We start from the raw sequence: 70,881 nt of genomic DNA, 5'->3' as shown, positions 1-70,881 counted from the left end.
AGAAAGTAACAACATTAAATCACCTATACGCCAATAAAAATTAAAATAATAATAATGATTAAAAAAAAAAATCTGTCTTTCCCAGGCCAGTTTCCCTGGTGGCCCAACAGCTGTGTCGTCCTGCTACAACCAGCTCTTATGCAGATCAAGTGGGATGTATACTCCTGGGCCAGACTGGGCCTGTGATACCACTCAGGGCTTCTTGGAGAGGAGAAATTATATGTTTTGGGGGCAGGGATCACAGTGGGCCTGGAATATCTTGTTCCCAGAAAACAAGGATGCTTTCAAAAATGTCCGAGGCAGTACTGAGAGGACAAAGCAGCCTGTTTAATGAGACTCCTATTGGCCAGGTTGTGACAGTTTGATCAATAAAGAAATATTAAATACAGCTAAATGAAAGAAGACATACAGATGGCCAAAAAGCACATGTAAAGATGCTCACCACCACTAATTATCAGAGAAATGCAAATCAAAACTACAATATCACCTCACACCAGTCAGAATGGTCATCATCAAGAAGTCTACAAACAGGACTTCCCTGGTGGCGCAGTGGTTAAGAATCTGCCTGCCAATGCAGGGGGCACGGGTTCGAGCTCTGGTCTGGGAAGATCCCACGTGCCGTGGAGCAACTAAGCCCGTGCACCACAACTACTGAGCCTGAGCTCTAGAGCCTGTGAGCCACAACTACTGAGCCCACAAGCCACAACTACTGAAGCCCGCGACCCTACAGCCCGTGCTCCGCAACAAGAGAAGCCACCACAATGAGAAGCCCGCACACCACACGAAGAGTAGCCCCTGCTCACTGCAACTAGAGAAAGCCCACGCACAGCAACAAAGACCCAACGCAGCCAAAAATAAATAAAACTAATTTTTAAAAAAAAGTACAAACAATAAATGCTGGAGATGGTGTGGAGAAAAGAGAACCCTCCTACACTGTTGGTGGGAATGTCAATTGGTACAACCACTATAAAGAACAGTATGGAGGTTCCTTAAACTAAAAATAGAACTACCGTATGATCCAGCAGTCCCACTCCTGGGCATAATATCTGGAGAAAACCATAATTCGAAAAGATACATGCTCCCCAGTGTTCATTGCAGCACTATTTCCAATGGCCAAGACATGGAAGCAACCTAAATGTCCATCGACAGGAATGGATAAAGAAGATGTGTTACATATATACAGTGGAATATTACTCAGCCATAAAAGAACAAAATAATGCCATTTTGCAGCAACATGGATGGACCTAGAGATTATCATACCAAGTGAAGTAAGTCAGACAGAGAAAGACAAATATCAAGATATCACTCATATGTGGAATCTAATTTTTAAAAATGATATAAATGAACTTATTTACAAAACAGAAACAGACTCACAGATTTCAAAACCAAACATTATTATCAAAGGAGAAATGTTGGGGGGAGGGATAAATTAGGAGCTTGGGATTAACATACACACAGTACTATATATAAAATAGATAACTAACAAAGGACCTACTACATAGCACAGGGAACTCTACTCAATATTCTATAATAACCTATATGGGAAAAGCATCTGAAGAAGAACGAATATATGTATATGTATTGATAAAACTGAATCACATCGCTACACACCTGAAACTAACACAACATTGTAAATAAATCAACTATACTCCAACAAAATTTTAAAAAAATAAATAAATACAGCTAAGTGGAACAAATTGAATCTATCTGTAAAACCCCAAGTGTGACACTCAAAAAGGAAATGGTAACATTAAGTATACATGGAGTTGTATTTCAGGAAGGGTGGATGGAATGTGCTTAAATTTTCATTACATTTAATAAAAACAAGCAGCATGTTGACATAAATGGGTGTCACCTCTCCTATTAAATACGTCTGTTTATAAAGAACAGATGGATACAAGAGTCTAGCCCACTATCTACCCGCCCCTATCTATGGCTTACTCCCTTACTTCCTCAGGTCTTTGCTCAAATGTCATTTATCAGAGAGATCTTCCCTGACCCTCCAATATAAAGTAGCAATCCTGATTCTCTATCCCTCTCTGGGATAGTTTCTGATGCCTCCTTCCTGGGAACTAAAATCCCTACTGTGATGAGATGCTAGTGAAGCATGCATAAGTTTCCAGTAAGACATATTGTGATAGAATCCTGGGTTATGAAATAATGGGTAAATAAAACAACATAGTAATTTGGATCTCAAGGGTGCTCTTAACACCCACGATTTTCCCCTAGTCCATTCGGTCTACTTAGAGAGACCTAATTCATAATGTCTCAAGACTCTAATCCCTTTTCCTCCAGTTCTTCTCTGAGCTGATGACCTTGAAAATAGAAGCAATCGGAAAGAACTTCCACAAGTTCCCACCATCACATACACCCGCCTGCCAGCCCTGCCCTCATTGTTTGCCCTTTTCTTGTCACCCTCTGTGCACTAGATCCCATCTTCCCTTGCCTCCTTGAGGGCATTGCTCCAGCAAGACTCTCCTCTCGCACCTACAGCATCAAACTCCTTCTTTCCTGGATCACCCCTATCAGAATACAAAGGAAGCTTTAAAAACAAAACTCTTTACCCTGTTTGTCCCCTCCTATAATAGCTTCATTCTCTGATACGCTTTTCAATAAGCAAAATTTCTGGAATTACCTGTACTCCGGCTCCAATCTCTCTCCCCCAGTTCTCTCTTTATTCTGGTATTCCCATTATGCACGTTACACACCTTTTGCAATTCTCACAGTTCTTAGATATTCTGTACCTATTTTTCTTTCATTCCTTTTTCTCTTTAAATTTCAGTTTGGGACATTTCAAGATATTGACATACCTTCAAGTGCAAGATTCTTTTCTCAGCTGTGTTCAGTCTACTGATGAGCCCATCAGAAGCATTCATTTCTGTTACAATGTTTTTATTTCTAGCATTTCTTTCAATTCTTAGAGTTTCTTTTGCTTACTCATCTGTTCTTGCATGTTGTCCACTTTTTCTGAGACCTTATATTAATCTGGGTTATTTTAAATTCCCATTATGATAACTCGAAAATCTCTGCCATGTCTGAGTTTGGTTCTGATGCTTGCTTTATCTCCTCAGATTATTTTTTTCCGCCTCTTAGCATCCTTGTAATTTTTTATTGAAAGTTGGACACGAGGTACTGGGTAATAGAAACTGAGATAAATGGGCCATTAATGTGAGGTTTTATGTTTATCTGGCTAGCAGCTAGGCTGTGTTTTAATGTCTCCTGTAGGTGTCAGATGCTTCACTTTTCTTCAGTGTCTTTTGTTTTTGTCTCCCCTGTTGTCTTTGGGTTTCCCTAGAAACTCCTTAAAATAGAGGCTGAGTCTTGCAACTCTTTCAAGAGCTGTAATCCACTGTTATAACACTGGAGCCCTATAGATGATATAGTATTAGGGAGAAGCATTCTATAATCTTATGGTTAAATCTGCTTTATTTTACTGGGCTAGAATCTCTGGGCTGAGACCTACAGAAGTTCCTTAGCCTTTTTTTCCTCCCCACTTACGTGAGCAAGGAAGGCTAGAGAGGGCTCACACCATCCAAATGCCCTTCCCCTAGATCACAGAAGACTCCAGCAAAGTAATTTTCCTTGAGGGCAGGCTTCTGCCATGGAAGCAAAGCTCTGGGTGTATTTCCAAATGGTTACTCCTCCCACCCCACCCCCATCCCCCGAGGCCGCCCGTTCCCCCAACAAGAGGGGATTCCTCTGCCATCTTCACAGTGGGAACATGATCCAGCTCCTGGAGGTAAAACCCACAGAAGCGTGGGGGGTCCCCTAAGGAAAACTCCCAGGAGTTGTCTTGCTCCTGTTTCAAGTTGTAATAATTTGATACTTGTTACAAATTGCTCCCCAGAGTTTTAAACTCTCAAACGAATCCACACTCAGCGCCCTAGCAATTCATTTAAATCCTAATTTTTGCCTCAAGCAACTTCGACTTTGGGTGAGCTGATCTGTATTTTCTGCATTTTCCTGTCTTTCTAGTTTTTGTGGAAGTTTGCCCTGTGACCTCAGTTCTCTGATGGATCGAAGAAAAGCTGATTTTCAGTTTGTTCAGTTTATTTTATTGTGAAGATACCCCATTCTTTCTCAAACACACTCCAGATTTTCACCTCCCCTCCAGTGAAACAGCACTCGTCAAGGCCACCAATGACCTCTACACTGATTGCCAAGTCAGTGCTCAGAGCTCGTATTATTTGATCCATTTGCAGTACCTGACAAAGCCAACCCCTCCTTCCTTCAAATTTGACATGGCTTCCAGGACATCACACTGTGCTGGTTTTCTTACCTTACTGGCCACTCTCAGTCTCCTTTGCTGGTTCCTCCTCATCACCCTGAATTCTTAGCATTTGCAGTGTCCCAGGGCTCAGTCTTTGGACCTCTTCTCTCTTAAAACTCACTCTCTTGGTAATTTCATCCAGTCTCATGGCTTTAAATACAATCTATACATTGACTCCCATATTTATATCTCCAGCCCGAATCTCTCCCTTGAACCCTGGACTAGAACATCCAACTGCCTACCGAACATCTCCACTGAAATAACTATCAGACATCTCAAACTCATCTGCCCACGACTCAAGTCCTGATCTTCACTGGCAAACCTCTGCTACCTATAGGTTTCTCCATCTCAACTATTCAAAAAGACCTAGAAAGCGACTCTGATGCCTCACCTTCTCACATTGTATATCCAATCTACCAGCAAATCCTATTAGTTTTACCTTCAAGGAAGTACAGAATCTGAACATTTGTCAAGACTCCCAAGTGCTGGTACACTTGTCCAAGCCATCTGTACTTCTCACCTGAGTCACTGCAGTAGTTTCCTAATTGGTCTGTTTCTGTCCCTGCTCACCCTGCTCCCCTGAAACGTTAAGTCAGACCCTATCACACTTTGCTCAAAGTCCTCCAACGGCTCCCATCGCAGAGTAGAAGCCAAAGTTCACCCAAGGCCCTATGCAGTCTGTAGCACCACCCACTCCCATCCCACCTCTTAAAATTCTCCCTTCCTCAGCCTGCTTAAGTCCTTACTGGCTACCACACTGTGCCTGGAGCCCTCTAACATGCTCCTATCCCAAGGGCCTTTGCCCCTGCTGTTCCCTCTGCCTCGACTCTCTTCTCACAGGTGTCCACAAGGTTCACTCCCACACTGCCAAGCCTTTGTTCAAGTGCTATGTTGATGAACTCCTCTCTAAGATTCCAACATCACTCTGCTTCCCCTAACACCTTATTCCTTCTCCCAACTTCTCTCTGTGGTGCTTATTTTCTGATAAACCATATGGTTTGCTTAGCGTCTGTCTCCTTCCACCAGAACTTAAGTTCTACAAGGGCAGGGAGATTTATACCTGCTTTAATCACTGTTACATTCTCAGCACCTAGAAACATAGTAAGGCCCACTGTGAGGTGTTCAATAAATATTCGTTAAATGAGTAAATGAATACTAGGAAACACAACAGGTTACAAGAAGTGGAACGGGATCGAAAATAAGATACACAATCACCTTTTAAATTTATATGCATTTAGGTTATATTAATATTAGTTTAGTTTGTTGATTCAATGAAAAAAGTTAAAAAGAGCCAAGGAAAAGAAATAACTGTGCTGACTTTATACTTACCAACGGTGGCATCAGAATCTCACTAAATTTTCAATGTGCACAGTATTCTCCAAAGCAACCCCTGGCTCTGAGAAATGTGGGACTACTTGGAGTGGTAAATCTTTGGGCTACCTGAATAATTGTGCAAAGAATAGACTATGGGTGCTGAAAGTTGATATTACCATAAACAGCTTTCTGACCACAAACTCTCAACCTGGCCTGCGGGCCGATGTTTTTTTTAATGAGCCAAAGTTCAGGGAACGGACAATTTGGCTACTCTTACCAGTATGAGAGGGCACCACAGTGTTACAATTCCTTGTCTTACTTAGCAGCTTCAGCTATAACTTAATTCCTTTACTTCAGTGGTTGCAGGCAAGTGCTACTATCAGGAGTGACACTTTAATGTCACATCACAATTGGATGTCAACTATGGTTCAAATAGTTTTAAGCGGCCTTACAGTTTTTGGTAATACTGCTATTCCTGCCTTGCTTGTCTCATTTGATGCTATTCTACCTACCAAGGTGTGTAACAGACTATAATGAAACACAACGAGGAAAATTAAAATCCCAGAAATAAACCTGCTTCTATAACAAAGTACACTCCTGTCATAACCAGTTATTGCATTTATAACATGGGAACTGTTGCCACCTGCTGGTGGTGCTTATGATAAAATTAATACTTGGTGGGCTCTCCAAAATTCCAGTCAAAATTTTAAAATCCCCTTCTAAAGCAGGCAACCACATGAATGGCTTTATGATTATCATATTTGATTAACTCCAATTTTTTTTCTCTGAACAAAAAAGTAGTAAGTATATTAATGAAATTCTAATGTAAACGAGAACCCTCTACTACTAAAAATTGACTTTGCTGACAATGCTACAGGTCTGGGAGTACGGCTGCCAAGTGTGTTCTCCTCCCTTACCCATCTCCTCAACAGGAAGGGATGTAGCCACTAGATGCTCACTCGTTGGATTCAGTATTGAGCTGAGGTGGCAGGCTAATCCTCTCACACTAGTGCAGAGCCTCCGTGAGTCCGGATGACCCACAAGTCTGATCAACTTGTCCAGTGTTTAATGATTTCCTCATGAAGCTGAGCAGAAAAATGACCATAACAGGCACACAGCCTAAAACTCCAGAGACAGCCAGTGTTCTCAAAAAAACCTGATTCAAAGCTACAAAAAGACCTCAATCAAAAAAGAATCTCAGGGACTTCCCTGGTGGCACAGTGCTTAAGAATCCAACTGCCAATGCAGGGGACATGGGTTCGAGCCCTGGCGCAGGAAGATCTCACATGCCGCATAACAGCTAAGCTCGTGTGCCACAACTACTAAGCCTGCACTCTAGAGCCCGCAAGTCACAACTACTGAGCCTACGTGCCACAACTACCGAAGCCCGCGCGCCTAGAGCCTGTGCTCCGCAACAAGAGAAGTCGCTGCAATGAGAAGCCCACACACCGCAACGAAGAGTAGCCCCCGCTCGCCACAACTAGAGAAAGCCCACGCGCAGCAACGAAGACCCAACGCAGCCAAAAATAAATAACTTTTTTAAAATTCAAAGGAAATTAACAGCAATTCATAGAATGAAATTTCAAATTTTCAAAAATTATACTCATTAGTGATTAATGTGTGCAAAAAATTTAATTGTGTGCCATTTTGCCCTATCAGATTGGCAAAAATAAGCTAATTTTAAAATAAAACAATAATTTTAAATGCTGGGAGGAAAAAAAGGCCTTCATGAAATGAAGCTAGATACACAAAACTCTTTGTTCTCTCATATATTTTCTTGATAATACCAACATTCCACAAACCTATTTATTTCACAGGTCATATAAGGGGTTACCTCAATCTTCCATTTTACTCAGAGACAGAAGTACTCTACCCAAAACTATACCATCTTAAAATTAGCTCTTAGCTCATGCCTCAAAAATAAGCCCTATTGTCTTTGTGAAAATTAAGGGGTGAAGATTTTGTACCTAAGGAAGAAACACTCAGTTGAACAAACAAATCTTTAAGACTAACGACCTGTTGTGTTATTTATTTATTTTATTTATTTATTTTTGGCTGCGTTGGGTCTTCGTTGCTGCGCGCAATCTTTCTCTAGTTGCGGCCAGCGGGGGCTACTCTTCGTTGCGGTGCGCGGGCTTCTCATTGCGGTGGCTTCTCTTGTTGCAGAGCATGGGCTCTAGGTGCACGGGCTTCAGTAGTTGTGGTGAGTGGGCTCAGTAGTTGTGGCTCGTGGGCTCTAGGCTGCAGGCTCAGTAGTTGTGGCTCATGGGCTTAGTTGCTCCGTGGCATGTGGGATCTTCCCGGACCAAGGCTCAAACCCATATCCCCTGCATTGGCAGGCGGATTCTTAACCACTGTGCCACCAGCGAAGCCCACGTGTTTTTTAAAATCATGGAGAAAAACCACGCCATTTGTTTCACGAAACTAAGGCTTCTTACCTACTTCCAATACATCATCAACATAATGTACAACAGCCTAAAATAAAATAATCTCTAGCAACATCAACTAGCCCATGAACTAATAAAGAGCTTCTGAGTGGCTAGTAGTGAAAGATGAATTGAACTCCTATCCAGTCACTGAGAAGAAGCACTCTTCTCAAGTATGTATTGTATAATTAGTTGTTTTAATTTCCATTTCTTATCTTCAACTTATTCCTTAAGTTAACTTTCGTTCTTATATTAAATGTGGTGAATCGAAGTCCATGTAGTTCAAACAAAATATGGGTTCTAAAATCTAAGTTCAGTCACAAGCGGAGGTGCTGTACTATGACTTTCTTCTGCTCATTTTAAGAATATGTGTTATATACCATATAGTTTTTAAATGTGACCAGTTGCCTTGGTGACAGAACACAGAGCAGCAACTCTGCTTTAATTATAAGACAATTTTTAAATAATTTTTATTTTTAAGATTAAGCATCCTCATCGACAATCCAGAAACAGTCCGTGCTCTTTGGATACACACACTTAAAATGGTTAAAAGTGATTCACCAATTTTCAATGACAAGGTATGAAAAAAGAACATGTTCACAGCTGCAGAAGAATTCCTCTGTCCTTTTTTTCCAAAACTCTTATTTTGCTACCAAGCCACTCACCAAACCACAAGGAAAGACAATTTTTCAAAAAGCCAGCAAAACCCAGAAACAAGGATCTAGGTATCAAGCCAAAATTATCCCCTGAAACAGCGCTGTTGCCAAAAAAAAAAAAAAAAAAAAAAAAAGGATAGGAAGACAAATTTCCATAGCTCATTAGAGAAGCCCTTTAAAAAGAATTCAGAAAGTTAGGGTTGGAACTATGGTGGTACAGTGTTCAAAACGCAGATAATTAAAGTTCAGCTTGTGGGCTTCCCTGGTAGCGCAGTGGTTGATAGTCCACCTGCCGATGCAGAAGACACGGGTTCGTGCCCCGGTCTGGGAAGATCCCACATGCCTCGGAGCGGCTGGGCCCGTGAGCCATGGCTGCTGAGCCTGCGCTTCCGGAGCCTGTGCTCCGCAATGGGAGAGGCCACAACAGTGAGAGGCCCGTATACCGCAAAAAAAAAAAAAAAAAAAGTTCAGCTTGTTCGTCTTGGGAACATATTAGGCTTTTTCCTATCCCAGCAGAGAAAACAGAAATATGAGCTGCTGGAGCTAATATTAAAATTGTCCTTACCAATGAAAAGCAGGGCAAGAGTCAACAGAAAGAATGCAGAACAGAAGACAAGTCGTTCTGAATCTAGGCTCTACTGCCTAGAAGAAACTGGAAAGTTGAATAGGGCTGAAATTCTTCTGAGCCAGTATCAATAAATTCTAGACTTGGCTCAAAACCAGTGGACTATAGACCACTAATAAATATATCAGGTGACCCACAGTGTTTGTGGTATCAAAAAATATTTTTAAAATTATCTATAAATTTCTATTCTGAAAATCAGATCAAAATGACACTGGGCCATCCAATCAGTTATAGAGTAAAGGGCTTCCTCCAAAGAAAATTTAGCAGAAATTCAGGTTGGAAAGAATGTAACATGGAGTAAATAACATCAGGCTCTCGGTACAATTTTAATAAGGCTTCTAGCCGCCCCAGTTGTAAGCAGTACTACTGAGGGAGCTCCCACAGAATGTCTTAGAGGATGTTTCTCAGAGATAAAAAGGATTGTAAGCTTAACTCTTGACCCCTCCCTCTCTCCTTACCTAAAGCTTGCAGAAGAAAATAAATATTTAATTTTTAACTACTCAAAGCTTTGGGCACATTGTAATACTAATATTTTCTAGTTTTCATTTTCGGAACCTTTGGCTTAATATTTCCTCAATCATGTTGCAATGAAAAATGTCTGAATGTGCCTTAATCAGTAGTACCACATGAAAATATCAAACTTGTTCTTCCATATCTTCTACATAGGAAGAGGGAATCAATGGTACCCTAAATATCCTGCGAAGTTACTCTGTATACTTGACAAAAGATTAGGGCAAACCATTCCACTTCCATATCTTGAGCAGCAGAAGTTAACTAGTCTTCAAACTCATCTTCCCAAATATCTCCATTAGCATCCACAGCATGGAACAACCTGGAAGCATAAAATAAGGTACATTTTAATACACCTGATAGAAACTGAATATAATTTCTTTCCTTTTCTCAAATATACTTTCTGTACTCTTCTGATAACATCTTTGTATATCTTTTCCTCTCCTTTAATCATTCCACTGGCGAGGGCTGAAATATGGGTCCCTTAAAGTTTATAGGAACAGGCCTTTTAAGGATCCAGACAACTCTCTAGGACCAAGCATAAACAATAATGGGAGATGGGTATCACAAAACTGATACTAAATGTGTACAATATGTGGAATAAGCCAAGACTGGAAAATTCAGGTAGTCTAGAAGCTGAACTCATTCAAAACACTATAACTTTATTACACGCTAATCACTCCATCCTCTCCATCTTCACTGTCCTTGCACTCTCCATCTATAGAGTATTTTTCAGTTGCCAATTTCTTTTCCTCCCCTTATGCTACTTAAAATTTATGCAATTTTCAACACTATATTTCCAATGGTTCATGGGAAGAGACTGTTTCTTCAACTTATCTTATAGTTTCATAACACCAATGATTGATTGTAGGTATTCCACAAATGTCTATTAACAAAGATTATCAGCTGATGCTGAAATTGGAGCTGGTGGAGAACAAGATATTCACATTGTGCCAAGGAATCACCCCACAGATCACTTACTAATAACAAAAAGAGAAACCTTACCTTTACAGTGGAACAAATGATAGAACTGAGCATCACACTAACAGTGAGACAGCCTGACTTTATGGATCTGATGTGGTACAACGTGAAGTACATCACCCCTTATTAAGTATTCTTGTCAAAAATGTTACTCTAAATCTAGTCAAACTCCAGTCTAGAGCTAACTTCCACTTTACAGGCAATAGAGAGGATAGAGAAACAAACTCAAAGGTACCATGGAGAAACAAAACTCCAGAAGGTAAGAAGTTATACAGGACAACAGCCTGGACTCCTCAAAAAGTCAATGCTCCCCTCAACACAAACAAACAAACAAAAAGAAGGTGGGCAAAACTTTTCTCCATTAAGAAACTAAAGAGACAGAACCAAATAAAGTGATTGAACTTGATTAGATCCTGGTATAATAAAATAGCTTCAAGAGATATTTTTAGGGATAGCTGATAAGTCTTAAATATTTTATTATATGATAGTAGGCCATTGTCGTTAAATTTTTTGCAGTACTGTCGTTATACAGAAGACTTTTCTTATCGTAGGAAAGACATGTGAAAGCATATAGAGGGACTTCCCTGGTGGCACGGTGGTTAAGAATCCACCTGCCGATGCAGGGGACACGGGTTTGAGCCTTGGTCCAGGAAGATCCCACATGCCGCGGAGCAACTAAGTCTGTGTGCCACATCTACTGGGCCTGAGCTCTAGAGCCCGTGAGCCACAACTACTGAGCCCACGTGCCACAACTACTGAAGCATATGTGCCTAGAGCCTATACTCCGCAACAAGAGAAGCCACCGCAATGAGAAGCCCACGCACCGCGACCAAGAGTAGTCCCCGCTCACTGCAACTACAGAAAGCCTGCGCGCAGAAATGAAGACCCAACGCAGCCAAAGATAAATAAATTAATTAATTAAAGAAAAAAAAGCATATAGACATGAAGCATCATACTTCCAACTTAGGGTCAAGTAGTTCAGCAATAAATTTAGAAAACAAATATGGCAAAATATTACCAATTGTTCATTTTGGTGGAAGGTATCCTTCCTATTAATCATAGTCCTATCTTTTCTGTATGTTTGAAAATTTTCACTAAAAAATTGAGGAGGATAATAAATAAAAGAAAATCCCCAGATAGTATATTTTCATCATAAAACTCATTTTCAAGAAAATTCATACATGGGGGAAAATATATGAGAATTCTCTAAATAAGCAAAGTACTGAAGTAAAACTTTCTGGGATTATGGTCCGCAAACCAAGTACCCAAAACTGCTGAGACTAGGAGTCTGTGTGTACGTACCGGTTAAAACATGGGGAAACAGGATCAGTGAAATGTTTATAAGGGTTTGCTCTGGAGAGAGAACCCATGCAAATCCAGCAGAAATACTGCATACAGCCGGTACATGTCATCTTGTTACATCCATCTAATTTCTGGTGGGAAAGACAGAGAAAAATATCAAGGCTACAAAAGCAAAAGAGAAATGCACATGACAAAATGATTTGGTACAACATTCTCCTTGTCTTCTCCCTTTTCTAATGCAGGGTGGAGATATACAGGTAACACACAATGATAACTATGAATGCCTAACTCGCTTGCATTACAAGTAAAATACAGAAAACACTTAGCAGGTGTTCCTACAATTAGATACTTAGCAAAACCTCTTCTGATAAACAGTAAATACAAACCAAACACATATAAGTGAAACATACAGTTAGATTAATATTAAAATGTTTGGATTTAATATGTGGGATTTAAACTTTTTACATAAATCTAAGTAAACATTTGGTACCAAGTCCCCCATTCTATAAGAGCTGAGGCATGTCAGAAGTGGTTAAATAGAAGGCCAGTTTCCTTAATGGAGTAACTGGGGCATCACCACAAGGGTCAGCTCAGATATGATGGACTGGAACAACAGAATCAAATGCAAAGACATATTTCAATTTTGAAACATATTAAGATTTTGTCAAGAAGCAGTAGATGTATCTATCTATCTTGACTCAGATGTCTCCATTTCATAAGCAGGCACTTGTAAAACAGCTATTAAATTCCAGGGTATATAGTTCGGAGGAGAAGTCAGGCTTGATTCTTTTTTAGTCACGTAGATGAGTTAAGAGTTGACTGTAGCTCGAGTATGGCCTCTTTATAACCCACTCAATTTTGAGGTGGATATAATGTGAGAACAACTGTCACCGTATGAAAGCACTTTGAAATGGGAAGCCTACATACATTTTAGGTCAATAACAATATTTAGTAGTAAATTTACATCTTCCAAGTTAAGAAAGTTTAATAAATACCAAAATGTGTTTTCTTAATTAGGCACAAAATTAAAAGGCTTCTTGAGGAAATCGTAACATGCTTGCAATTAGGTTTGCCGCCATGTCTGTCCCCAAACCTTTACCTCAATGGGAGTCCCACAACATGGGCAGCTCTTTGAGTTCTTTTCTAGCCACTCCTTACTTTCCATCTCTTCCAGTGCCTTCTGAATCACCCTCTTACCATACCTCTGTTCCAAAAATCTTTTATTGGCCTCATCTGCTTGCAGGTACTCATTTCGTAAGTCCATTAATTTCTCTAGAAAGTGAAATGGAAAATTAACTTTTATACAACTTGTAATGCTGATTAAAAACCATTAAAATTGGCCATAACCTTTGACTACTCAATAATGCTATTCCTGGGATTTTATCATAAGGAATTAATCCAAAGTAAAGTTACATATAAAAATGGCAAACGAATTAAATGTCCAAGGGAATAATTATGTGTGGAGCCACTTAAGATATAATATTTAGTTATTAAAACTTATAATTAGGATGGCTACAACTCAGTTAAAATACTCATTATGGAATTCAGAAAAAAGCATATTTAGGTTGTAACTAGGTAAAAATTACACGTGCATGAAAGACAAAGAACAGACAGGAATCCTCCAAGTAGAAAAGCTGGACTTGTTAAAGGTGACAGAATAACAGCTTATCTTTTTCCTTTGCTTTTAAGTTATTAATGTTGACATTTTTGTGCAACTAGTACAACTAGTAGTACAGTTTAAGACTGACTTATCTAAATGACACAAAGGTTGAAACAGATGCTGATTTTCTACTAAATCAGCATCATTCACCATTTGATAACAACAGGCCTACCAAATTAAACAAGAGCACCATGGCAAAGACCAGCTATTCAATTCTGTATATAAAAAGAAGCCAGTGAATAAAGTTTACCACCCACAGGAAATGAAAAGTCCCTCCTGTCAACTTTTCCCCTTAATACTCTTCAGTCTGGTCTCTACTGCTTTATCACTTAACTCAGATGGAATGGGCAGCCATTTCCAAAGGCTTTAGTTGTAGACAAGGCTTTTGCTCACAATTCTATTACCTTAATTTTTCAACACAATTAATTAAAGACCTCTCTCAACAATGTTCTAGCTATGTTATTAATTTACTTTCCTCACATTATTTAGAGGTGGACATCTTCCCTCTAAATGCAGTGGACATCTTCAGGGGCAGAATTCTATCTGCACTTTTGCTTCACTTGTGAATCCTTTCTCCGTGTTGTTCATTCCCATGACTCCGTCACTTCTACTTAGATGTAGCAGACATGTATTTTTTTATCCTGTCACTTTTATCTCCTCTACTAATTCAAAACGTTTTTGTGTTCCTAGACATCTTAAGGACAAAGGTTACTGCCCTGATGTTCTCAAAATAATAAAATTATTAGTATATCATATATTTTGTATGGTAACATCAAATATATAGATATAGAGACTGAGAAAGAGATTCCTAATTTTGCTGAAGCCCCCAAGCCTATCTTTGATTTCTTCCCCAAACACTGTGAAACACCCGAAATGTACTTCAGCCTCTCAATGATAAGGATGCAGAAGTCTAAAGTAAAGGCTAACATTATATTCTGGTGAGTTCTCCATCCCATCTGCCTATAAACACTACAAAACTCTGCAATAGGCAACTGGAAGTACTGTATTTACTCATTCTCCGCTCGGAGTCCTTTCTTAGAGATAATGACACTGATAATTAATTAAGTAATAACTAATTAATTAATAACAATTAATAACTATAGTAATACTGGCATTACTAGTTACCATTTTGTGGTTTAAGACTTAAATATAAGACATAACACCATAAAACCTCTAGAAGAGAACACAGGCAAAACATTTCCTGACCAAGGCAATGGAAATAAAAGCAAAAATAAACAAAGGTGACCTAATCTAACTTACAAGCTTCTGTACAGCAAAGGAAACCGTAAACAAAATGAAAAGACAACCTATAGGCTGGGAGAAAACATTTGCAAATGATGTAACCGACAAGGTCTAAATTTCCAAAATATACAAACAGCTCATACAACTCAACAAAAAACAAACAAACAACTCAATGGAAAAATGGGCAAAACAACTAAATAGACATTTCTTCAAAGAAGACATCCAGATAACCGAAAGACATATAAAAAGAGGCTCATCACTGCTAACTATTAGAGAAATGCAAATCAAAACTACGATGAGGTACCACCTCACACCAGTCAGAATGGCCATCACTAAAAAGTCTACAGGGGAGGACTTCCCTGGTGGCACAGTGGTTAAGAATCCGCCTGCCAATGCAGGGGACATGGGTTCAAGCCCTGGTCTGGGAAGATCCCACATGACGCAGAGCAACTAAGCCCACGTGCCACAACTACTGAGCCTTCACTCTAGAGCCCGCGAGCCACAACTACCGAAGCCCGCGCACCCTAGAGGCCGTGCTCTGCAGCAAGAGAAGCCACCGCAATGAGAAGCCCGTGTACCGTGACGAAGAGTAGCCCCCGCTCGCCACAACTAGAGAAAGCCCACTTGCAGCAACAAAGACCCAACACAGCCAAAAATAAATAAATTTATACAAATAAATAAATAAATAAAAATAAAAACTAAACTTTAAAAGAAAAAAAGAGTCTACAGGGGAGTTCCCTGGCAGTCCAGTGGTTAAGGTTCCATGCTCCCAATGCAGGGGGCACGGGATCAATCCCTGGCCAGGGAACCAAGATCCCACATGCCACACATCAAGGCCAAAAAAACCCCAACAGAATAACACACAAGTCTACAAATAACAAATGCTGGAGGGGGTGTGGAGAAAAGGGAACCTTCCTACATTGTTGGTGGGAATGTAAATTGGTGTAGCCACTATGGAAAACTGTATGGAGATTCCTCAAAAAACTAAAAATAAGAGTTGCCATATGATCTAGCAATCCCACTCCTGGGCATGTATCCAGACAAAACTATAATTCAAAAAGATACCTATGTTCACAGCAGCACTATTTACAATAGCCAAGACATGGAAACAACCTAAATGTCCATCGCCAGAGCAATGGATAAAGAAGATGTGGTATGTATATAGATACAACAGAATATTACTCAGCCATAAAAAAGAATGAAATAAGGCCATTTGCAGCAACATGGATGGACTTTGAGATTATCATACTAAGTGAACTAAGTCATAAAGACCAATACCATATAATATCACTTACATGTGGAATCTAAAATATGACACAAATGAACCTATCTACAAAACAAAAACAGACTCACAGACATACAAATCAGACTTGTGGTTGCCAAGGGGGAGGGGGCCTGGGGAGATTGGGAGATTGGGGTTACCAGATGCAAACTATGGTATTTATATAGAATGGATAAACGACAAGGTCCTACTGTATAGCACAGGGAACTATATTCAATATCCTGTGATAAACCACAATGGAAAAGAATATGAAAAAGAATGTATACATATGTATAACTTAATCACTTTGCTGTGTAGCAGAAATTAACACATTTTAAATCAACTATATTTCAATAATTTAAATAAATAAATAAATACACAAACTAAAAAAGAAATAGTTATCATTTTGCATTTTCCATACATTAGCCCATTCTCAAACTATGGTTAAGTACCAGTTTTTTTCCCTCACTCTGTCAAGGACCAGTACTTTTGCAAAATATAATCAAATGAATTATTAGAAAAATGAGGGTAAAAAGACAAAAAATATAAGCCTAAATTTTTATTAGGTCTGACTGCCATAAAATTTAGTCAGTGAATAGCGATAGCAAAATCGTTATTATAGTTTCAAACACTGACTCTCAATTTCTGTATTTACCTTGTCACAGACCAGTATAACAACTATTACAACTTTAAGTAGCACTACAATAGGTCATTTCAAACTTACAAGAACCTTATGAAGTAGCTATTATCATCAGCCCTTTTAGTTTGAGAAAGACTAAGTCACCAAAGTCTAGCCAAACTGATGTCCAGGGCCTGATTCCTCAAACCTTAATCTAGATCAGAAATGGCTAACAGGTTTTACCTCCTGTGACTACCTCAATAGAGGGTGGCCTTCTGAAGCACTGTGCTGAGGAAGATTCTGAGGCCTCCCTGGGCTCACTGAGAAAGCACTTGATGACTGATCAAACGTGTGTACAGTGGAAACAAGAGTGATGGCTTAGATGCTCTGCATCTGCCGACCAGGATCTACATTATTCCATATATTCATAGACAGAAATTACCCTGTCATTCCTTCCCTGGAATGCTCCCCCCGATATCTGCGTGGCTTGTTTCCTTACTTCCTTCAAGTCTTTACTCAAACCACTTTGCCAGCGAGGCCTCCCCTGGTTTTTCTAAATAAAATCCAAAGCCCCTTCCCCTTCAAAACACTTCATAGCCTGTCCCTGCTTTATTTTTTTTTTCCCTCTTCAGCATTTACCACCATCGAATATTCTTATTTATTTTGTTTGCCTATCTCCTCCATTAGAATGTAAGTTCCATGAGGGCATTTGGTCACTGCTGTATCCCCAGAACCTAGGACAGTAACTGACTCAAAAGTATGTGTTGAACAAACACAGAAGAACACAATTCTTCCAAACTGAAGAATTGAAGTGATGTCTCTTTTTATTTCCGGTGAGTGGGGGGAGGCGGGTGGAGCGCTGGGAGACTGAGTTCACACAGTTACAACCTACCTGCAGTCACCTTACATGGAGAAACCCCATGGTAGGTCAATCTGCATAAAGTACAGAAGGCAAAATTGCAGCTGGAACAGATGCCCATCGTGCAGCCAGGCTCCTGCATCACAGGCAGCTGGCAGGATGGGCGGGGGCAGTACACCACATCTGCCATCAGGTCCAAGGTAGACTGGAGGAGAAGGCGGTCATAACGGGCAAATAACTCCGCTTCCACTAGCTCTTTGACCTGGAGGGAAATATAAAACATCATAGGTTTGATGATTTCCCAACCAGTTCTGATCCTGAGGAGATCCTTAGGAAGCTAGTGTAAACCAGAGGCACATAAACTAAAACTCTACCTTCAAAATCAAACCAAGTTATGGGAGGTCTACATCTTGACTGAGATGGTGGTTACATGGGTCTACACATGTGTAAAAACTAAGCAGACAGGGGGAAGGGTGAGCTGTGACAGGGCGAGAGAGAGTCATGGACATATACACACTAACAAACGTAAGGTAGATAGCTAGTGGGAAGCAGCCGCATGGCACAGGGATATGGCTCGGTGTTTTGTGACCTCCTGGAGGGGTGGGATAGGGAGGGTGGGAGGGAGGGAGACGCAAGAGGGAAGAGATATGGGAACATATGTATAACTGATTCACTTTGTTATAAAGTAGAAACTAACACACCATTGTAAAGCAATTATACCCCAATAAAGATGTTTAAAAAAAAAACAAAAAACTAAGCGACAGTACACTTTAAATGAGTACATTTATGCATTAATGGAGTTGACTGAAAAAAAAAAAGGAAACCAAGCAGGCTGTCTTTAAAAGTCTGTAAAACATTTGGTTAACTATTCTAAGACATAACCCCTCCAGATCCCAACGTCACATAAAGACAGGGTAGAACTTCCCCCACCTAGCAGATATACAGAGTAAATCACCAGAATTACTTTACTTTTTTAACTGCTCATCCCTGCGGACGACCACACATTCCAAAGCCAGCAAAGGAAGCATTTACATTTGCTTAAACTAAGATCGTGGCATTCTTGATGGATACAATGAAACAACTTGTGGGCTGGCTCCCAGGCCTCAGACTGCCCTGATGAGCCCTATCAAGAAGTTCCTGAGAAAATGTCTCCCTTTGTGAGAGAGAATTAGGGGGCAGCTGTCAGCAGAGTAAAAGAGTTTACCTGACCAGGAGTGGCCACTGAAGGGCACTTGGGTTCTGGGCAGTTGAGGCACTGAACTTGGCCATCTCTGATCTGGATTTCAAAGTAGTCCTTGAGACAGGCTTTGCAGTACACATGCCTGCACTCCAAGAAGTACATGCACTCACTACCCAGCTTCTCACAGAAGCAGATACTGCACAGGAACAATTTACTATTAAAGCATTTTATCTGTTGAGCCTGATCGAAGTCCAAGATTTCCTGGATCAGACTGGACAATGATTCCACATCCTGCACGGCTCTCTCGTCCACAACTTCCGCTTGGTCTACATCAGATCCAGCAGCTCCTCCAAAATCTAGCTCTGTGTTGGAAGAAGCTTGAGCCATCCTCCTCTGAACTTTTTTCTGAGAACCCATCTTGAGTTCAAAAGGAGAGACAATATTCAGATACGCTAAGGTCTCTTCTTTAAGAAACTGCATCCAGGCAAACAGGACCACGCTGCCGCGGTGTTCTTCCCACAGGTTGTCTAAGTGCTTGCAGAGAGCAGACAGCTAGGGGAAAACACAGGAGGATGCTGGTAAGTTTGGGAAGATGACGATGCTGTCAACTCCTGATTTCCCTTGAAATCTTTTGCGGTCAGGGTTTTCCACCTCCTAACGTGATTTTTCACTTCTGTGATGAACTGTGCTGCCCAACAGCATCAGTGTCCTTATCGAAGCACTTCTTAAACTATTCGGCAACACGAGCCACAGTAGAACACAAGGTCAGAAGCTAAAAGAAGCATCATTAAAACAAGAGAAACAGCAAGACTCTACCAAATGCAGAACTAGGCTTACATACGAGCCACTGCAATGGCGGACTTTTTCTGTTCTTTATTTTTCTTCACGTTAGTATTGCTACCTCGTGTAGGAGAAGAGATCTAGTTCTAAAATGAACTATTTCTATTCCTTGGAGTCCTAGCCCTGTAGGTACCCTACAACAATGATTAGGAAAAGAACAGTTTAAAAATACCATCCAAACCTTAAAATTAATTCTTTCAGTCGTATCAAGAAGCCACCTCGTGCGAAAGAATCACTAACAGAATCTAACCTCAGAGTCCTTGGTATTCAGATTTACAAGCTGATTTCAACTAAGCAATCTGGGCTTACACCAGATCCTGGCTAATAGAGGGAGGCAGGCTGATATTGAATCCAGACATGATTATAAGCCCTTAACATGGTTTGGCTGCCATAGGCAAAGCTCACATTTCCTAACCTAAGCAACCAAAGTTTAAACTATTTTCACTTTTCCTCCTTAAAACGGGTCTGTTCATGGGCTTCCCTGGTGGCGCGGTGGTTGAGAGTCCGCCTGCCGATGCAGGGGACACAGGTTCGTGCCCCGGTCTGGGAAGATCCCACATGCCGCGGAGCGGCTAGGCCTGTGAGCCATGGCCGCTGAGCCTGCGCGTCCGGAGCCTGTGCTCTGCAACGGGAGAGGCCACAACAGTGAGAGGCCCGCGTACCGCAAAACAAAAAAAACCCAAAAAACTGGTCTGTTCAATTTGAAAGGCAAATATAAGAAGATTTTCCATTAGAAATGTAAAATATTTTAAAGTAGAGCTCAGGAATCATAAGCAGCTTTTCTTTTTAAGGTAAACATTAAAAAATAAGCCTTCCAGATATAAATGAATTTTGTAAATTTGAATACCAGGTGAAAAAGGACCACATTCTCTCTTCCTTACGCTGCGTAGTGCTATTCACTAAACCCTATACAGGCACAAAATGAAACACTTACTGACTACTTCAAGATTGGACAACTAATGCTTATATACATTTGCATGAATATGCTTATATGATCAACCAGAAACCTGATGAAATCTTTAAAATGTAATAAATACTAAAAGGGAAGCCTTGTTCGTGAGTATTGTTTGGGCTACCAAGTCCAGTGGAGAAGCCATTCTCCTCCATCCTCTTTTCTTCTCTAGTCCCTTCTCAAAAGAGGCATCTGAGATGTACATAAATGTGAGGAATAAGGGAGGAAGAAAGAGAAGAGCATAAGAGAGACTGTGTATATATATTGGAAGAGGAATAATGGAAAATACTAGAAAACTAAACCCACTTCTATCTACCAACCAAATTCAGTGAGGGACAGGTCCATGAATCAACTTCACTATCAACAGGTGAAATTCATGATGCCAAGGAATCAGGGCCCAGTAACAAACAAGAACTGAAGAAGGACAAAACTTTGATAGAGAACCCTACTGTAATTTTAGCTGTGTAACATAAAATAATGAATAACCCTCTTCTCCCCACACCCTAAAAGCCAGCATTAAGTAGATGCTATTTGGCTGGAATCTGAAACTGTATATGTGCAAACATGCATGGACATAAAGTATCAAGAGCTCTCTAGAGAAATGGGACTATAAACCTCTAGATAATTCAGTCAACTCTCAGTGATCTAAATGTCAAACATCTTTGATATTCTTGAGCAAATCATCCACTGTCTTGCATGTGTTGCCTCTGACACAGATATTAAAATGTAAGGTAAAATTCCTTTTTATTCTACATGTATTATTCTTTCTTAAAGTTTAATTTTGTTTTTAAACTGTAAGTTCAACTTTACAAAAGCACTCTCATCTAAAGATTAGACTGGCGATGAGCAGGGGTGGGAATGAAAATTACATGATCAAAAAGGAAAAACTGACCGCTGTTCCTTGAGGTCAAGTAACTCTGACAGCTTTTGTCTTAATACATCAGCCTATCAATCTTCATCATGACTTCTAGAAAAATAACTGCTACTGATCCATTATCTACCCCAGAATACATTATATTAGCTTCAAGCCATATTTATGTCTCAATCAAGAGTTGAGGTTGTTACTAGAAAAAGATATACAACCCAGAGGAAATGAAGATCATAATATAAGATCTCAAGCCTTAATGAGATATCTACAGGAATCATACACATTTCTATTTTGTGTGCATTCACACCTATGTGAGAGTAGTCAACAACTCTGTTATTAATATACAGACTTTTAAAAATAAAAGCACTCTTACGTTTTCTTAGGAAATATTTATTATAACTACATTAGCTCAATTTTAGTCCTCCTAACTACAATTAAATCTTTCATTTAAGGAATGGATAAGAAACTAAAAAAAAATAAAAAGCAATACGAGGGCTTCCCTGGTGGCGCAGTGGTTGAGAGTCCGCCTGCCAATGCAGGGGACACGGGTTCGTGCCCCGGTCTGGGAAGATCCCACATGCTGCGGAGCGGCTGGGCCCATGAGCCATGGCTGCTGAGCCTGCGCGTCCGGAGCCTGTGCTCCGCAGCGGGACAGGCCACAACAGTGAGAGGCCCACGTACAGCAAAAAAAAAAAACAAAAAACAAAAAACAAAAACAAAAAAAAGCAATACCAACATCTAAGGAAAATGAGGAGGACCGTATAGTATCCATTACAGTACAGATTAAATAGGAAAATAACAAGACAAAGAGAGAAACAATATACTTGATTAAAAATTACTCCTACTGCAATTCAAAATGATTAATCGTTCTAATTACGCCATTCTTTTCTAAAACACCAAACATTTTCAATTTATTAACATTACAATTCATGAAGGCAAGGGAAAAAGAAATTACAAAATCAAACCCATTTGTTCTTCATGCACTGAATTCAAGATCATCAAGGTAGTGTTCAATTAAAGATGATTTTTAAGTTTCTAAAGATGGATAGGAGAAATTAAGTTTCGGGTCTAACCTGAGTTGGTGACAGCCATTTGCCACTAAGTGTGAATGAAGGTGGGGCGGAGGATGGATAATCTGGTGGCAGTTCAAAGTTCAGCACAAGTGGAGGCAGAAAGCAAATGGTGTATTCAAAGCCACTATTCTGGAGACACTCATTTGAATTGCCTGAACCAAAAACAAAGATTAGAAAGGATCAGTTGGTCAACACTTGAGTGTCCGTTACTGCTGAGCAATGCTCAAGAAAAACGTAATGCTTTGGTTCAGGGGATAAAAACCCTGCCCCAAAGCACCTTCTATTCCCTAAGGTTACTTCGTAGCCGCCACCTTAAAAAAAAAAAGTCTTGTAAGCCCTTAAAAAAATCTACTAAGCATCATGAAATTTAAAATGAAGATACACAACTTATTCTTGTATACACTTTTGAGTATAATTCCTAACACTAATGACAAGTAATAACACAATGTTTTCTTTTGTTGTTGTTTTACAGTAGATGATTAAAGACACAATCTAGAGAAAAGGACGTTTATTTCTATCAAAGAGCCACGACCTACTTAGACCAGCATGTGCCAACTACCCATGAATCATAGTTGGGAGAATTTGTGCCAGTACAAGGATCTCTTGAGGGCAAGATACAACACACAACACTCTCACAATCGAAGCTTCATTTTCAGTTATCACACTGAATTTGTTTGCTCAAAGCCTTTATAGTAGAAACATTTTAAGAAAGTGTTCACAGATGACATCTGGTACATTGGTATCAAAAGTACCAGTTTTCAACTCTTTTCTGAAGCAGAAGGTCACAGAGTAGCAGCAAGTGTCATGTGTTTATGGTGGTTGAAAAGATTCTGGAAACCAAATAGTATTAACAACCGCCATGGTACTTTAAATCTTTCCAAGTGTTTTCACATATATTATTTCATTTTCTCTTTTATTATCCCTATTTAACAGCCAATGACTCATGGCTAATGAACTGCTAGTTAAGACGATTAGGATGCATGAAATATGCAGGATAATATCCTAATTCAGTGATCAAAAAGGCAGGATCAAATTGAAAATTGTTCAGCCCCAGCTCAATTTTCAATTAAAAGAGAAACAGGCATTAAATCTGTAATACTACCATATATCACTAATGCCTATAAATACAAGATAATAAATAATTTAGGGTACACTAAGAAACTGAGAATAACCTTTATTTAGAAAAATCTGTTTAAGAGAATATTAACTAACCGCTCACAAATATCTTGAAATTTTGTGGTAAGTCCAAATAGATCCTGGTTTCTCCACCTTGGACAGACTCTGCTTTTCTAAATTCATCTCCATCATAAATACTCGCCAGGGCCAGCAATTCATCCTCCTGAGCTTCTCGGTCTTCTGACGACATTTAATTTTCTGAGGAGCTGAAGACAATCATTCAAGTCAGTTAAGAACAGAAAAGGCACAGAGTTTGGAAAAGTCTAGCGGCACTGTCCACGGCCCCCCCGCACACCCCCCAAAAAGAAAGTTCCTCAAAAACAACTGCAAAGAATTAATCAATATTCTCACTTTTCTGTCAAACTAAAGATGACAGGCATATCTAATATTCCAGTAGCTCTGCAACAGTAACAGCCTTTTCCAAAAAGGAGAGTTGTGGTTCTTTTAATTGCTGACTTTATCAGTTAGGTATGATTTAAGAAAAAAAGCACAATCAAAAATATCACAAATTAGTTTGACTTGCCCACTGAACTTCCGAAAATGCCTTGCTCATAAAAGTAGTCAAAGTATACTTGGTATGCTTAAAAATAAATGAATTTTTAAAATCCACAGCAATCTCTAGGACAGGTTTTCTCAAACTCCGCGCTACTGACATTTTGGAACAAACAATTGTTGTGGGAGGTTATCCTGTGCATTAGAGGATGTATATCAGCATCCCTGGCTTCAACCTACTAGATACCAATAGCATCCCTTTTCCTCAAGAGTTGTGACAGTCACAAATATCGCCAGACACAGCCAAATATCCCCCCCCTTGCATAGGGAAGGCGGAAGAAAATTGCTCCCAGTTGAGACCACCCTACTCTAGAGAATGTTACAGGGACAGATACTATGTAAGACAGATAACTGAGGAAGTAGCAAAATAACATTATATTTTTGAAACAATAATGAATTTTGTCAAATCAATTGTAACATTTATCATTTTTTAAGGGAACACCAACAGTGAAAATATGCTACAATTAAACTGTACAATGCTTTTTAATCACAGCAACTGAAAGATGCACCACACTATCAGATAATTTAAATGTGCAAAAAATATGTAGTGAGATCTACAAAAATTACTTTAATAAAACAACCACCAAAAATTACCATTCTATCAATTAAAATATTGGACTATAACTGCATTTGCAAATATGCTCCCTCTTGGCTGAAATATTTTTCTAAGCTGAAATGCACAGAATTGAAAAGTTAGGACATGGTTTTTCACATTATAAAAGGTGATACTACAAAACTTAGACAAATTCATTTAAAATGATTCCATTTTCAAAAAGTACGTTTTTCCAGCAGATGATAACAGTTCTGCTTGAGCTGTGTCCCTAAGACACAGTGACGTATTCTATTCGAGGTCAGTTAGTACCTGTTAATAACAACCAGAAGAAAAGGATATTAGCATTGCAGTCCGTATTTCAGCTCAGTTTGGAACTCAAGCAAATCTCATTTATTCTCCAGATGATGGAGATGAGACTGCTGAAGCTGGATAAGAGGCCAAGATGGGGAACTCATACTAGGTATACTACAGAAATCCTGCCAATTGCAGAAAAAAAATACAAAAGATGGTGTTAGGACCCTCTCCAAATTTAAACTTTTTTTTTTTTTTTTTTTAAAGAAGATGTTGGGGGGTAGGAGTTTATTTATTTATTTTTGCTGTGTTGGGTCTTCGTTTCTGTGCGAGGGCTTTCTCTAGTTGTGGCAAGCGGGGTCCACTCTTCATCGCGGTGCACGGGCCTCTCACTGTCACGGCCTCTCCTGTTGTGGAGCACAGGCTCCAGATGCACAGGCTCAGTAGTTGTGGCTCATGGGCCCAGCCGCTCCGCAGCATGTGGGATCCTCCCAGACCAGGGCTCAAACCCGTGTCCCCTGCATTAGCAGACAGATTCCCAACCACTGCGCCACCAGGGAAGCCCCTCTCCAAATTTAAATTCTGAATTTCCGTTACCATCACTTAAATCAAACACATCCTAACACACAGTCAATCCTAATCTACAGCTGCATATTACTCTCCTAGGTCAGCCTAACTGAGGCACGTGGTTGAACGGACATGTGCATGTCCCCAGTAATAAGAGCACCCTTCTTATCTGACTGCCTTCAGCCCCAGGAGGAGCTGAGGAGAAACACCGAGGTCATAGGAGAGGACAGTACAGCATGCTCCCATAACAAATGACTTCCTGCGGTTTTCTTGATTTTGTTTTTCCTTTCCTCTTCTGCTTCCTCTATTCCTTCACTTCCTATCCCCCTCCAGTTTGTCCTCTTGCCTGCTAATGAATTAATCCTGCCAGGGACACTCAACATTAGGTTAATTTAAGCAAGACAGTAGGATATTTAAAAACAAAACAATAAAAGCGCACACACACACACACACTTTTAAGTCCTATTCTAAATGCTTTACCAGGCTTCTTAACTGGGAATTAAGGAGAAGGGGAGAGTGGTCCATAGATGGGTTTTAGAGAATCCTATGAACATCCTAATATTATATGCAAAAAATATGATATAAAACCATAATTTTAAAACCAGATTCTCAGATGTGTGACTCCCAAATAAGCTAAGAATGAAATTCAGGATTAATTTACATTTACTGAGTAGTATTACTATGTACTATACCGTCTTTTCACATTACTTAATTGTAAACAATTTTACCAGGTGTAGTACATGGTGATAATGTAATTAAGCTTTTTGTTTCTTCCTGTTCAAACATTATAAATGGGGTGAGATGAATTTATAGTTTCTGGTTTTAGATTAGTGTTCTCTACCTTGTCTGCATGGTAGAATCACCTGAGAAGCTACTTTTAAAATCCCAATACCCAGGCGATACCCCAGTGCAATTCAATCAGGCATCCGTAGCTATCCAAGCTCTCCACGTGATTCTAATGAGCAGCCAGGCTTAAGCTCTACTCCAAGCTGTTTCCCATCGGCAGCTCCTCATGACCTACCCCCCCAGACCCCAGCTTCTGAAGCTGCCACTGGGTCCCAGTCCCTTAATTCAGATCGCTGACCTAGATTTCCTTCTGATTCTATCCATTCAGCTTTCAAGACCCATATCCAAAGCCCCTATTCCACGTAAAATTTTCCAATTAGATATCATGTCTTTCTTTAAAAATCCAGCAAACTTTTCTACTGCAACTTTCCTGTGATATTGTCACAACCCACCTTGCACTACAGTTCTTCCTCCGAACTCGCGCTTCCTCTCCTACCAGACCGCATTAGCTCCTTAAGGGTGAGGATCAAGTCTTTTGCATCTGCGTATATTGTTCTCAGCATCTACCAGTGCCTTACATTAGACACTGGAAAAAGCGAGAACTGAATTGGGGTGAGACGCAGTGTGCTCTTATGGGGGACTAGAATCAAGGTTCAGTGACAGCGTTGCCACATCCCACTAGGAGCAGGTTGGGTCGGTCGTCACAATAACCGTAAGAACAGTCACTTAGGGAGCTCTTACCGTGTGTCAGGCATTGTACTAAGCCCTTTAAATGCATTAGCTCGTTACATTCCCACAGCCCCATGGAGCAAGTCCTGGCCCTACTTCCATTATACAGAGAAAAATGACATTTTAAGTCCTTGCTGGCCCAAAGTCACACAGCTAATACATAACTAAACCTGGATTCGGACCACCCTGTTTCCTCAGCCGTAACACGGGAACGAGAATAAACCCCGGTGCCACGACACAAGAGAGAATTCAAGTTTAATATTACTTTTGGCAAACCGGAAACCGCTACATCAGTGAGGGAAGGCCCCTCCTCCTCCGGGTTTCCCTTGGGCCTGGGAAAATCCTACTCATACTCCCAGGCCACACCGTGCGGGCTCCAGCCCTGGGGTCTGCCCTGGCTCCGGGCTCAGCACGCCGCTGCCGGTGTCTCCACCGCTCACCGCGGGGTGTGGAGTCCTTGTTTGTGAGACTCACCTACAACTTGGGGGCAGGCCCGAGCCCTGCTACCTGCCCCGGCGCTTCGACACGGAGGGCGCTGCACGGGTGTGGGCCGTCCCGGGGCGTCCCAAAGGAGCAGGGCCTGGTCCTTCCCCTTCCTCCTCTAAGCGCCCCGTGGGTCTTAGCCGGGCCGGGCTGTGGGCGCCCAGTCCCGGGTCTGGGGAGCTGAAGCCCGCTGAGCAGTCCCGGCCCGGCCGCCCTTCTCTGCCTCGCGCGCCCGGAGCGCAGTCCCCACCGTACCTTCCGGCTGCCCCGCCGTGCCGGGCCCGACAGTTCCGCCCTCCACCCTAGCTCCGGGTCCCCTCACCTCCACTCGCCGGCTCCGCCTGGAGACGCCCGGCTCAACCAGCGTACCGCCTCTTCAGTCTTCGGAGCTGTCAGCTGAGCGGCGCGGATCTGGCTGGGAGTCCTCCGCGTGAGAAGGGCTCTGCGCAGCCGCCTTGACCGCCCCGGCCCCTCGGCCGCCCCCCGCAGGTCAAAGGCGGCGCTGCAGGAGCGACCATCGTCACCCGTACCGCAGCCCTGCACACTTAATAAGTATGCCTCTGGAGAACTTGACACAAATGCAGATTCTGGGGCCCCCTACCCAGGGGGGTCCTTTTAGTACTTCTGTGACAATGTCCGGAAATTAGAATTTTTACCAATCCCTACAGGTGATCATGAGGCAGCGATCTACCGGGGGCAGACGTTCCTGTAACAATCCCAGACCTGCTCCCCCAGATAGACTACGCAAGCCTCTTCTCCCTCCTCGGATCCCGGTCTCAGAAATGCTGCCCATCTTTCTGACACCTCCACTATGAAGGCATTCACTCATTGTTCATAACAGTAATAACTACCATGTTTATTAAGCATAGGATGCTTCAGGCCCTGTGCTACGTGCTTTATGTAAATTTTCTCTTTATCTTCACTATAGCCTTATGATTTCGGTACCATCTGTTATTCCCACTTTACGAGTGAGAAAACTGAAACTTAGAGAGGTTCAAGAATTTACCAAAGGGTACACGATTATTAACAGGCTGAGTGGGAGTTAAAATTACATGTCCCCTACCTCATGCCATATGCAAAAATTAACTCAAAATGGATCAAAGACCTAAATGTAAAAGGTGAAACTAAAAAACTCTTAAAAGAAAATGTTGGAATAAATCACGAACTTGGATTATGCAGTAGGTTCTTAGATACGAAAAAAAGCGCAAGAAACGAAAGAAAAAGTAGATAAATTGGGTTCATCAAAATTAAAAACTTTTTTGGCTTCCCTGGTGGCGCAGTGGTTGAGAATCTGCCTGCCAATGCAGGGGACAAGGGTTCGAGCCCTGGACTGGGAAGATCCCACATGCCACGGGGCAACTGGGCCCGTGAGCCACAACTACTGAGCCTGCGTGTCTGGAGCCTGTGCTCCACAACAAGAGAGGCCACGACAGTGAGAGGCCCGCACACCGCAATGAAGAGTGGCCCCTGCTTGCCGCAACTAGAGAAAGCCCTCGCACAGAAACGAAGACCCAACACAGCCAAAAATATTAATTACTTAATTAATTATTTTTAAAAAGAACAGTTTAAAAAGAAATTAAAACCTTTTGTGCTTCAAAGGACATTATCAAGAAAGTGAAAAGACAACCCACAGAATAGGAGAACATATCTGAAAATCATATATCTGATAAAGGTTTAATAACCAGAACATATAAAGAACTCCTACAACTTGACAACAGAAAGACCAGTAACTCAATTTAAAAATGGGCAAAGGATCTGAATAGACATTTCTCGAAAGAAGATATACAAGTGGTCAGCAAGCATGTGAAAAATACTCAACATCATTAGTCACCAGGGAAATCAAAACCCTAATGAGAAGCTACTTCATACTCACTAGGACTGCTATAATAAAAAGAAAAAAAACAAAAAAAACAAGCCCATAGATACAGAGAACCATTTGGTGGTTGCCAGAGGTAGGGGGTGGGCAAATCGGGTGTAGATACAGCTTCCAATTATAAAATAAATAGGTCATTGGGATGTTATGTGCACCGTGGTGACTATAGTACATAATACTGTATTGTACACGGTATTTGAAAGTTGCGAAGAGAATAAATCTTAAAAGTTTTCCTCACAAGAAAAAAATCTGTATGTATGGTGACGGATGTTAACTAGACTTATTGTGGAAATCATTTCTCAATACATACACATATTGAATCACTGTTATATACCTGAAACTAACATAACATTTTATGTAAATTACACCTCAATAACAATTTTTAAAAAGAAGACAGATAATAACAAGCGTTGGTTGGAATGTGGAGAAATTGGAACCCTCATATGTTGCTTTTGGGAATGTAAAATGGTGTAGCCACTCTGGAAAACAGAGGGTCTGCATTTTCATTTTGTGCTGGGCTTCACAAATTACGATGCTGGTCTTGCACCCAGGAGAAAGGAAAAGCCAAGTGGGAAAAAAAAATCGGGCACTGGAAGGGCTTACCTGACTGCCACAGAAGGGAAATTTTTGAAATGCAAATAATCAGCCCTAATTTTCTGTACTGTAAATCTTGACCATTACAGAACAGAAACCTAACTACCCCTGTAATGGACACCAAAACCAGAAATATACTCCTTAAAAACGTAAAGGAAGGAAGAAGACTCTCTGAAGCCATTCACTAATATCACTGTTCATGTTTAGCCAAAGGAAATAAAATCAAGAGAGAAATGCATGGCAACCGTACCGCAGAGTGCTTGGAGGTGAGACCACAAACACAGACAGAGACCTCCCAGATGCAAAAAGTGAGGGAGCCGAAGAACCAGGTCGGGAAATTCTCACAAAGTCAGAGTAGGAGGTGAATTGTGACATCACATCATGACTTCATGTCAGAGGTCACAGGATGGAGGGAATAGAAGGGAGGATTTCAAAGCAGTGTTAATAATTTGGATGAATGTTTAAAGTGGACTAAGCATTCAGAGTCCAGTTTGGAGGTCAGGATTGGATAAAGAGAGTTTTCTACTTCATTTTCTTTTTAGACTCCATAAAAATAACATTTTTGTATCTTTGGTGTTATGTGACTGGCTTTATGTCGTTTGGTTTTAAATTGAGCTATCCCCACGTGCCCAGCCCTTCACTGTGCTAAGCATGATACACGCATTGTCCCATTTACACACCCAGGACCCCATGACCAAGGTAATTTTATCTCCCCATTTCACAAATCAGGAACTTGAGGCACTAAGGGGTGAAGGATTTTACCGGTGTCATTCAGTGGTGACATATAGTATCAGGACCAATTCTGCATCAGTCTGACCCTCTCCTAGAGCCTGTGAAAGAACTAGGGTTTGTTGAAACAGAAATACAGAATAAAATCATTCTGGCTTTAAGAATTAAAAGGGAAGGCCCTAGGAAAGTCAGGATTACAGTTTATGACATCATGATAGGTGAGAATGAAGATACAAAGAGAGAGAGAAAGAGACCCAACTCCATCCCCCGTTCCCAGGGACACTAGATGATGATGGAGTCTAGGGCTAGGAGAGGATGGGATGCGTGACCTAGGCCAGAGGTCAAGACCCAGGCCATTGGGTAGAGATGCAGGAGTAAGTCAAAAAATATGTCTGTTGTAGGGACCAGCAGGGCTTCCATCAGGACCTGCACTGGTTCTCGTCCATCACTGGTATCCAAATGGTGTCCAGAGACTTTGCTGAGCTCATCCCACCTGCCCAGAGGGGACGGCCTCCTTTTCAATGGCCACCACTCACAAGCACCCCTGAAACAAGCCTTGACGTAGAGAGGGGCAGCAGTGTACAGGAAGGGAAAGCCCTGCCCCAACTCTGGGACAGGACTGGACGGTGGTGAGCCCCACCTCATTACAGAAGTATGCTGGTCTCCTGTCGTTATATATTTGCTCACTCTGTAGATCTCAAAAAATTTACCATTATCGCCTGGGAATCTGAAAAATTGGTGTTTCTTTAAAACGGGAGCTTCATCCTCAAAACAAAAATTGAGAGCTACTACACTAAAAGCAATGATAAATAATTAACAACTAGAGCGCTACTCGTGTCCCATGCCCCACTCTAAATGTTCTGTATTGACTAGCCTAAACCTGACAGTAACCCTGTAACATATTACCATCATCGTCATCCCTATTTTAAGGCTAAAGAGACTGATCACAGAGAAGTTAAGTGGCTTGCCACTGTCACACAGATAGGAAATTACAAAGCCAGGTTTTGAGCCCAGGCAATTGGAGTCCTGAGCCCACATTACGAACCCTAATGCTATGCTTAGATCAAGTTTACACTTTGCTCATGCAAAGTGCTCAGGTCTGTAAGGAGAAATAGCCAGACTACCTGTGTGGCCAGCTTCCCTGGTCAGCGTAGCTCAAACAATACCTCAGGTCATCCCAGGGTTATATAAAAACAGACTCCTAGAGAGGCTTGCGGTGGTTAACAGTATAAAAATGTTTTCTGTGCTTCTGATGCGAAAGGTAAAATTTGATTTACAATAATAGGCAAAGAATGATCATGTTTATACTTACAAACTGGGACTTCATTATTATTCCCCTGAATAACAGTGAAAAGAGTTTTGTAACCCCGAGGTAACATGGCACTGTAAGAAAGAAAGAGGGGTGGGATTTAGGAGCAGCTGCCATCATAAATCAGTGTATGGCTGTTTCTCTCGGAGCTCCAGGCTCAACTCCTGGCTGTCATAAACTTATAAAGGGGAGCCCCATGAGAATTTATGTAATGATGGCAGGACTCATTTTCCTTCCTGCAAGAATCTTTCTGAAGCAAGGTGAGAATTAGGCGGATTAGATTCTATGTGAAGAAAGAAAACCAAACCAACGGAAAGGGGAAATGTGGGTCAGCTTTAGCTATTTACCACTCCCCTTCCCAAAAAAACCCTGACCTTGTAAATGGAGAAGAACATGCTGAATTCCACCAAATAAATGAATGGCTTGGGGCTTCCCTGGTGGCGCAGTGGTTGAGAGTCCGCCTGCCGATGCAGGGGACACGGGTTCGTGCCCTGGTCCGGGAAGATCCCACATGCCGCGGAGCGGCTGGGCCCGTGAGCCATGGCCGCTGAGCCTGCGCGTCTGGAGCCTGTGCTCCGCAACGGGAAAGACCACAACAGTGAGAGGCCCGCGTACTGAAAAAAAAAAAAAATGAGTGGTTGGATGACCGAATAAATTAATGAATGAGTGTGATCCAGGCTTTCTCTGGGGTGGTTCTTCCAGTGTGAGAACAGTTCCATCCTAGAGTCACCGAGAAATGCTGAATACATAACAAGGCCAATCAACAGAGTCAGCCTCTGAATATTCATGCACAGATGATGCTCCCAGTCAATATGTTTGATTTTTGTGTTTACTGATAGATTTTCAAATTCACTGTGTAAACCAAAGTTCTAAAAATAAAAAGAAGAAGAGGAAAAATGAAAACAGAAAAGAACTTGTGGTAAGATCATACATTACTTCTGGATAGGATTGCCAGATAAAAATACTTCTACTAAAAATTTTTCATTGTTTATCTGAAATTCAAATTTAACAGGGCACAGTATATTTTTATTTGTTAAATCTGGCAAACTATTTCTGGGCTAATAACCCTATGTAGAAGAGAGGGCTGAAGAGTTATCTGGTGGACATGCCCACACCTGGGAGTCAGAAGGAAGGCAAACCAAAGGAGGATTCAGAGAAGCAGATAGAAGAGCCTGCAGAAACACAGAAGAAGAATCAGCTGTGTGCAGAGCTTCTGCTGAGCATTGACACAAGCACAGGGCGGAGGTGGGGACCAGGAGGATGCTCAGTGAGAAAGGCCTGATGGCTGTAGAGTTTGGCCCTTACAAGGTTGTTGGTGCTTCTAAGAAGTTCTATGTCAGTGGTTCTCAGTGAGGGTGGGGTGGAGAAGGGGTGCATGGCAGAATGACCTACAGTATATCAGAACCGAAATCTACATGCTGGAAGTAGCCCTCTCCCCCTCTGAGGATTGGGGAGAGAGACATAAGTGTTACCCTTATCGACTCAGAATTTATGTGGTCTGTTCAGGGGGGCCGTGTTGTGGTTACTAAAGCACAAAATAAATTATAAATCTTTTCTTGCATTTATCTTGAAAACCACGAAGGTGATCCATAGTTTACAACTATCTGTTGGAAAGTCCTTATCTTCAATCTACTTCCTTCACAGCCTCTGCCTGTTCTGTAGGGTACCCCCTTCCACAATATCCTCAAGCTTCAGCAATCCCCCACCCCCTCATCTATTTTTCCTTTTATTATGTAGATCAATTAGGCCTCTCTTGCCAGCAAAAAAGGTCCAATCAACTTTTTCAATCCGGTCCCAAATGATCTGAAAGATGAAGCATTTTCAGAGAGGGGGTAATAGAGCTGGAAATTGTAAAATTCTCTTTGGCAGGCTGCGAAAGAGAAAAGTATGAATTTTCTTGCCCTGTTCCTGGTATTTTGAAAAGCTTGTCAAGTGATCGTGATATGTGGACGCTTCTGAGAGATACCACTCTTAATCAAGGCACAAAGCCTTTTCATTTCTTGAAAAGTCTTATTTCTTGGCAAATTTCCCCCTGCAAAGTGCATTCTTCTCTCTGCTCTTTGCCCAGAAAGAGGTGCCATTGTGTGGGAATGGACATCTGTGGTCTGTCCCAACAGAGATCACAGAGTGCGGGCCAGGACCAGGTGACCCAGAACAGCTACTTGAGTCTCCCAGTCAATGGCCCTGGCTAGACTGCCTCCAATTTCAACAAGGGCTTGCTGAAAAAAAGAGGCAGACCTTAGGTGGTCCAGTCACCTCCCCAACCAGAATGATCCTGAGGATGAAGCTTCCCAGTTTCATCAACACTGCCTTGGTGGGTGGTGATGACTATGGCCAGCGACTGGGCAGATTCACAGGGAGCCCTGGGGGTGAGCAGCCAACCCCGCAGGACATTCATAGGTGGGGCATGATCTTAGCCTTCCTCCAGCTGGTCTTCAAGTCCCCCAAGGGTCAGAGTCCCACCCTGCTGGTCTGACCCCTCAAGGTTCCTCAGGACACCAGGGATCCTCTGACCCCCCACCCTTCTCACTTCACTCCCCGACCCCTCCCAAACAATGGACCCAAGTGTGAACAACCCCAAGGCTGGTGGCGAACAAGGCCTCCAAGCACCAAGCCCAAGCCTGCCCTCTTTTCAAAAAGAGGGAGGCTGTCCTCAGTATTTCGGACCTATTTCAGAGGACTTCTGCTCCTTCAAACCTATTTTCAAAACTCAGGATGATGAAGGCTCTCCAGATAAACTCCAGTTTCACCCCCTGATATGTGGCGGCTAAAGATCAACTGACCCTGTAGCCAGAAAGGAGGAGGAAATATTACTAAAAGGGGACCTCATTCCCAGAGGTAATAGCCTTTAAAAGGTCTGGTTTGCTGACTTTGGACTCTTAAGGGTTGTCTTAGCTTCCTGCCCCCAACGTGAGTAAAACAGAGAACAAGAAAAAAGCCACCTACGAAATCCAAATTCAAAACTTTTCTTGGCCTGTGAGTCCATTTTTTACATCCACGAATCCCAGTCAAGGCAACACACACACACACACACACACACACACACACACATCAATGCCCTTTCCAGAATATAAATGTTAACACATGTAAAATCATGAATTCCATAATTCCTCCTGTGGGCGTTGGGTCACATTAGGTTTCCCACTAAGTGAAATGATTGTCACCTGGGTATAGCTCCTTCCATCGTGTTGTACGCAGCACAGGAACACGGGTCTGGAGCTGTGGACGTTTGAGAACTCCAGCCACCCACCTCCCTGCCTCTGTGGCTTTCCTGCCTTTGGCCACCAGATGGCACTCTAGAAACGTTCTCAGCACCAGAGTCTCCTGCACCAAAGCTCCCCTGCATTACTCCCAGCTGGCCTTCTTCCCTCTTCTCTGTTCCCTTTCAGTCGACGTCCCAGAGTACAGTTGAAGGGGCTTTGTGGAGGGCAAATGTCCGTGATCTTGGGCAAGCTAACCAACCCTCCATGCTCAGCTTCTTCAACCCTATGGCCTGGTTGTGAGGGTGGCATGGGACGATGCAGGTAAAACACTCGGGACAAGGCTTGGCATCTCATCAGTCTGCTCAGACCCCTTCCAAAGCTCTGCATGGCCTTCAGGACAAGGTCCAAATCCTGAGCACGGGGTCCCAGGCCTTCCATCATCTGGCGGCCCCTGCTGACACCCCCAGCCCACCGTCCTCCTCCCCACTCGCACAGGCCCTCGTGTGGGACTGTGAGAAGCAAGCTCGCCCACCTCCAGCCTCTTCCATTCTGCTCCCTCCACCTGCTCACACCTGCCCCCCCCCACCCCTGCTCACTCTTCCCCGTCCTTCAGGGTGTGTTGGAGCGTCCTCCAGGAGGAGCCTCCCCTGACCCCTAAGCCTGACTCTGGAGCCATCCACTGGGCCCACTTCTTTCATTTTCCCCACCCTGGCTTGAGACTACAAGCCCCTTGGGGGTCACTTTGTCTTGCTCACTGCCTTGCACATAGTAGGGTGAGTGAGGGCCAGACAGTGAGGCCGCCATGCAGGCTGACCGTCACCAGAGGACCTGGGGCCCACGCTGGTTCCCCTTGCAGGGCAGGTAGCACTGGGCCCTCGTCCGAGCTGAAGAAGCCCTGGGAAATGAGCCTTCCTGGCCAAGAAGGCGGAGGAAAAAACGTGAAGGGACAAATGCAAGACCATTTTTACCATTTGCATTCGAGGTATAAAGCCTGGCAAATAGTACAAGGTAAACTAGTCCCATGTAATGAGTGCTTTCTCTGTACCAGGCATTGCACCAAGCCCTCACTTGCATTATCTCATCAAATCCTTACCACAAACTCGGGAGATGGGTGACAGCCACGCTCTACAGAGAAGGAAACTGAGGCCCAAAGAGGTTATGTGACTTGTGCCATGTCTCCGAGCTATTGAGTGTTCTGTCTTCGGAGCCAGACTGTAGGAAACACCCCATTGGATTCAGGCCCCTTGCTATTGGGAAACCTCCAGGGGTAGAATATGAAAGGATAGGGTGTGGGAAAGAGAATACAGAGGGGAAGGGGGGTGCAAGGTGAGGCTTAGGCCAGGGAGGTCCTCAGTCGCCCCATCCTAATGGCCACAAGCCCCCTGGCCAATGGGCCTGATTGGAGTCACTTGTGTCCCAACAGGCACCTCCAGCCCCAAGGACTGAGCTGCCAACACCCATCGAGGGGAAGCTGGCCCTTAACTCCCATCACTTCAAAAGGTTTACAAACCTCTGGACTCAACCTCAAGGTAAAGTGCGAGACTGGACAATGGTGGGGGCAGTGGATGGAGGAGGAAATGAGAAGCAGCAAGCCACCTCAAGGCCACCCAAGCCAACTGCCCACTCGCCCCCCTCCTGGCCTCACCTCTGTGATGGGACTCTTGGACATGAACAGCAGTGGGAGGAGAAGAATTGGAGGAAGGGAGGGAAAGGGAGAGGAAGGTGTGGGAGAGGGAAAGGTATAAAAACCTCCAAGACCAAGGAGCAGGAGCTGGGGGATTCCCCCGGACAGGGGCTCAGGCTGGACCAGATGTGGAGAACAATGGGCCAGGAGGCTAGGGAGCCGGAAGGGAAGGGGGGAGGGAGGCCACACCGTCGGGTCAGAAAGGTCATTGTACTTCAGAAGCCAAGGACACGGGCACCTTTGGCTCCTGAAGTATGTGGGCAGGGACTGACCCAGGGCCAGTGCAAGAGCCAGAGGCAGCCACAAGGTAGGCCAAGCTGGCAGATCACGCCACCCACCACTAATAACAATGTCATTGCCTACGACTCCGGGCCAACATTTCATTTCATCCCCACGATTTCCTGCTGAGTGGGCTACTGTTGTTATTCCCATCTGCGCTCTTAAGATGAGGCCCAGAGAGGTTGAGTGACTTGTCCTACATGACCCAGCTGGGAAGTTGTGGAGTCAGGATTTGAACCCAGGCATTTTGGCTCTGATGGCCACTCTCTTAATCAGCGCTGCTTCCCATGAGACAAAAACGGGTGATGAGGGCGAAGTCAAGACTGAGAGGTAGACAAGTGTGGGAAAAAGGGGAATGGGAGAAGAATGACAGGAGATGACGGAAACAAAGAGAGACAAGGAAGGGAAGAGAGGCCAGGGTGTGACTTGCCCGGGAGGGGCTCAGGCTCTCTGCTCACTTGGCCACAGCAGGGGCTCCCCTCCCCTCAGTGGCTGCCTTGCCACATGGACAGCACCTTCCCATCCGGCCTGTCCCCAGCCGCATCCTCCTCAGCGGCGGGCCACTCAGCTTCACGGAAACTCTCTTTCTCTAATTGGCATAGAAGCTCACAGCCCTCCCTTTTCCTGTAGGTGGGGTTTCCATAGGAAAAAGCTGCTTCTCTGTTTCCCCAGCCTAGCAACTGTTTGGAAGTCAGATCCCCACATCCTGCTCTACTGGGTCAAGTCCCTCCTGGACCGGCTCTTGTCCATCATTTGCTAACGGGGACCAACAGTGCCCCTGAACAATTTTACTTCATTGGTCCTTGGACCCCTCAAATCTCTTCTGATGAAGATGGCCTTGCCTGGGAATTCTGCTGGCTCCATCAACTAATTATGGGACGAGGCTGTGCCAGCAGGTCTGGGGGCAGGAGAACAGGGCTAATCAAGCCCCCCAGGAAACACTGGAGGACTTGCCCAGCCTTTGAAGAACTCTAGCGGTTTCTGGATCTAGCCCACTCTGGCGGTAAGCATGATGCGACTTCTGCCACTTCTGCTGGGACTTTGGGGGCCAGGTGGCTACTTGTTCCTTTCAGGGGATTGTCAGGAGGTCGCCACTCTCACTGTGAAATATCAAGTGTCAGAGGAAGTACCATCCGGCACAGTGATAGGGAAGCTGTCTCAGGAACTGGGCCGGGAGGAGAGGTCTGGGCGAGCAGGGGCTGCCTTCCAGGTCTTGCAGCTGCCTCAGGCGCTCCCCATCCAGGTGGACTCCAAGGACGGCCTGCTCAGCACAGGGAGGCGGCTGGACCGGGAGCAGCTTTGCCGGCAGCAGGATCCCTGCCTGGTTTCCTTTGACGTGCTTGCCACAGGGGATTTGGCTCTCATCCACGTGGAGATCCACGTGCTGGACATCAACGACCACCAGCCTCAGTTTCCCAAAGGTGAGCAGGAGCTGGAAATCTCTGAGAGCGCCTCCCTGCGCACCCGGATCCCCCTGGACAGAGCTCTGGACCCAGACACTGGCCCCAACACTCTGCACTCCTACACCCTGTCTCCCAGCGAGCATTTTGCCCTGGATGTCATTGTGGGGCCCGATGAGACCAAACATGCGGAACTCGTGGTGGTGAAGGAGCTGGACCGGGAAATCCATTCATTTTTTGATCTGGTGTTAACTGCCTATGACAGTGGGAACCCCCCCAAGTCAGGCACCAGCTTGGTCAAGGTCAATGTCCTGGACTCCAATGACAATAGCCCTGTGTTCGCTGAGAGCTCGCTGGCACTGGAAATCCAAGAAGACGCTGCCCCTGGTACTCTCCTCATAAACTTGACTGCCACAGACCCTGATCAAGGCCCCAACGGGGAGGTGGAATACTTCCTCAGTAAGCATGTGCCTCCAGAGGTGCTGGACACCTTCAGTATTGATGCCAAGACAGGCCAGGTGATTCTGCGTCAACCCCTAGACTATGAGAAGAATCCTGCCTATGAGGTGGATGTCCAGGCGAGGGACCTGGGTCCCAATCCCATCCCAGCCCACTGCAAAATTCTCATCAAGGTTCTGGACGTCAATGACAACACCCCAAACATCCACATCACGTGGGCCTCCCAACCATCCCTGGTGTCCGAAGCTCTTCCCAAGGACAGTTTCATTGCTCTCATCATGGCAAACGACCTAGACTCAGGAAACAATGGCCTGGTCCACTGTTGGCTGAGCCAAGAGCTGGGCCACTTCAGGCTGAAGAGGACCAATGGCAACACATACATGCTGCTAACCAACGCCACGCTGGACAGAGAGCAGTGGCCGCAATATACCCTCACTCTTTTGGCCCAAGACCAAGGACCCCAGCCCTTATCAGTCAAGAAACAGCTCAGCATTCAGATCAGTGATGCCAACGACAACGCACCTGTGTTTGAGAAAAGCAGGTACCAGGTCTCCACTCGGGAAAACAACCTGCCCTCTCTTCACCTCATTACCATCAAGGCCCATGATGCAGATCTGGGCGTTAATGGGAAAATCTCATACCACATCCAGGACTCTCCAGTTTCTCACTTGGTAGCTATTGACTCAGACACAGGCGAGGTCACCGCTCAGAGGTCACTGGACTATGAACAGATGGCCGGCTTTGAGTTCCTGGTGATCGCAGAGGACAGGGGGCAGCCCCAGCTTGCATCCAGTGTCTCTGTGTGGGTCAGCCTGCTGGATGCCAATGATAATGTCCCAGAGGTGATTCACCCCATACTCAGCGATGGGAAAGCCAGTCTCTCGGTGCTTGTAAATGCCTCCACAGGTCACCTGCTGGTGCCCATTGAAACTCCCAATGGCGTGGGTCCAGCAGGCACTGACATGCCACCACAGGCCACCCCCAGCTCCCGGCCATTCCTTTTGGTGACCATTGTAGCAAGAGATGCAGACTCGGGGGCAAATGGAGAGCTCCTCTACAGCATTCAGAGCGGGAACGAAGCCGGTCTCTTTGTCCTCAGTCCCCACCTGGGGCAGCTGTTCATCAACATCACCAATGCCAGCAGCCTCACTGGGAGTGAGTGGGAGCTGGAGATCGTGGTGGAAGACCGGGGCAGCCCCTCCTTACAGACCCGGGCCCTGTTGAGGGTCTTCTTCGTCACCAGTGTGGACCACTTGAGGGACTCAGCCCGTGAGCCTGGGGCTCTGAGCACATCGGTGCTCACGGTGATTTGCCTGGTCGTATTGCTGGCCATCTCCGGGTTGATCTTGGCTCTGATTATGTCCATTTGCCGGACAGAGAAGAAGGACAACAGGGCCTACAACTGTCGGGAGGCCGAGTCCACCTACCGTCACCAGCCCAAGAGGCCCCAGAAACACATCCAGAAGGCGGACATCCACCTCGTGCCTGTGCTCAGGGGCCAGGTGGATGAGCCTGGCGAAGCTGGGCAGCCCCCCAAGCACGTGGGCAAGGAAGCGATGATGGAAGCAGGCTGGGACCCCTGCCTGCAGGCCCCCTTTCATCTCACACCGACCCTGTACAGGACTCTGCGTAACCAAGGTAACCAGGGAACGCTGGCCGAGAGCCGAGAGGTGCTGCAGGACACTGTCAACCTCCTTTTCAACCATCCCAGGCAGAGGAATGCCTCCCGGGAGAACCTGAACCTTCCCGAGCCCCAACCTGCGACGGGCCAGCCCCGCTCAAGGCCCCTGAAGGTTGCGGGCAGCCCCACAGGGAGGGTGCCTGGGGACCAGGGCAGTAAGGAGGCCCCGCTGAGCCCGCCGGCCTCCTCTGCAACCCTGAGGCGGCAGCGGAATCTCCATGGCAAAGTAGCCCCTGAGAAAGAGTCAGGCCCCCGTCAGATCCTGCGGAGCCTGGTCCGGCTGTCTGTGGCTGCCTTTGCGGAGCGGAACCCCGTAGAGGAGCTCACTGTGGATTCGCCTCCTGTTCAGGTAACTCGGTGTGGGCAGCTCCCTCTCTTGTCAGCCCCCCTCACCCGCCCACAACAGCATCAGACCCCATTACCCTCACATTCTTCACATTCATTCCTCAGCCTCACCACGCACTTTAGGATGCATTGGGTGCAGTTGTTCAGGGCACAGCTCTGGGGTCAACAGAATTTAGCTGTGTGATCCTGAACAAATGACTTACTGTCTCTGAGCCTTAGTTTCCTTATCTATAAAATAGGGATGACAGTAAGAGCATCTGCCTTGCAGAACTGTCCTAAGGATTTGGTCAGTTAATTCCTATATGAGCACTCACTTAGAGTGCCTTGTGCAAGTAGACACATAGCAAAGGTAGTGATTAAGAGTACAAGCTTTGGAGCAAGGCTGCCCAGGTTCAAATTCTGGCTCCACCTCTTCCAAGCTGTGAACCACAGGGAAGTTACTCAGCTTCTCTGTTGAAGTTGCCCAAGTTAACAGCACCCATCTCCCAAGTTTGCTTGAAGGTAATAAAGTGAACGTGCTTAAAGCCTCTAGAATAGTGTCTGGCGTGTAGTCAGCACTCAGAAAATGATTATGATGATTTCTGCAAAGCTCTTCTCCATTTCACCTGCCCTCATCTCGTCTGGGCAACCTCCGGGTGAAGCAAGCCGGCATAGGCATCATTGCCCCCAGGCTCAGGGGCTGCATTTGACCTGCCTGAGACCCCAGAGCTTGCCAGCTAGGCCTATGGGATAGGACAGTGGAAACAACCTTGGAACTTGGGAGTTAGGCAGATCTAGGTTCCAGTTTCAGCACAGCCACTTTAGGAGCTGGGCAACATTAACATCTGAGCCTTATTTTCTTCATCTATAAAATGGGGATTGTGATGCCAAACTTAGCTGTATCTACCTCCCAGGGGGTTGAGAATTAAATGGGATGATGAATGGCTGTGTCCAGTGACCTAGGATTTACTGGACACACCTGGGAAAGCTTTTTCCGGGACGGTGTCTGATCTCACACCCATATCAACTCCTCTGAACCCCAGATCATTTTCCCTGTGCCAGGCTGCCCGCCCAAGGCACACTTCTGTCATAAGCCAGGCTATCAGCTCATGTTTCCTGCGGAGCAAGGACACAGCTTCCTTCCCCCACCCCTTCCCCAGGAAGCCACCTCGAGAGAGCCCAGCTGCTCTCTCAGGAGTCCTGCCCTGGGCTCTGTGCAGCCCCAGAAGTTGCCCAGAGCCATGCATTCATTCATTTGTTCATTCATTCATTCACCCATTCATTCATCAAATGCTTATTGAATGAGCTCTTTGTGCCAAACACTGTGCTGGTGGTTGGCAAACAGAGAGAGCAGATAGCAAGCCCTGTGGGTGACCCCACTGGGGTGAAAGAGAGGAGGGTACCAAGTTGGGATCAAGTTGAGGGTAAGAGGCAGCTTGCCTAATGCTTGTCTTTCCGGTAGCACAGTGCCACAGTGGAGTCAGATCCCAGTTCAAAGTCCAACCCTGCCTCTAACTGCTGTGTAGCCCCTGTGAGCCTCAGGTGCCACATCTGTAAAGTGGATATAATGGTATCTCTTTCCTTGGGTTACTGAAGAATGACATGAGATTATACACCACTGGACAGTTATTAAGTGCTTATCATAAGATCTATTCCTAAGTAATTTATAGACTTTCACTCATTTAATCCTCATAGCCACAACTAACACATGACCTGAGTCTCATTTTTATTCCTTTTTTTTTTTTTTTTTTAACTGCTGAGGAAACTGAGGGTCAGAATGCTTAAGTAATTCCTCAAGGCCACACAGATGGGAAGTGGAACAGGGGCAGATTTAGGACTTGAACCCAAGTCTGACTCCAGAGTCTGGACTCTAACTGTGAAATGACAGCCTGAATGACAGCATACAACTTAGGGTTTGGCACTCAGGGAGTTTCCCTGAAGTAGCAGCTGTCACTCGAAAACAGGGTGGCAGGTGCTTGTAGGAGGGTTTCTGGGCCTGAGCCAGGAGGTGGGAACTGCCCTGAGGCAGGCAATGGGACCCTGACCCTCCCACATCACAGTGAAACCCCAGTCCTGGCCACCTCCCCTTCCAACTCTCCTCTGAGGTTGGCATTTTCTGTCTTGAGCTGCCCAGAGGGCAGAGGGACCCTCTCAGGGAAGACGGGGGCTGGGCCCAGTTGGGAGGCAGAGGCAGCATTTCTAGGAGGAACAACCCAAACCCCTTGACTCTGCAGAGCATTTCAAACTTTCAAACCAGCTAATTAATCCTGACAACCCTGTAAAGAAGTCTGGGTGGTATTTTTAGATCCACCTTAGAGATGAGGAAACTGAGGTCTGAGTGTGTCTAAAAACCTGCCTGACATCACACAACAAGCTAGAAACGACCTTGACTTGGTCTGTTGCCTTCTCCCTCACAAGGGCCTGTGGGGCCTCACCCTGACATCTCACCCACCCCTGCCCCACTCACCAGCCTTTCTGAAACGCCTCCGTCTCCTCTGGCCTTTCAGCTTGAGCACCTTCTGACCAAAACTCCCTTCCTCCCTCACCCTGGCCCTCACCCTCTCTCCACTTGCCAAACCCCTGTGGAACCTCCGGGTCTCAGCAGAGGCGCCTGGCATGTAGTATGAACTCAGAAAACGTATGTTGAAATAAGTGAATTACTTCCCCCTGTATCCACAGCCCCTACCCGTAACTCCCTCCTTGCTGCAAGCTGGGTGAGGGGCCTTCCTCTGCTCCACTTGACCTCCATCGTTTCTCATCCCTGGTGCAACCCCCCATAGCAACTGCTGTGTCCTGTCTCCCCTGACTGTCCTCCCTGGCAGACTGGGAACTCCCTGAGGACGGAGACTGGGTCTTGTTCTCATTCTTACCCCCCCTCCCCCCAGCAAGCACTCGGCGTGGCACAAACAAGCTCTCATTAAATACTTGTCGAGTGAATGAAAGGAAGAATAAACGAATGATTCAAAGACACCCTTCTGCCTTCTGTACAACATAGTCTTACATCTGGCCCGCCAACAATGGCTCAGTCTTTGAACATCACTGAAGCGGGGGAAATAACACTTTACAATAATCCTTATCGAGGTTATAACACATTTATAGTCAGGACATGCCCTTTTCACCCCCGTCCCACAGCTTCCACCGGGAGCAGGTCTCCTGGGGGAATGAGAGTTGGGGGACAGGCCCAGAGGGTTCTCATTCTCTCTCTCAGACTCCCAGGTCCTGGGAATTTGTAGCTGACACATGGCCAAGCAGGGAACCTGTCTGCACACATCCCTGCCTCCGTCACCATCACCGTTCACCATCCCCCATCCGATCCACAAACATCTGAAGCTGGAGGAAAGACTATAAAAAGAAAGCACCGGCATTGAGGGAAACATCCGGTGAGGAAGTGTGCTGGGTCGGAATTGTGTGGAGTCAACAGATTTTTCCTGTCTTGTAGCAAATCTCCCAGCTGCTGTCCTTGCTGCATCAGGGCCAATTCCAGCCCAAACCAAACCACCGGGGAAATAAGTACTTGGCCAAGCCCGGCGGCAGCAGGTAAGCTGCACGTAGCCCCCACTGGCTTCTCAAGCCCCCCACCAGCCTGCCCTCACGCTTGCAGCCTCTGTGCCTTGAGGAAGGGTGAGCACATCCCAGACGCTGCTCCCCTGGGAGACTGCAGCGAACAGCATCCATTCCCCCACCCAGGCATCCTGGTCCTGGAGCAACTGTATTAATAGTATCTACAGGACCCGAGTCACTAAGGAAGTGACTTCATCCCTGAGGCTCTGATTATCTATCTGTTCCCTGATTGCAGAGGTGCTGGGCTATGAACTTTAAATCTGTAACGTTTAGCTCTTTCTCTTGACCCTTAAACATAATATGAAGGCTCCTGGCTAAGGATGTGGGTGTGTGGGTGTGTTCCTTTGGGCCGTCCTAGAATTAAAGAGACCTCAAGAGGACATCTAATCTAACTCCCTCTTGCTACAGATGGAGAAACTGAGGCTCTAAGCAGTTTGATCCAAACCAGCTATGTAAACTTGAGCAAATCAAGCCTCAGGGATGCAGTTTCTCATCCATGAAACAGAGGTCACCACACTTCCTTGTAGTGATGGGGTAAGGATTTAATGATCACATGCGTTCTAAGCCCACGGCCCAGTGCCTGGCACATGGGAAGTACACAAACAATGCTAAGTCCTTTCCCCGTAAAGTGACTTTGCTCAAGGTCAAATAGCCAGTGAGTGGCAAAGCTGGGACCAGCTCTCAGGACACTGACTTCCGGTTCAGTGCTCTTGCTGTGACAACTTACAGTCTTTTTTTTGTTGTTTTTTTTTTTTTTTGCAAAGATAGCTAGAAATAGTGTAGAGTAGCGGTGAGCACACACATTCCAGAGTCATATCAGCCCGGATTTGAATTCTTACTTAATTTGTGGGGACCTTGGGCAAGCTACCTAATCTTTACAAATCTTGGTTTTCTCATTTGTAAAATGAGGACAACAAGAGAACCCCTTACAGACGTGAAAGGTTTGATGAGAAGGTAAATATACCTTGCAAAGCATATGTCTGACTCAGAGTAATTGCTCAATAAACATTAGTTGTTGCCATTACTTGCAAACTTGCTACCCCTGCATAGGAGCAGAAATGGCCACAGAAAAAAGCAGCAAGGACCCCCAGGCCTTAAAGGGAACTTTTCCAGATGCTGGGATGAGACGCCAGGCCTGTCCCCACCATGCTAAGGTAGTCCCAGGAACTGGCCTCCCCCAGGTGATAGAGAGGGTCTTTGGCAGGGAGGGGTCAGGGAGACAGCAAGAGACTCCATAGTAGATTCTGAGTAGCTTTCGGATGCCTCGCCTCTGCTGCATCCTCTATTGACCTACTCTTCTGGTCTGGGATTTAGCCTCAAATAGGGAGGAAGGAACATTCAGTCACTCAGTCCACGAAGTATTTATTAAGCACCTACTATGTGCCAAGTCCTATTCTGAGCACTGGCGAGAAAGCAGCGGATGAGACAGACAAATATCCCTGCCCTCACTGGAGCTCATACTCAGATAGAGGGATAGAGGGGTGGAAGGATGACTGCATTAGATCACCCAAAGTTTACTAAACTCCTATTCCATGCCAGGTAATGAGAAGCAATGGAGGGACAATGGTGAGTAATATCAGGGCATTCATAGTCACTTCTGTTTGCTGACTGCTTACAACACTGTGCTAAGCTCTTTACATGCAACACCTCATTTTACCCCCATAACGCCCCCATGAGGTGGGTGTTATTTATTACTCCCATTTTACAGATGAGGAAGCAGACTCAGAGTAGGCAGGAGGGCTGGGATCAAGTAACCCAGATTGGTCTGACTCTGAAGGCTGGGCTGTGGACCCACTTCCCTCTGTGGATGAACGAATGCTGGCATGAATAGAAGACTATTCATGAGCAGGAATGAATGAATCTATGTGTGAATTTCCTCACTCGCGGACTGTGTTGGCTCCCTTTGCAGGAGTGCAATCCCAGACACAGATGGCCCAGGTGCCAGGGCTGGTGGCCAGGCAGAACCAGATCAGGAGGAAGGGCCCTTGGACCCTGAGGAGGACCTCTCTGTGAAGCAGCTGCTAGAAGAAGAGCTGTCGAACCTGCTGGACCCCTACACAGGTAGGGACTCCCCAGGGTCACCCCGACCCCGCTTCTGCCCCCATGGTACCCTCCTGTGCCCAGGCTTCAGAGTTCTGCTCCAATCCACTGCAGGAAAACAGCCTTTCTATTTCTGGAGAAGACTATCAGCAAAAGTTTTTCACTTCCCCTGGAGCTTCAGATCTTCATTTGTTTAAAGATCAGATTCTACTCTGATCATTCATTTAAAAAAATCATCATAAGAATAGTGAACAGTTACTGAGCTCTTGGTGTGTGCCAGGTACCAAGGAAGCATCTTATATACATTATCTCAGTTAAGCTTCCAAACAGTCTTTTCAGGTAGATATTATGAGCTCCAATTTAGAGATCAGCAAACTGAGGCTCAGAGAGGTAATACAGCCTGCCCAGAGTCACTTCAATGATTGAAGGGAAGCCATCCTGAGCCCACCTACCATCACGGGACCTCTCTCTACCTCCTAAACCACTCATCTGCATTTCTTTGATGTCTTTAAATACGCTTTTACCCTGAGAATTCAAGAATCTGCCAGCTCCCTCCGCACCCCCCCCCCCCCCCCCCCCCCCCGCATCAGTCAGCCCCCTTCAGGTAACACAGAGTAAGTCCAACCTACGCTGACTTTCTGTTTCTGTAGTTAATAATCTGCTCTTCATCCGGACATATTCTGTGCGCTGAAGGCATGACAGGGACTTCCCTTTCCTTGGTTAAAAAAATATATAGCTAACTTTTATTGAGTGCTTTCTATGTGCTAGTCCCTGTTCTAATCGCCTCATGAGAAAATCTGAGATAGGGACTATTCGTTATCCCCATTTCATAAAGGAAAAAAACTGAGGGGAGAGGGTGTTTAGTAATTTTCCCAAGGTTGTGCAGCCAATGGTTATTAACCCAGGCAGTGTGGCTCTAAATTAAAATTAAGTAAAATGAAATCTAATTAAAATCAAGTAAAATGAAAAATTCAGCTCCTCAGTCATATCAGCCACATTTCCGGAGCTCAGTAGCTACGTGTGGCTAATGGATATTGCCTGGGACAGCACAAATCTACAGAGTTTTACAGGATAGCATTGTCTAGAATGCAGAGCTGTGAGGTCCAATAGAGTAGCCACTGGCCACATGTGAAAATGGCTAGTACCAATTGAGATGTGATAGAAGTATAAAACACACTCCAGATTTTGAAGACTTAGTATGAAAAAAGAATGTAAAATATCTCATTAATAATTTTAAAAATATTGATTATGTGATAAAATGATATTAAATATAAAAAAACTTTTACAAATTAATTTCACCTTCTCTTTCTACTTTTTAAATGTGGCTACTAGAAAATTTCAGACGACCTCAGTGCCTTGCATTATATCTGTGTGCACCAGCTCTGCGCTGGAACCTGGGGGCTCAGTTCCCATGTGGTCCTGCTTCCCCACAGCACAGAGGGCAAAGAACACAGGGAGATGGTAACAAGTGGTGTGACGAAGAGCGCAGCAGGGGTAGAAGTGCCTGCGCTGCTCACAGGGCTGGACTGTGATGAGGCTACTGGTGAATGTGCCTGACACTGGGGTCTTGGCTGCATCAGATAAAAGCCCCACCTGAGGATGTGACGATAACCATATCTTACCGTTGCATGAGCTCACTGAATGCTTACAGCCACCTGACAAGATAAGTGCTACTATTTTACCACTTTGTGAGCGAAAAAGGAGGCTCAGAGAGGTTAAGCAAGTTTTTCAAGGTCACAATGCTCATAAGCTGCAAAGTTAGGAAATCAAATCCAGGTCTGCCCAGTGCCCACCTGCCGCAGAGTGAATTCATCACCACATTTCAGCCATTCTCCTACACTCCACTGATTTTCTCATTCCAAGCTTCATTCCTTCCAAAGCTCTCTGACCCTTGTGCAAGGAAAAGCCTGATTCTGTAACACCAGAAGAGTTCTAACCTTATTACCCCAGAGTCTCAGGGAACTTAGGTTTACATTTCCCAAATGTCCAGGGTTAATATTTATGTCCATTCAATCATTCAATAAACGTTCACTAAGCCCCAGGTGTGGGCTGGACTAGTCGGGAAGGGGCGTGACCCTGCCTCACAGCCTGCACAGCCCCACACTGTGAAGGCAAGACCGAGACTCATTTATCAATAGAAACAGCATTTACTGTATTTTGCAATAACTTTTCAAAATCACAAAAGTAATATTTGGTTAATATAGATAAATGTAGATAAACAAAAAGAGAATAAATCATTTCTGCCCAGGGGTAATTTCAGTTGACACTATGACGCGTCCCCTTCCAGTCTTTCATTCTATGCACAGATTATAAAGCAGGTTACCTTAAGCAAATATTAAATACATGTTAAAGCAGACGTTGTGCCTTTTTTTTTTTTTTTAAAGACACACATCCTTAACCACAAAGCCTATAATTTCTTCCCTCTGGCTTGGCCTCTATCATTGGGCCTGGAACTAGTTTTCTGAGACAGGATTTTCTGTTGAAGAGATGGGAAAAGGAGAAGTGTGATGATGGGATTTGGGGCCTGGGGGACACTTTTTCACCGCCCCGGCCCTTCCCTGGGACAGCTCTTAGGCAGCCAGCCCCTTCACACCGTTTCCTGCAGTTTGAGAGGGGAAGGTTGAGGAGTTGAGAGCATGAGGCCAGGAGGCAACAGTACAGACCTTAGTAGGCCTGGGAAACCAGAGCCACCTAGCCTCCAGGGGGAGGAAGGGCCAGCTCTTCAGAGAGTGGGCGCAGTTGTGTAGTGACAGGGGGCTTCCAAGTCATCAGACCTGGGGGTCAAATCGGGGCTTGGTTGCCTAGTAGCTGTGTGACAACTTCTTGGAACTTCAGTTTCCTCATCCATAAAATACTCTTGACTTCAAAGGTTTGTGTGGAGGTTAAATGAGATAATTATGTAAATTGCCTAGCACAGAAGTACTTAATAAGTGGTCACTATTATTATGAATAGGAACCGAAGGCAGCACCAAGGCCAGGAACTCCAGCAATGGCTAAAAAACGGGGATTCCCCCCACCCCCACCCCCACCCCCGGCATCCTCAGCTAGTGGTGTCCGGAGGGAGTGAAAATCCTGGCTGTACAGGGATGGATGAAGGACACCTAAACCTGAAACAGCCCCACGGACCGGGAGATGCTTTAGAAACGGGCCATTTCTAATTCTAGGCCTTCCTCCTCCCCCTGCCGCGTCCTCACTCAGCTCACGCGCGGACATCAGTCGCTGCCTTCCTGCCCGGAGCGCTTCCCTGTCAGGGCCTCTTCCTTCCCGCCCACCTCCGGCCGCCCCATCGGTCCCCTCCATTTCCCTTTCCTCCTTTGTCCGGCGCCCCGCCCTGCCCACGACCCCACCCCCGCCCGCCATGGGCTCCGCCCTCACCGCGTCCCTTCCGCCCCTTGCAGGCCTCGCCCTGGACCGGCTGAGCGTCCCCGATCCAGCCTGGATGGCAAGACTCTCTTTGCCCCTCGCCACCAACTACCGTGACAACGTGTTCTCCCCGGACGCTGCGACCTCGGAGGAGCCCAGGACCTTCCAGACGTTCGGCAAGGCGCCGGGGCCCGAGCTGAGCCCGACGGGCACGCGGCTGGCCAGCACCTTCCTGTCGGAGATGAGCTCACTGTTGGAGATGCTGCTGGAGCAGCGCCCCGCCGTGCCGGTGGAGGCCGCCTCCGAGGTGCTGCGGCGGCTCTCAGTCTGCGGAAGGACCCTGAGTCTAGACCTAGCCACCAGCGGGGCCTCGGGCTCGGAAGGCCCTGGGGGCCGATCTGGAAAGAAGGGGGCCGAGGGCAGGACCAGCAGCGGCAGCAGCAGCAGGGACCTGTGGATCCAGGAACCAGGGGCCCCGGGAGATGTTAGGAAGCCCAGGCCCTGAGGATTCTGGGACAGGAGGTGGTTTCTCTAATCTTTGAACTCACTGACCAGAGGTGGCCTGAGAACTTAAGGTGACCAGTGCTGCCCCACAGAGGAGGCAGGAGCCCCAGGACAAACAGCGGGCTGACCAAAGCAACCCCTTGTTAGGGGCTGGCTCTCTGCCTGTGGATTTTTTGGAGGAAGACAGTTGGCCGCTGAGATAAGTGTTTGCTGGCAAAACACATGTAAGAGCACAGAGGGTTCATCCTCCTGCAGAGCAGATGCCAAGGAGTGTCACAAGCAGGAAAGGATGGCCTGGGTGCACACTGGAGGGTGTTGGGGGCTGGATCCTGGGGCACCAGGCAAAGCTCTCTGACCTACTAATAAAGGAAAAGCAGTGGCTCGTTATCCTGTTTGCACCTGTCGAGAGGGAGGATGGAAGAATAGAGTGAAGGTTCTTTGTCATCCAGTCCCTGGCCAGAGGGTCATGCGGGGCCTGGACAGGAGGGTGCACAGTGTTAGGTAGGCAATGATGGACATGGGTACTCTTGACCCCTGCTCCTCTGCTGCTGCTACATTATCAAATAATCCGATTCTCAGCTGGAAAATTAAGGCTAAGAAAAGCATGACTATAGAGCATTAACACGAGCCAGACACAAGTCTTTACAATCGGATTTAATTTCATTTCTCCACAGCCCTAGGAGGGGAGGTGTTATTAGCCCCATTTCACAGACAAAGGCATGAGACTTGGAGAGGCTGAGGGTCTTGCCCAAGATCAAGCAGAGAGAGGAGGCAGAGCCAGGAATTGGAACTAGGCTTGTCCAACACCAAAACCCATGCCCTCGACCTTGACACTAGACTGCCAGCCAAGGAAAGGAAAGGAAGAGCCCCCATACGTGAGCTTTTGCCAGTAGCAGACTTGCCTGAGATCCCCTCAAGAAACACTGTTGAAAAGAACATTTCCAAAGCCACTCAGGCCTTCACATCTCTGCTCTTCCAAGCACATAGTGAGAGGGACTTGGAACTGACCTGATGCAGGGTGGGTGTCTGCAGACTCCTGTCCTTTCCCAGCAAGCAGCCCTTCAGGTACAGAAGTCATCTTTCCAGACCCACCAATCGTGAGTAAATCTTCCTCTGTCACAGCAGTGAATTCAGGCCCTAGAGGACAGTGTGTGAACCGGGTCTATGAAATTGACACTGACAGCAGCAAACCTTCCAGGAGAGGAAGGAGTGAAAAAAATAGCAAATATTTTCCCAAGGCTCAGCCTTATAATTTCCCTGGAAATTTCCAAGCAGTCTATTCAGCTTCTCGGTAATGTGGGGCTTTCTTGGATACTAAAGGGAAAAATTCCTTTATGTGCCTCTCCTTTTGCCCTTTTTCTGGAGCTCAGTACACATGTTCACTGTCCACAGAAATGGGCCAATCATACTCCCAACTAGGGATAATGAAAACCACCCACACTTGGAATGCAATGAGGCATCATTATTCCATTATCCTGTTTTACAGATGAGGAAAATGAGGCCCTCATAAGTGCTTCAGGAGCTTCAGGAATGCTTCTGGAGCAGGGTCTCTAGGTCTCTGATCACTCCGAGGCAGAGTAAACTCTTTACAAGGTCTGTGATTTGCAAGCTGCTGGGTTCCCCAAGTCAATGAAAGAGGCTGGGGGACACCAAGCAGGTAGGGTCTCCAACCTGACCAGCCAGGTACCTGGCACAAGGCAACACTTGATGAATACTTGTTGAATGGAAGAATAAATGAATAAATGGGTAAATAGATGCTACAAGGAGTCCCTTTTCTCTATATTGGAGCTCCAGGTAAGACTTTCTTAGAAAAGGAAAAAAAAAAATCTTCCATTATGTGAAGACAAAGTCTGAAAACCACAGCACTGGAGTAGACAGTGCTGACCCCCAATTACTAGTGGATTTTCAGTGCAGAGCTGATGTTGGGAGGTGGAGAGAAGAGATGGGAAGAGGAGGTGACCTAGGGAAACTGGAACCAGGGCTCGCAACTGGATCACTGCCTCACTCTAGTTCAAAAGTCCTAAATCTTGGACCCCCTGAATGCCAGGCGAGACTTTGTATACAGGTGTTTTTCTAGGCAGAAGATACGGAGTTATCAGATTTTCAAAGGAACATGTGACCTATAAAAAGATAAGCAGCACTGCTCTCAGTCACTATCTAAACCTCCACAGACGTGGGCAATTTTAGTCACAAGGAGTCTGAACATTTTATAGCCAAGGAAATGGCAAGACAGAAAGAGCCGACTGGCCCAGAGCCACACGGCAGGCTTGTGACATCTGCATCTGAGGTGCAGGATGATGTTCTTTCTAATACATCAAGGGTTCTTAACCTGGGGTTCTTGGTTGGGCTTCGGGATCTAAGAACCTGCTGAACTGCATGCAAAATTGGGAAGATGTGCATTTTTCTATGGGAAGGAGTCGGTGCTTTCATCTGATTCTCAAAGGGGTCTGTGACCGAAATAAGATTGAGGCCCACTGTGATCCTCTATTCCCCGCCGAACCTGGAGAACTCATGGGTAGAGCTGTTGCTGTTCTGAGGCAACCGACCTTTGATCAGGGCGGGGTTGTATGTACGTGAGGGTTAGTGCTCTCACCCGAACGTTGCAACCCCTCCAAGTAGGCTGATGCCAGCCCTTATACCCAATAACCGACTGAGAGTGAGACAGTGTGTATGCTGACAGAACTGAGTGTGCTGAACAGAAAGGTTACAGAAACTTCTTGACATAAGCCGAGATGTCAGAGCTGAGACCTTGGACGTGCTCAAAACCGTTTCCACCAAGATGGGCTCTGTCCCCCAGGAGACTGAAGGAGCTGGCGAGCCAGCGAGCACTCAGTTAAATGTCGTCTTAATTTGGAAAGCGCAGAGGGACATTTTTTATCAATAGTCAGCCGTCCTCCAGCACCAGGAGGGCAATGCAGTGCTCACTCGGAGCCTGGGGGCCGTCCTGAGATTGACAGGAAGCCTCCTTGTCTGTTACCCAACTTCAGCTTGGCAGTTCACTGATCCCTACCTCTCCGCTGACTGAAATGAGTGAGATGGCAACTACCACCCTTGGGACTCTGGAGAGAACCAAATCTCCAACACGAGAAGAGAGGACAGGGGAGGGGAGGGAGGAGTTTTAGCACAGGCTCAGCCTGGCACATAGTGTGTACCTAGAAAATAGGTCAGTGTTTTCCAGTCCCTACTGAGTACTGGGCACAATATAATGGGGTCTGGGGTGGGGGGCACGATCAGAAACGCTCATTCAACAAACATTTTATATTTGCTGAGCAATTACTACAGGTCAGAAGTAGCACTAGGAATGGCAGTCAGGGGAGGGGTATACAGAATCATTCATTCAACAGATATTTTAAAGCACCTCCTATGTTGCTGGGTAGGTTTGGTGCTGGTGTCCGGTGGAGAAAAGACACTGCATAGAATCCCTCATTCACTGAATGAATATTTACTGAACATTTACTAAGTGCCCTGCCCTGTATTAGCACTGAAGATATAATGAACCAAACAGCCTCATTCCCTCCACAGTATCAGGGCTCCCTGAATACAGCATCTCCGGATGAGGAAACTGAGGCAGCAGAGCCTTGCGCAAAGGGCTCATTGCTGAGGGCATCGGGGCTCGAACCTCGGGTCATCCTGACCCAGGCTGGCCCTGCTAACAAAGGCCACCTCCCTAGCCTCCCCTCACATTTCCTTTCAGGGCACTAACAATGAGTCGTTAATAACGGAATTTTAATGGCAAAAGCACAGCAGTTCCAGGGTCTGCGAGGAAGCCCATCCCCTGGGCTGTACAGAGACCGTAGGGACTGAACCGCGAGGATTCTTGGCCCCTTGACAGCATTTCTCTCACGACTCTTCCATCCTTCCTGCTCCACAAGGAGAGCTTAAAAATATCCTCCCTCCACATTTGGTACCCTAAATTGGATCAGCACTTAACTTATAACGACAGAGAGGGAGGGAGAACCCTATTTGGCCATCAACACAGAAGGCCCTGGGTCCCCGGACTGTGTGAACTGCCCTTCTGCCCCAGGCATGGCCAGAGGAGCCCATAATCGGAGAACCCCGAGTGACAATAGGAGGGGAAGAGGCTGGCAAGTGGAGCTCCATGGGAAGGCAGGAAGTGACACTTTACACAGAGGGTGCCCCCGGGAAGGTTCATCGGTGATCTGCAGGGAGCCACGCTCTGCACCGGACTCTATGAGGGAAGCATTGGGTTAACCAAGTTCTTTGCTGCAGGACTTCTTGGAACGTTGAATATGCTGACGTGCATCGTGCATCTATAAAAAGGGGACGTCTAGTACACTGTTTCCCAAACTTATTTGACCACAGAAATCTTTTTTTTTTTTTTTTTTTGCAGAGAGATTAGTGCACTGCACAGCTTAAAAACCGGAGCTTTAACCAATGTATGTATTGAGCCCTTACCTGCACGACGGGACCTTGTGCTAAGTGCTGAGGATACTGGAATCCAAAGACAAAGTCCCTGCTTCCAAGGAGCCATCTGTGGAAGAAAACCACATGAAGGGACCAGTGGGGGTGAGGCCAGTGTGCAGGGCAGCCCTGGAAAGGGAGCAGAGGACAGGAGAGGCGCCCGAGCTGGAGGAAGCTTAGGGCTCCAGCAGTGAGAGGAAGTTGCTGGGAAAAGTGTGATGAGACCACTAGAGGCTGGGGAGGGGGGCGGGCAGCAGACAGGGAAATGTGGACAACTCCCCTCCTCAAATCCTCCCCGCTTTGAGCTGGCCATGCTGGGTGGTCTTTCGCATTTGGACAGTTCCTAGGGGGTTTGGGCCTCAGTCCCTCCCACCCCCCCCACCCCTGTCCTCAACCACATCTCTGCTATTGAACTTGGGCTAACATCCAGAAGCCGGGGAACAGCTATGCACAAATTCAGTAATTGGAATCATTAGCGTTGACTCAGAAATCATTTTTTGCTATGTCTCTCTCTTGGAGAAGCTTTTAAGACCCTTTAAATTGGTTAATGGAGAGTTTAGAGATGAGGATGGAGCCTCGGCTTTCTGCTTCCCCTGCCCGTCTCCCTGGCTTTCCCCAACATACTCAAGGGCAAGAGTGATGAGATAATCCAGTATCAGTTTTATTAAACTCCCATCCATTTCCGGCACAAACCTTTCACAAAAGAGGATCTCAAAATCTACACTCTCCTGCTCCAAGACTCCAAGGGCCCAATTGCCATTTACCCCCTCGTATCGGCAGGATGATAGTAACGCTTTCACCTAAAATTACAGTGAGAACTGTGCAAAAGAGCCCTGGGCCAGGAGTTGGGAGGCTGGGGTCCTTGTCCTGGGCTGGTGACTCATAAAGCCAGGTAACCATGGGCATCACTCTGCCTCCTCAGGCCTAAGTGAGCACCAACGTCCTTTCTGCAGCGAAATGCCCTACATCAGCCCTGGAGGGTAGGAGGGCAGACACTGCTGCCCTTGGTCTACAATTGAGGAAACAACACAGCAAGTCAGGCCACTGCTTCAAGGTGACGTGGCCAGAACCTGGATCTTTACACACTTTCTTCTTCTGTACTGTGCTGGGCAGGTACTTAAGGTTCTTTGGGAAGGCGGGTGAACATCTGGCCTCTTTTCTGGGATTCAAGTTGTGGTATCTCTCTGAGAACTCGCAGGCTCCATCTCTAGGGCTGAGTGAAGTGCGAAGGTCTGAAAAAGTCAAGCAGCTACATCAGGCATTTAGACACCAAACTCCTTCCTTCCAAATCAAAGGTGAAATAGAGACAGTCGGGAATCCATTGGGGATGAACAAAAGCGGACGTCATTCAGCGTTTCCTGAGTTTTAGGCATTCATGAAACCACCCCGTGACTTCTGCCACCTCTCTGGATCTGTGCTCCCCTTTACGCAATGTCACAACGTTTTTTCTCTACTTGATTCATTATTTTTAATATCTGTGACACTACGACATGCTAATCGCATTTTTATAATATATATTAATATACAAATGCTAAAATTAAAAAATATTAGTCTGAATACTACCTAAAATCCTCTGGTGAAGCACTGGAGGCACACACATCAGACGCTGGCAAAAAATGATGTGGTCTAAGCCTGAGGAAATCGAAGACTGGCAAGGGGGACGGGAAGGGATTTGCTCCAAGGCAAAGGCTAAGGCGAGGACCAGGGTCCCTGGACCCTTCAGTAAAGTTTTTCACAGGTCACTGAACGAATCTTTTTTATGCACAGAACAGAAATGACTGTGAATGGGGAATTCCCTGGCAGTCCAGTGGTTAGGGCTCGGCGCTTTCACTATTGAGGCCGCTGGTTCAATCCCTGGTTGGGGAACTAAGATCCTCACAAGCCGTGTGGCGTGGCCAAAAAATGAATGTGTCCACTGCCCATTTGTGAGGCTGAGGCTACCAACTAGGGGAAATGGTCAAAGTCATTTATTAGCCATGCACTTGAAATTGCTTGGGAACCTGAGCCCCCATGGAATTTCTACCCTGTAAAGGGATACTGACACCCTGTCTTTTTTGCTGCCATCCCATCTCCTCCCTGCCCGCCCCTCCCCCCAGCACCAGTGAGAGGTACTGGTGACTGCATTTTATCTCACCTTAGCCAAAACCCAGTCTGACGAGACTCCTTTCCAAGGGGTAGGGGTGTGGGAGAACAGCCCTGCTGGGGGATCCGGGGCTGGCTCTGAGACGAGCGCTTCTATAGAGGAGGCCAAGGTTCCCTGTGCTCGAGGCATGTGGCAGGCACGAGGCTCCTGCCAGCAAGGTGTTCAGGCTGCAGAGGGAGGGGCTGGAAAACGACTTCAATCCTCTCACTGCCAGGTCGCTGGGCCCCGGGGCTGCGAGGAGAGGCGAGAGCAACTCTTAACTCAGGCTGTGTTCTTAGACTCCTCCTTTGGAGCAGGGGCTTCTTAAAGGACTTGGTTCCCCTGGCACTACTAACCCAGGTCAGCCCGAAAGAGTCAGGAGTGAGCAGGGCTCCCAGAGCCCTAGATGGTAAGTCAGGGCACGGAGGCAGCCTTGGGATGGTGTCTCTCCTGACAAGTCATTGGAGTGACTACCATTTATTCAACACCTACTGTGTGCCAGGCTGTGCTAAGCCCTTTGCTGTCATCTCATTTAATCTCAGTGCGGTGGCTTCTCTTGTTGTGGAGCACGGGCTCTAGGCACATGGGCTCAGTAGTTGTGGCTTGTGGGCTCTAGAGCGCAGGCTCAGTAGTTGTGGCGCACGGGCTTTGTTGCTCCGCAGCATGTGGGATCTTCCCGGACCAGGGCTCGAACCCGTGTCCCCTGCATTGGCAGGCAGATGCTTAACCACTGCGCCACCACGGAAGTCCCATCTCATTTAATCTTTACAATCTAGTGAGTTTTCAGAGGTGAAGAAACAGAGGTGCAAAGACATACAGGCCAAGTTCAGGAATAGAGCAGGGGTTAAAACTCAGGTTTGATTTGTCTGACTCAAAAAGCTGTGCTCGTTCCCACCAATGGAGCAGAAGTAACAAAGAGACCAAAGGCTACTGCCACCCCCTTCTCTGTCACAGGGTACTGAGCTCAGGGAGGCACCTGCTGGCTTTGACTCTCATCTGTACCTGCTGCCTCCATGGAAAAGAGGGTCCGCAGCCTCTCCTGGGCAGGCGCATTCCCCAGAGCTGCTGACTGCTGGTAGCATCTCACAGCCTCTCCCAGATTCCTCTGCACACCAAGGCCCTTCTCATAGCAAATTCCCAAGTGGTACCTGCTCTGTGAATCCTAAAGGAGAAGACGGACAGACACACGAATGCCCACGCATGCAGGACTGAAGAACTGAAACGCTGGGGCAGGAGGAAGGTGCAGCAGTCAGCAGGCCGGTGCTTCACCCCTGCAGGGTCAGGCCCAGCTGCAACCCTCCCTGGGCCAAGGGATCTCAACTGTGAAGAGCCAGAGGCCCAGAACAGAGGACACAGGGATCCCTCCACCCAGGGAGCTTCCGGCCAGAGCAGCGTGGAGGCTTCTTGTGCTGAAAGTGTGCAGAAGTGAAGGCTGCGGGAAGCACTTGGCCCTGCTCTGGGAGGCCAGGGAGTCGGGCTCCTATGTTATCCTGAAAGAGCCAGGAGCAAGGGTGGAGGCTGGGCTTCCGAAGGCCCTGAATGCCTTCCTGATCTCTACCCAGAGAGCTACAAAGCATACATTACAGAGAACATGTTTCTCCTCCTTTGAAACGTTAAAAGGCTAATCTCTTTGTCCCTGGCTCTGGATCCTCTCTCCCCTCTCACTGAGAATTAGGCTCCTGGGAGAGGCAGTATCAGGTAGGGAGCAGAAGCCCAATCTCTACAGCCAGACGCCTGGGTTCCAATCTTGGCTCCACCACTTACCAGCTGTGTAACCTCGGGCATCATATTCTGTGTCTCTGTGCCTCAGTTTCCTCATCTGTAAAGTAGGCATAATAAGAGCACCTACCTTATTACCCTGTCGTGAGGATTAAACGTGTCAATATGTGGAAAGGGCTTAGATTAGTGTTATTATTTTCACACCTTTAGTTGCCCACATCATTCATCTCTCCCTCTCTGTAATGAACATTTTCATTATATTCAATCTCCCAACCATGGTTCTATTTCTCGTCTACGCTCTAAAGAGTTTCTGTAACATGTAGGTCAAAGTCTATGTAATAAATATGGTGGACTCGTGGCTACAGGCCAGCGTAGGACAGTTAGGCCAAAACACCCATGCTGTTATGTGTGTGTTACACAACATCCCTCTGTGTACTTCTCCTGGCGTGCTGGGTGACTAATGCCAGCCAGGGTGCCCCCAGGCTTGTCCCACACATGGTCACACAACCCACTGAGCGCAAGGAAGACTCTGGGGCTCTTTCATAGAAAGACAGGCACAGAGGCAGGTACAGTTTGATGACATTGGTCCCCTTTTGACAGCTACTGCAGATACTTTGGACAACACAGAGTGAAAAAGGAGAAGTATTCTGATGCCCAAGAATTCAATAACACTATCACTGTGTTGGCCAGGAAGTAAAGAGAAGCAGCAGCCCCTATGCTGGGAAATTCTAGTACATGGCCACTGCTGGCTTTAACCCAGGGCTCCTGGTCCTTTAAGATACAACTCAAAAAATATACTGGTCAAAGACACTTGAGGATACAGCAAACCCACAGATGCCTTTTCAGTAATTCACAGTGACATAAAGCTCTGAGATTTCCTGCATTAAAGATACCTGTTTAACAAAGTATTTCCCAAACCCATCTGACCATTTTTCCCTCGTATGATTTATAAACGTTCCATGGAACTAATGCTCTGTGGAGCAAACTCCATGCTGCCTGGATGCCAACCCCTAGGTGACAGACGACCAGACATCCTCTACCCCCCCCAGACTGCTCAATGTCTTCACCTCACGCGTCTTCTGACTTCCCTGGACTAAGCCACTTGTGATGGCGCACCTTCCACGTGTACACTTTACAAAGCACTTTCACACTTATTATCTCAGATTTTGATCCTCACGACAACCCCGTGAAGTGGTAGACAGGTCAAGCAGGCACTAGTATCCCAATCTTAGAGATGAGGAAAACAAGAAGTGACCAGCCCAGTAGTATGCCAGTAAATGTTTAACAACCAGCTCTCCAAGGGAAAAAGCCCTGTTTTGTAGCATTTGGCAATTCTGTGGTGCTAATGCTCTCCCCATAGCTGATTTCAAGCTAACAACAATTCTCGCAGGCTGGTACAAGCCAGTGCCAGCACACCACTGGACCTGTCCAAGGGGCACACAGTAAGTCAGCAAGAGTTAAGGCTTGAAGCCAGCCCAATGCTCTTATCAACTGTCTCCTAGGCACAGTACCAGTTCCAAAATCCCTTCCTTTATCAGACTTGATCCCCATCATGCCTGGATATGGACACCTCATACCCCATTGTTGGCTGCAAGCCAAAGATATTTCACGGCTCTCTGCTCGTCCAGGTATGCCTCCTTGGTGAAGAGCACCCCGAGAAAAGCTTGGGCCTGTGGTCAAGGAAGGAAAAAGGTATCTTGGTCACTGCCAGGCCCCACCTGCCCCAAGTGCCCAGGAGTGACCCCACCAATGGCACTCACCTCTCTCAAGCCTGAGTCTGCAGCATGCTTCAGCAGGGACACTGCCCTTTGCTGCTCAGGGTCCCACGAGGAGGCTGGATCCTGCAGCAGGCACCTGGCATAGCGGTACTGAGCCAGGTTGTGGCCCTGGCTGGCAGCCAGCTGGTAGTAAAAGGCTGCCTGGGGCAAAGGGAGAAACATCCAGTCAACTGGTAACTCTGTACGCTGCCTTTTTATGGAGTGAAGTGTTTAATTAAATAACACATAATCATTATAGATTAGTCAGAAAATACAGAGAAGCCAAAAATAGAAACAAAATTCCAAGAAATCCTGCCTCCTAAAGATCATTCTCTGTTAACATTTTAGCGTACAATCTTGCAAATTTCTTCCCCCCCCCCGTACTGTATGTATTAACATATATACACAAATATGTTAATATACACTCACACACATATATAAATGTGTGTATGTGTGTGTGTGTGTAGGAAGAAAGGGAGAGAGAGAAAACTACACTCACTGTTTTTTGTAACCTATTTTGTAACCTATTCTTTTTCATTTAACAATACACCATGAATATCTTTCCCTGCAAATAAATATAGATCTAGCATATCATTTTTAAGGCCCACATAGATGTTATTAACCAATTCTCTGTTGAAGGAACTTCAAGTTTCTTCCCATTTATTGGCCATCGTAGACAATTCTAAGAAACTGTTATATATAAATTCTTATATATAACATCTATGCATACTTATCCTACTTTTTAGAATTAATTGATCCATTCATCAAGGTAACGTTCTAGGTCGTGAGGATACAGCTGCAAAGAAGAAAGACAAGGTCCCGGCCTTCCTGTGTTTTGAGTCTAAATTCCTAGAAGCTGGAGACTTCTTTCTTAGTTTTCCCTCCGGGCTGGAAGAGAGAAGCTGGACTTTCCCAAGCCCTGCCCACTGCTCATTTCTGGAGGTCGGGCGGCACAGGCCATGGGCCTGGGGGCAGGGAGGAAGTGTAGTACCTTGCCGAGGTCCCTGGGGGTGCCTCTGCCGTGCTCGTGACACAAGCCCACATTGTACTGCGCTTTGCTGTAGCCACGGTCTGCTGCTTTCTGGAAGTAAGAAAAGGCTGCCATGCAGTCTCCATCCCTCATGTTCTCTGTCCCTGTAAGAAAGCACTAGGCGTAAACATAGCTTCCTCTGTGAACTTCCCCACATTCTTAGTCAGATACCCACATGCTCCTTCCTTTCTTTTCCTTTCTTTTTAGACACTTCGCATGCACTTCCATCCTCTGAATATTTCACTGGTTTGCCATAGGTATCAGTGGGTTCTGCCCTCCTGTACACCATCCTCCTCTTGGTAACAACATCCTAATTTCCCTTTGGGAACAGCCCTTCCCCCCAGTGCTGCCAATCAGTGTGCCTGCCCTCTTCCCAACCAATGAGACCCTCTCTCAGGAATCTGAATCTTGATCTGGCTGCAACAGGAAAGAAAACAGCTTCCGCAGGTTTATTCTGATGGCAGCACTCTGAAGACGCTGTTTCTCAGTTACTGCTGCATGCATCCCTGGAGTCTCTCTGATTCCTGTTCTTTCTGAGGCTTGGCAAGTCAATAGATCCCAACAGATTCCTTTTGTGCTTAGGTTAGCCAAAGTGGTTTTAGGCTGCTTGTAACCAACATAACATAACTGATTCAGCTGACACTGTCAATCTTGCTTTATGAGGACACTGTGAGAGAATATAAGAAAGAGAGCCCAGCTCCAAAGCCCATGTTCTCTTTATCATCCAAACGAAAAGGAAAACAGGGAAGGGGCTGAGCACCGCCTACTCTCAACTCTAAGCCTTTGCTCAAGCTGTTTCTCCTGCCTGGGATACCTTTTTCTGCCTCTATCATCAGACCTTCCCAACCTGTTTCGGTTCTAGAATCTTCAGACCACACTCAGGCTTTAAACACTCTTTCGGCACTTACTTCACACACAAGCCTTTTTCTAGGAACTGAACTGTTTCAAGAGTACAAGCCCTGTCTCCTCAATTAGACTGTAAAATCCTGGAGGCAGAAGCAGAAAAAGAATGTAGAAGAAATAACTTTGCATAGGGTGAAAGCTCTATACAAATGCAAAATATGATTATGGCTTATGCTCCCTTTGTGTTCTGCCACAGTGCTTAGCACTTGCTGAATAAATGAATATGCATATGAAGGAAGGAATGGGCAAGAAAATTCGCAGAAGACTGTCTGCCCATGAAACATCACAAAAAGCCAATGAGGCAGAAGCCGGGTTCCATTCGGCCAGCAGTGAATGAGTCACCTCCTGGCTGCCTGAAAACTCACTGTCAAGGGTTCACAGAGCCCTCTGTCCTTGAGGAGAAGACTCGAGAGGGCACAGGATCCCACCCTGTCCCCATCCCCCACACCGGATCCTCTGCCTCTAACCTAAACCAAGTCACCACCATGTTTTGCTTAGCCATCAGTAACAGCTCCAATCTAGTCGCCTGTTTCCCCTCTGGCATTCCTATGACCTGCCTCTGTCCACACAGCAGGCAGAGAGATCTTCGGAAAAGTAAATCAGATCACATGACTACCCCCACTTCCTGCTCCAGCGTAAAACACTCCAATGGCTTCCTGGCTCGCTTAGAAGCACCACACGCCACCACGGCTCAGAAGGCCTGATCTGATCTGGCCCCTGCCTGCTTCTCTGACTTCATCTCTTTCTACTCTCTTGGTGATCGCTAAACTACAACCACGCTCACCCTTTTCTTTGTTCCTTTAACAAACAAAACTCAATCCTGCCTCAGGACCTTTGCACTTGCTGTTCCCTTTACTTGGAAAGCTTTCTCCAGATGGAAACAAGACTGGCTTGTTTTTGTCAGTCCGGTCAAGGATCTTTCCATCCACGAGGCCTTCCAAATCAAAGCTGCTCCTTGACCAAGTCACTAATGCATACCCCTGTTTAATTTTCTCCATAACATTTATCACTATCTGAAATTCTCTGTTTTTTTTTTTTTTTTTTTTTTGCGGTATGTGGGCCTCTCACTGTTGTGGCCTCTCCCGTTGCAGAGCACAGGCTCCGGACGCGCAGGCTCAGCGGCCGTGGCTCCGCAGCATGTGGGATCTTCCCGGACCAGGGCACGAACCCCTGTCCCCTGCAACAGCAGGCGGACTCTCAACCACTGTGCCATCAGGGAAGCCCTGAAATTCCCTTTTTTATTTGTTTACCAGTTTGTTGTTTTTCTCTCCCTCAACTCACATGGAAGCTCCATAAGAGTAAGGACTTTGTCTTGTGAATCACTGTACCCCCAACACCTAAACTAAGCCCTAACCAAAGGTGAATGCTTAAGGCATTTGTACTGAATGAATCCTAGCCTCTCACTCACTTGCCCACTAGAGTCCAGGAGATGCTGCTGGCAGTCTGGGTCTCCACATGAGAAGGCCTGAAAGAAGCCAGGTCACTGCAGAGAATAGGACAAATGGTGGAGAGGAATCTGGAGTCTCCAGATGTGGGTAAGGAAGGGCACTTGAGGGCCTGCTCCAAATCTCAGGAGCCTGTTCTTGCCTAAGTGCGGCAGAAAATTCAAGGTGTCATTCAAGATTTATTTTCTCCTTCTTACACAGTAACCGAATTTTCAGGTAAGCACATGGTCATTCAGCTAAGGACTCTATTTTCCAGGCTCCTCTGTGACTAGGTAAGGCCGTGAGCCTTCATTTCTGGACAATGATTTGTGTAACTTTTAGGTTGGGGAGGAGTGGTCCTTTAGCTTTCCCACCTTTGCCTTCTAGCTAGCTAGAATTTGGATATGAGGCAAACTGAACCTTGAGATGGGAGCCCATTTTAAGAAGGGCAGAACCATTTGACTGAGAATAGGTCCCTGACACCACTGTGTCACCATGCCAGACTTGGTCGACCTACCTGGGAGAAAATAAACTCTCTCTTATGTAAACCACTCCCTGCCCTGACTCTACTTGACCTACCGCATACCCTTTCCATTTTCCCATCCACCCTCCTTGAGACAGGGTCCACCCAGTTACCCAGGAAGTTGAAAGCGATGGAAACACTGAGCTGGAAGAGCTGCTGAATGGAAGTCATGGCCTCCTCGAGGGAAAGACTTTTTGATTTATCTTGTTCCTGGGGAAGAAATATAAAGACTCATCATGGGACAGTTCACTGGGATTGCCACCTCTCTAGGGGAATGTTACGGGGATCCAGGTGGCCAAAACTGGACAATACCTGCTTTTCGCCAGTGGGCTGAGGCTGGGCTGGCTTTGCCTTGGACTTGAAGCTACTGCTGGCATGCAGGAAGCCGGCGTCACTGGGATCTGCAAGGGAAAAGGCAAAGGAGGAAGGTGTTAGTTCTCCTTTTCTCTCACTCCCCCAGTCCACAGAGCCCTCCATCCAGCACCACTGCCAGGAGCCAAAATCATTCCAACTTGCCCCAGAAAGCATGGGGGCTCACAGGAATGACAATTCCCCAATGTGGCATATGCGACAACAAATGTCCACCTGCCCAACTCCCCACCCCACCCCCGCCTTCTGCTGATTTTAGGAGGTGGGACCATACCTTCCTCAGAGGCACCCTGAAGACCAGTTGTTCTCAAGGAGCTGGGTGAAGAGAGGCTCTCAGGCCGAGTGGAGGGTTCTTCCTGGCCCAGCCTGAGTTCCCTGAGGCCAGTGTGCCTGGGAGCCGGGCTATCAGGGCTGGGCAGAATGTGTCTCCGCAGTGCTGGAAAGAGCCAGTGAGAGCGGTCACGTCAGAAGGGGATAGGTTCAGCCTGCTGGGGCTGACTGAGCCCTCCCTGAGGCTTCGCGGACCAAAGGAAGAATCTAGAAACTCCTGAGACATGTCCTTCACATGCCTCCTCCTCCATTTCCTTGGCTGGCTTCCCTCTGCAGGGGTGGAGAGGGGCCCACATTTATGCTGATCCCCACACCCCAAGCATAAATCGCTCCTTGGCTTGAATTCTTCCAGTCGCAGGGAGGGATCTACTTTATTCACTGTTCTAGCCCCAGCACTTAGCACTTAGTTTGATGGTTAATATTGATTATGATTATAATCATAATACTAAGGGCAAGAACTTAAACCGCTACTTACTGAGCACATACTACATGCCAGGCACTGTTCTAAGTCCTCGACATGTATTAACTCATTTAGTCCTTCCAAGAAACCTGTGGGGGTGGGTTTTATTATTTCCCCATTCTATAGGTGAAGAAACTGAGGCACAGGGAAGTTAAAAGCGACTCATCCAGGGACACCAAACTAGTATCAGCAGTTCTGGGCTTGAACCGTGACAACGTGACTCCAGAGCCTTAATCACCATGCTGCATTGCCTCTGTACCATGGCACATGATAGCCATTCAATAAAGATTCACTTGTTGATGAATGACTGACCAGAGAATGACCTAACTGGCTGAGGAGTGGGCAGGAAGCCACTCCTAGGATCTAAAATAACCTGGACACCTGCGGGGCTCTGTCAATGGAAGGGGAGGGGAGGACATGGGAGGGGCCTGGAGGACAGGCGTGGCCCACACACCGGGTGGACAGACCTTCCTCCCATTCCTCTTCCTCTGACTGCAGATAGGAGAGGCAAGGAGCTGCTGACGGCTCTTTTCCTGAGGTGTGTCCAGAGATGCTTCCTGGCCCAGAGAAACTCCCAGCCCAGCTCTCCTGTCCCCGGGACTGAGAACTCACAGGAGCGCGGGTGCCTCAAGGGAGATGAGAGGAAACGGTCCAGAGGACTGCGCCAAAAGCAGCGCTCCGCTTGCCGAGGTCCTGCTGGCACGGACGCCTGGAAGTGGATCTGCCTTGCCAGCTGCAGGGCCAGCACGGCCAGGGTGCCCTGAGGAAGACAGCACTTCAGGGGACACAGCTCTCCACCAGTCAACTCCTTCAGTCTCCGCCTACATCTCCAACATCACTTCCTCGAGAAACCCTTCCTGACTCCTGGCTGTAGCCGCTCCCCCACTGCGCACTCTCGTAAGCACCCGAACTTCCCCCATGGAGCCCTGATCACACTGGTACTCAAACAGCCATCTCTACAATTACTCACCAAGGTCTGTCTCTCCTGTTAGTCTCTAAGCACCAGGAGGGAGGAACCATGTCTGTTTTGCTCACCTAGGTATCCCCAGCGCCTAGCAGAGCACTAAGATACAGCACGAATAAATACATGCTGAATAAACGCCTGAGCGAGTGACTGAATAAACAAAATCTAAGCAGGCAAAAAGATAACATGGCAAGTTTGGGCTTGGGCACACGTGCAGCCAAATGCAGACGGGTCAGAGCTCCCCATCAGGCTCCCTCCTCCTCTAGCCTGGCACAACTCCTCCCCCATCCCAAAGCCACCCCACCACACACATTCACAGCTACAGGCTTGTCGTGGGTGTCTCTTCTCCAACAGGTCTGCAGAAGACCTAAGCTAGCTCCTAGCCCAGTGACTGCTTGGTTTTCCCTGTCCCTTCCTGTGTTATGCACGAGAAAAGACACCCAAATACTTATTTGTTGCAACAGGCACTGTATACAATGGCAAACAAGACAGACCCAGTCTCTGCCCTCATGGAGTTCATACCTTCACTGAGGGAGAAAGACGACATCCAAGTACACAGAGAAATAATATAACTACAAATTATGCTAAATGCCGCTAAGGAAACAAATCAAGAGTTTACACAGGGCATAAAAGGGACTCCTGACAAGACAGGAGTAGAGGAAAGCCTGTCTGTAGAAGTGATGTGTGTGCTGAGACCTGAAGGAAGAGAAGGTCCCAGCAATGTCAATAACAGGGATGTGTATCCATATCACTGGAGATAAGCTTGTGCTCAGGCCCTTTCACATAGGCAGTAGTGAGAGAGCTGAGGGATGGCATCAGGACCCCTGAGATGCAGACCCAGTTTTAGAAGGACTCACTATAGGATTGCCCTAGGGTTCACATCTTTGACAAAATGGAAAAACACATCCCTCTCCAGGGTGTGTTATGCCCCTAGGCCATAGCTCCCCAGAGAGAAGTGTCCCTGGCATGGAGACATTCCAGTCTCAGCTCTGCTGATGACACCAAGTTACAGATGAGACAACTGAGGCTCAGAGAGGTCAAGCCACTTGCCCAAAGTACGCAGCAGGAAAGTGAGAGGGATGAGAAGTGATGGAGACAAGTGTGACGTGAGTGCCAACTTCATTTAGAATATCTTATAAGCAGAACCTAAGAGGCAAAGATTCTGCCTTGTTAGACCTCGTGTTACTGAGCCTCTGCCTTTATAGATCAGATTTAACAAATATTTACTGAGCGACGATCATGGGTCAGGATATGTACTATGTGCTTTTACAAGCCATACTAGGTATAGCAACCAAGCTGTAAAGCATAGTAGCTAAGAGCACGAGCTCCAGAGTAAAATCTGGTTCCTCTACTGAATAGCTGTGTGACCTTAAGAGTGTTACCTAAAGTTTCAGAGCCTGAGTTTTCTCATCTATAAAATAGAGATTATATTTCCTCTGCAAGATTTTGTAAGGATTAAATAAGATGATATATATAGATACATTAATAAATTAAAAGTTAGCTATTTAGTATTATTTAATTATAAGATTCAGGAAGGCAAGAATCATATCTACCTTGTTCTCCGCTGTGTCCCTAGTACTTAGCAAAAAATGCCTGGCTCAAAGAAAGTGTTAAATAAATGTTTACTGAATGAAAGGAGGAATATATACATGGGGAGCAGGGGGAAAGGGAGTAGCAATATCTCCCCAAATATGCTCCAATGCCATGAGTTACTCAAATTTTGAGTGTGGCCACAATGATGCCCTAGCTCTTGTTTCTAGGCTATACTTCCATACAGGATCATTCTCATCCACACTGAAGGACAAGGACAGGACTGGGGAAACCTTACCCATGATATGGCATCCCACAATGTGTTCCGGGAGTCACGGGCAGACATCCACTGGAAGGCAGCCTTCCATCCATGGGACCTTGGGCCCTTGCTTGTGCCTGGGCCATGGTGGCCAGACCTAGAAGATGTAAGATGTAACAGAGGCTATCAAGTTCTGTCCTAAGTGGGAGTAGAGGGAGGCTAGGGGAGCACATGGGTGACGGAATGGCAGTCTTTCACCTGTCGAAACTGGGCACAGGGACCAGCAGGTTGGAGGAGGTAGCCTGAGGCCCATCTGGGCTGGTGGACTTGGAGGTCACCCCACGGAGGCCAGGTCCCAGCAGACGGGGAAGAGCTGTGCAGAGCAAGGATCAGTCACTTTGATATGAGCAGGACTGAGGCAACAGTGGCCCCACCAATCTTCCCTCTGACCCTTGACAGAGCCCCACGCCAGGAACCCAGGAAACACTGGCACCTGCTTCTGCAGAGGTTTTTAAACAAGGATGCATACACGTGGGGATCTTTTGCTTAGTACAGAATCCAGCGTGCCACCCCAGAACCAAATAAACTAGGATCATTCAGGGTTGAGCATCAATATTTTGAAAAAGCTCCCCGGGTGATTCTGACGCCCTCCTAGGGCTGACAACCACTGTTCTAAAATGACCAGACATTCATACACAAACTCTCGCTCAATGTTTGTAGCTCTTTGTCTCTAAATCGCGCCTCTTTTCATTGGCTCCGCCTACCCCATTGGCCCCGCCCACTGCACTGGCCTCTACTCCTCTTTCATGAACTCCGCCCACCATCTCCGGGTACTTGGCTCCTTCCCCTTCCAATGGCTCCACCCATCTCCTTGGCTCTAAGTTCCACCCTCTTCCTACTAGCCGCGCCCACACCTCAAATTCGAACGGCCCCTTGACTCGGAGTGCAGCGCGGCCCCTAACGACCCCGCCTCTCTTCCGCTCTAACACCGCCCACTATTGCTTTGGCTCAGTCCTCCGGCCCGCCCCCTCCTCAATTCCAAGTCTCAGCTGCCGCAAGACCCGCGGCCGAAGGCCCTTACCTCGGCCCAGGAGTCCCGGGAGCCGCCACATGTCGTCGCCAACACCATAGAGCTCGCAGCCGAAAGAGCGCGGCCAAACCCCGGGACGGCGGCTAGAGTGGCCTCTGTGGCGCCCTCGGAGTGGCCGAGTCCCCAAGGAAGCTCACCGCCAGCCAATTAGAAGGGGGCCCAGCCGGAAGGACGGCGCTCAGCGAAAGGAAGTGGGAGGTGTAGGCGTACTGGGGCTAGCGGGGAGGTGAACTTCAGCAAGGGCAAGGGGATGTGGGCCCGGCCTCCGGTGGAAGAGGTGTCATTTGCTGCCCGCATAAGAATGGGGGGGGGGGGCGTCGTGCAGAGGAGGAGGGTCGCAGGGGGCGAAGCTGAACCGCCTCAGAAGAAGGACCATTGAGAAGCGGGGCGAGAGCGGCCTCGGTGGTGCCAGACGACCTTGCAGACACCGTGGAGACGCGAGGGGGAACAATCTTCCCCAGGCCCCGATGCTAGAGGAGGTGGGAGACACCAGGCCCAGTGGGTGGAGGAGAGGAACCTTAGGGTCCGACGGAGGAAACCAGTAGTACGAGCTTTCCGCCCAAGGCCATCTGCTTGGAGTTGCCCGACTGGGTAGGCGATGAAAACTGCGAGTGGGGTTCCGATACGGGGGCATTCAGCTCTGGCTCCAGCTTTGTCTCACCATGTAGCCTCGGGCCGAGCCCTTCCCTTGTCTGGGCCTCCGTCTGCCCAGTAATAGGGTCAGATGGAGTGAGCTCGGCTGGTCCTTCCTGATTTGACAAGAACAACTTGAATTGCTGCTTTCAAAATACCAAAGAGGATACTGTCCCCTTCCCCGCCCCCACGCCTGTTAATCAGAGCTCTCATCTTCAGACCCAGCCAGAGTTATCTGTGTATTCTTTTGTTGGGCAAAGACTCGGTCCTCTTTCCCCACACCTGAATCCGTGAAATAAAGGAGCTCAAAATCAAATATAAGTTGCTTACACTTTCTCCCTCCTCCTTTCTCCCAGGTAGTGACTTCTGGTTTGATGGAAGTCTCTATCTGGGGTAAAAGAGTACTGGAGGTACCTACTTTTAGACCCAGGCATGTGTATGACAGTGGTATTAAGTTGTTCAGCAACTTTTGAGCCATATGTCAGCCAGCATCCTAGAATCTGAGAAGACCGAGGAGTAAAGAGCGTTTGTGGCCTCCAGGAAGACATGATCCAGTGTTTTAAGAGTG

At 46.3% G+C, this 70,881-nt stretch overlaps 3 protein-coding genes across 3 annotated transcripts; 1 reads left to right on the top strand and 2 right to left on the bottom strand.

The window, feature by feature from the left end:
• Nucleotides 1-10,065: 10,065 nt before the first annotated feature.
• Nucleotides 10,066-24,004, bottom strand: RNF14 (ring finger protein 14). Its single transcript, XM_065874478.1, has 7 exons — nt 23,851-24,004; nt 22,639-22,790; nt 18,930-19,457; nt 17,759-17,987; nt 13,184-13,356; nt 12,085-12,215; nt 10,066-10,123 (listed from the first exon to the last, which is right to left on the bottom strand). The coding sequence occupies exons 1-7, from the start codon at nt 24,002-24,004 to the stop codon at nt 10,066-10,068; spliced, it is 1,425 nt and encodes a 474-aa protein (XP_065730550.1).
• Nucleotides 24,005-38,419: 14,415 nt separating this feature from the next.
• PCDH12 (protocadherin 12) lies at nt 38,420-51,158 on the top strand. The gene is made up of 4 exons (XM_065874980.1): nt 38,420-41,335; nt 44,750-44,847; nt 46,781-46,932; nt 50,310-51,158. Exons 1-4 carry the CDS (start codon nt 38,456-38,458, stop codon nt 50,777-50,779), a joined length of 3,600 nt encoding a protein of 1,199 aa, XP_065731052.1. The 5' UTR covers nt 38,420-38,455; the 3' UTR covers nt 50,780-51,158.
• A 4,679-nt stretch (nt 51,159-55,837) lies between these two features.
• DELE1 (DAP3 binding cell death enhancer 1) lies at nt 55,838-70,111 on the bottom strand. The gene is made up of 13 exons (XM_065874432.1): nt 69,672-70,111; nt 68,849-68,963; nt 68,630-68,747; nt 66,450-66,597; nt 65,322-65,483; nt 64,991-65,079; nt 64,792-64,888; nt 61,790-61,932; nt 60,802-60,960; nt 60,619-60,711; nt 58,325-58,484; nt 57,335-57,574; nt 55,838-56,432 (listed from the first exon to the last, which is right to left on the bottom strand). The coding sequence occupies exons 1-12, from the start codon at nt 69,700-69,702 to the stop codon at nt 57,336-57,338; spliced, it is 1,554 nt and encodes a 517-aa protein (XP_065730504.1). The 5' UTR covers nt 69,703-70,111; the 3' UTR covers nt 55,838-56,432; nt 57,335.
• Nucleotides 70,112-70,881: the final 770 nt, after the last annotated feature.

Source organism: Phocoena phocoena, chromosome 3 (genome assembly GCF_963924675.1).
Source record: "Phocoena phocoena chromosome 3, mPhoPho1.1, whole genome shotgun sequence".
Classification (NCBI taxonomy): domain Eukaryota; kingdom Metazoa; phylum Chordata; class Mammalia; order Artiodactyla; family Phocoenidae; genus Phocoena; species Phocoena phocoena.
Note: the sequence above shows the minus strand (reverse complement) of the source record. Positions and strands in the feature narration are given on the sequence as shown.

Excerpts from the sequence above, each read along its gene's own strand:
- PCDH12 (XM_065874980.1), top strand. The coding sequence starts at position 38,456 with ATGATGCGACTTCTGCCACTTCTGCTGGGACTTTGGGGGCCAGGTGGC. Across the intron at positions 44,848-46,780 it reads GCCAAGCCCGGCGGCAGCAG|GAGTGCAATCCCAGACACAG; the intron begins GTAAGCTGCACG and ends CTCCCTTTGCAG. Across the intron at positions 46,933-50,309 it reads CCTGCTGGACCCCTACACAG|GCCTCGCCCTGGACCGGCTG; the intron begins GTAGGGACTCCC and ends CGCCCCTTGCAG.
- DELE1 (XM_065874432.1), bottom strand. The coding sequence starts at position 69,702 with ATGTGGCGGCTCCCGGGACTCCTGGGCCGAG. Across the intron at positions 66,598-68,629 it reads TGTGGGATGCCATATCATGG|GGCACCCTGGCCGTGCTGGC; the intron begins GTAAGGTTTCCC and ends TGTCTTCCTCAG. Across the intron at positions 65,484-66,449 it reads CTTGAGGCACCCGCGCTCCT|CACTGCGGAGACACATTCTG; the intron begins GTGAGTTCTCAG and ends GGCTCTTTCCAG.
- RNF14 (XM_065874478.1), bottom strand. The coding sequence starts at position 24,004 with ATGTCGTCAGAAGACCGAGAAGCTCAGGAGGATGAATTGCTGGCCCTG. Across the intron at positions 13,357-17,758 it reads TCCATGTAAGGTGACTGCAG|AGAAATTAATGGACTTACGA; the intron begins GTAGGTTGTAAC and ends TTCACTTTCTAG. Across the intron at positions 10,124-12,084 it reads GTTTCCCCATGTTTTAACCG|GTTGTTCCATGCTGTGGATG; the intron begins GTACGTACACAC and ends TTATGCTTCCAG.